The following is a 62,226-nucleotide window of genomic DNA, read 5'->3' as shown; positions in this document are numbered from 1 at the left end:
CTTTTCGCGGCACACGTACTTACAGCCAATCAGCTCTGAATTATGTGAGATGACGTATGGTGGGGATGGCAGCACTATGCCCCTATGGTCATTATTTTTTTGCCACACACATTAAATAGGACAATACTCTGAGCATGCGCAGTGTAGTTTTTACAGTCACCATTGACTTAAACAGGGAGAGGGAGGGGCAGGATCGGGTTTTGTCCCACATGGCTCAAAACAGCTCAATAGGCACACACTGTAGACACTAATTAGAAGAACACAGACTAAAACAGCAATGTACAGACGAATCAGATGAAAAACATGATCTTAAAATATATTTATATATTTTTTAATTAATTTTTTGCATTTTTTTGTAATCATTACTTTAATACTTTCTGCTGACACTAGGTGGGGCTGTGCCCCACCTGCCCCTAATGACCAGTCGCCACTGGCCATTTCAAACCATGAGCTGGTTCAAATAATGTGCCTTGATTTACAATATGTTCTCATTTGTTTTATCAGTACAGTTTTGAAGCTGTTGTGCTTTTCTTTGCCATAGTCCACTTTGGACTATATGAAATATTTCAGGATTGCACTTTTAACTCACTTGAAATGTTCTCACTTGCTTGGTTTCAAAACATAACAAATGCCATAATCTGTTCATTGTGGACCATCAATGCTATTTTTCATTGCTGTTGCCGGCCACTATTGCTCATGTAAACCTGCTACTGCTGCGCCCCCTGTAACCTCAGAGGCACCCTGAGTCATTTTGTTCTGGAACTGGGCCTGTACACGGCCATATACTAAACACACTACAGAGCCCATTCTGTGTCCTGTTATTGTTTACTTCCTGTCTGCCTTCTTCTGGTGATTTATCTGACGTCCAGTGCTCCGTCTTTTAACCTCTTTTCCTTTCTCTTTTGATCCTCCTTAGCAACCTTCATTATAGTCCTTGACAGTGGACTGTACTGCTGTATTAACAATGTGTCACATGTTAAGAATTTACAATCAGAATCGAGTATTCAACTAAGCCGTTAATACAAGTTGTTAGTAGCCTTAAGGGCCTACACAGTTGTTATGCTATACCACATCGTCCTTCACTGGATGTATAATGAGCTGCACTAAACTACATTTCAGCATTTAAAATACCTAGCCAATCTTTTGAGGTTATTTTGGTGAAAGTAACTAAAAAGTAGTGTAACTCATTACATTTCAGAAACAGTAATATTGTAATGTAACTTATTACTTTCAAAAGAGAGTAATAAGTAATATGTAATATATTACATTTTGGAAGTAACTTGCCCAACACTGGTCAGGACCCACGGGGAGGGGCAGGACGAAGAATGGGGCTGGTTATTTGATGGATGGATGGAGCAGCGTTAGCAGGTGGGCTACAATGGCAGGTGTAGCAGGGTAGAAAACCAGAGTGTCCGTCAAAAGTGGCAATCGGGTGTAACAAATGTGTCCAGATCAGAACACAAAAGCCACAGAAGAGTTAGAAAACTATAGCAGTAAAACGTGGTCAGAAACTCTTAGATTAACACAAAGAAAGACGAGATTTTCGGACAGAGAAGCGGCGAACAGTCAGCGCCAGCGTCCTCTCACGACCGAGTGAATGAATGTGAATGTAATACTGTACTGACTTAGCTCGCTTATAATGTTAATAGTATATTCTGAATACATTTAGTTAGTTTTAGGCTGGCCTATCACAGTTACACTGGCTTCCACCTGTGTATTAATATTGTGCATTTAATTGAGATACTTTATTAGTATACATTTTTCACTGTTGATATATAGATATTTACTGCTTTTATTAGTTTAACTTAATTTTTAATTAATGTGCCATTCTTTGGCTACATACTGCTGTGACAAAATATTATATATGTATTTTACGTTATCTGATCTAGGCCCAGCGGCCCATTAGCTGCCTGTGCTGTATTTCCCTGTGCTCCCGTCATGCTAACACTGATCCTGGGTCTGCAGGCTGAGGCTCCCGGTGGGGTACCACGGCAGGGCCTCCTCAGTGGTCGTTTCTCGGACCCCCATCCGCCGGCCCTCCGGCCAGATGAGGCCGGACCAGAGTAAGATCCCCACAGCTGACAGAAAACACAGAGTCCACTCAACAAATCACCAGAGATGAGCATGTTACAGATACAAGTTTAAGACTTGTTATTACATCTTTGCAAACCCTAGAAGAGTACTGCACTGTTTATTTTTCTTCACACTTTTTTTATCCTTTTAAAATTCGACTGCCAACCATGTTCATACGCATGATTTTATTTCTCTGTCCTCCACTCTTTGTGGTCCCTCTTTATTCGCTGCTTGTGACTCCACTGGTCGCTCCTTTCCTGTGAAAATTATTTTGTTATTTCATGTATTATACACCTTCTATATTTCATCTTTGTTTACATTATTATGGATTTAAACTATACAAATGTGTCTCAAACAGAACATACTTTTTATTGCTTTTTCAATGAATGCAGCCTTGGCCCATAGATGGAATGGTTTGCCCTGATCGACATATACACAGAGCTGCACATCTTACTGCATGTTTCCTTTTCCTCTCAGCAAAGCCTCCAGTGTTTGGCCCGTCTAAGCAGCTGGACATCGAGCTGGAGATGGTGAGTACTTCAAAATCCAAATTCCCTGGGGATAAGCTAGGGCTGTGCAATTAATCGTATTTTAATCTCGATTACGATTTTTGCTTGCAACGATTACGAAAACAACGTCATCGAAATAAAACGATTATTCTTTTTAATTTTATTTTTTGTATTGGTTTTTCAATTTAATTATACTTAAAGTTCAGGGTAATCAACTGTTAAAAACAGTGTTCACATTTTTTTTAAGTCAGTAAATGGATAATTGCTTTTAATAATCGTGATATCAATTATCGACCAAAATAATCGTGATTATGATTTTTGCCATAATCGAGCAGCCCTAGGATAAACCAAGGTTTCCCTTCTCTCTAGCCTTTTGTCAGCTTTTGTGATTTTAAAGGTCCCATGTCATGGCCATTTCTACTGAACATAATTCCATTGTTGAGGTAAACTAAAATAGATTCATACTGTGAAATATTCCAAAATCACATTGGTTTCTCATACAGCATCTCTGTATAGTATGTGTATTCACTCTCTGTCCTACATGGCTTGTTGGAGATCCTGCCCCCCCTCCCTATGAGCCCAGTGGCCGTCTGCGAGACACAGCGAAACCCAGCCCGAACACACACACACACACCCGCAGCCTGGCTGTGAGTCGGTGTGTGTGTGCTCACACACCGACTCACAGCCTCGCCGCGTCCCGCCGTCTCAGGGAGGAGAAATCGGCAGAGCTGCAGCTGAGAAAAGATTGAGTGTGTGTTTGTGACGAAGTCCGCGGATTGGTCCTTTTGGACCAATCCACGGCCTTAATGTAACGGCTCCAGGGATTGGTCTATTTGGTCAATGGGTCCATTTGGGTATGGGCACGTCACTGTACCCAGGAAGAAAACAATGGAAAAAGAGAAATCTCCAACGAGGCGTTCTGGGGCAGCATAGACAGGTCTTTCTGTGTTAGAGTTTTACTCGCTACAGGGTGTACTTTGAGGGTTTGTGACTGCAGACCGTTTACATGCATAAAAACCTTCATAAAAGGGGACGGGTAATAACCGGAAAAGCATGACATGGGCCCTTTCACACAAAGTCAGTATTTCATTGCCATTATATTTCTTCCTTACTCTGATAGGCCTTCTTTGTTGGAGGAGGGAATCAGCTGGGGGAGCCAATCCCCATCGAGAAAGCCCATGAACACATCTTCGGCATGGTGCTCATGAACGACTGGAGCGGTGAGCCTCTGCACAACAAATCAAACATCCTCCGTGTGTGCTTGTAGCTATGGTTCCCTGACACATCAAGGCCGCCCTTTGTTATAATGATAGGCTTTACAGTCATTGAACATGATGATGGAAAGCTGATATTTCTGAGAAAGTTTGTCAGATAGTTCTAAATCAGTGATAGAGCTGCTTATACGCATCCAAACCAACACTGTAATCAGCAGTGACGTTTCACTTAGAAGCACACTTGTTCCTTAATGCAGATCTTCATTATACATGGGGCTGCCACTGCAGATATAGTCTGATGGAAATGATTTTAGATATAATGGCAGTCCTCATCAAAATATTAGTAGGTGTATGTATTATTGATTCAGATCTGGAGAGACATGCACGGGGCTGGCACTCTCTGACTGTCATTGTCTCTAATACCCCCCCACCCCTTCACTCCCAGCATAATGTAGCCATCAGTAGTTCATTTAAACTGGCATTGCAAGAAAATATTAATATAATCAGAGAAATCCTTACTTGAAATTGCTTCTCCAATATGCATGGTTAGGAGAGTTACAATGACTAATTTCACATACAAAAATGTATTCTTACTTATTTAGCTATCAAAATATATGTTTTTTTATGAACATATAGGTCAGGGGTGCCCAACCAGTCGATCGCGATCGACCGGTCGATCGCGAGGAGATTCCCAGTCGATCGCGAGATGTGTCTAAAAATAGAACAACAACATTCTGTTTTATCATTAATGTCCTGTAACATAATGTTCCTGTGCCAGAATAATGCACTTGAACGCATCAAAGCTTTGTGATTGGCCGGCGTGACCCCATGTGTCGGGGCGTGGCTGGTGGGCAGTGCACTATTTTCGCTGACGTTGTTGTCCGTGTCAACAGGAGTGACAGTAAAAAAGCAAAAAAGCCCAAAATATATAATTTTCACTCCGAGTGGGAGGATGATTATTTTTGTATCTATTCCAATTCAAAGTCCATCTGTCTCATCTGCAATGCGAGCGTGGCCTTATCGAAGAAGGGTAATTTAGGAGCGGCATTTCAAAACAGTGCACAAACGCTACGAGACGGAATTCCCTCCTAATTCTGCCCTACGCTCCCAAAAGGGGAGGGGCCTGAAAGGACAGCTAAATGCACAGCAGTCCATTTTCACCAGGCCCAACAACAAGAGCAAGGCTGCTACCATAGCATCTTATCGTGTTAGTCACGTTCTTGCGAAACACATGAAGTCTTTCAAAGACGGCGAAGTTGTGAAAGAAGCATTCCTGGAGGCTGCCGACGCGCTTTTGGGGGACAGTAAAAATAACAGGTTTTTGATATAATAAAAACTCAAGTTAGATACCGTTATTAATCAGCTGTAAGTTTTAGTTTGTTTGAACTTATTCATTATAATTATTGTACACAATGGTATAAGAATGCAAACATTAAGATCTGTTGTTTAAATTGATTATAGTCTATTATCAATTCAGGTTAAGAAACTAGTGTTGCTTGCATCCTATTTTAAAGGCATTTCTTTTTATAATCTACTAAAATGCAACAAAAAAAATGGTTCGATTCCATTAATGTTGTCTTTTTTATTGCACTTTGGCAGCAGATTCCTGTGTAGCTTCAGATCTGAGTTGTCTTATTAGTACGCCTAATTTATACTTTTGTAGCAACACTGTTTTTATATAATGGCAAAGAATGGGTTCAGAGTATTTTCTTGTTTTATGTGTCATATGTGGCAGCACTGTTCAATGTTTCTTGAAAACATTACCCACTGTAGTTTGTGACGTGTGAATAAACTCCAACTCTGTATCAACAACACTGTTGTGTAACTTCAGTTAAATACTTGTATGTGTGTAGATTAGAAAGAGGTAAGAAAAGGATCTGCAGTATTTTATGGAGTATTAATCGTACAAAGGCCAGTTTTATACAAGTAGAAGGGTGTATTTACCTGGTAGTAGGCTGTCAGTGATGGCTACGCCTCTCTATTTGGATTGGTAGATCTCGGCAGACTGGCAACTTTAAAAGTAGCTCTCGGTTCAAAAAAGGTTGGGCACCCCTGATATAGGTTCACCTACTGAATTAAAAACAGAACAAATGAACAAAGAAAGTGAAAACCATAAAGCAGATTCAGGCAGTAGGCGTATAGATTCACACTTAAAGTATTATCCCACAGAACAGTACAGCTTACAGAGAAGAGATAACATCTGATCCTTTTACAACAAACACTAGACAATCTTTTTAGGTTTTAATAACACTGTTATCCTGCTAGTAATCCATCATTTTCAATACAGGATTACACAGGGAATACAGTTACCTTTTACTGTATCCTGATTATGTAATCCCGTTAGATGTATCAGTTATCCTGAGGCTGCAGATCCACACATGAATGTGTGTTCTATCCTGCAGTTATATTCATGTTTATTCTCAGCCAGGGACATCCAGGCGTGGAGGAGTATGTTCCTCTCGGTCCCTTTCCTGGGGAAGAACTTTGGAACAACCATTTCCCCCCTGGATCATCCCCATGGAGGCGCTGTTACCCTTCGCAGAGCCCAACGCCATCCAGGTCAGCCACCGCGGTCCTGTAACTGCTCTGATAATGGGAGTAGGAAGCATCCTCAATGTGGGTGGGACAATTTGACGGGGGGTGTGGGCAGGTGGTGGACCTCACCTCCTCTAGGGGGGTCCGGGGGCATGCTCCGGGAAGTTAAATGCATCTATCTGGTGCACTTTGAGAGCAACATTAGGGACTAAATCTATGGATACATCTCTCAACAACACCCATGTGAAACAGTACTGTTTAAAACAGACTTACTTTTCTTTATGCATATTTTACAAATCACTCTCCTTTTAAACTGTATTTTTGTTTTACTGTCCTATGTATGAGTTGGAATTATTTCATACCTGTTATTCTCTTGTTTTTAAAAATGAAAGGTGTGCCTTGGAAATACTTGTTTCCATGAGATAATTTAGACTAAAGTCAACGATCTAAGTAAACACTCAGTCCTTTACCTCCCTGAGCTGACGTTATAAGATGTGTCTGACAGGAGAGAGCTCTCCTCCTCCTTGTTGTAGAAACAACTCCTTATGTACGTTAGCGCTCTCTCGTTCACTCTCTCTCTCGCTCACACAAAATGCGCTCGTCGTGCCACACACACAGCCGAGCTTGAATGACACACAAAGACCCAGAATAACTTTTAATGCTTTATCCTATTATTTTCGGTGGCTTATTGTATGATATGACAGGTGAACAGATCGCCACTGGGCTTACAACTAAAGACACAGCTACGCAAAAAACGCAGCATGTGTATACAGCGCATGTGTACGGCTCTGAGAATCTGCCTTGGTACAAAGTAGCAGTGAAAACATGGTACGGAGTTTAATTGATTTGGGCATTCTCACAATAAGCAAGTGGAATGGATTTGATAATGAAGCACTGACACAGCGCTCTACAAAGTGCGGCGAGTGGATAGACCGATTCACGGACTTTCCACATGGTAAAAGTGGGGGGGTCTAAACCAGTGCTTGAATTGGAATAAAAAAGGTGCCAGTACTCTAAATCAGCAACTGTTTCAAGTACATTTATTTATACAGCCCAAAAACAAGTATTTGGCTCAAAGTCATATTATATCCTAATGCTGGTGGGTTTGTCTCTTTACTGTATATTTTAGAAAGGCTCACTGTACTTAAACAAAATGACTCAGGGTGCATCTGAGATTAGAGGGGGTGCAGTGGTAAAGTGCTATTTTTACAAGTGGGGAGTGGACCTGACACCCTCTAGGGGGGTCCGGGGGCATGCTCCCCCGGAAGATTTGTTTTTAAATATTGAAGTTAAATGCATCATGCACTTTGAGAGCAACATGAAGAGATATATGGATACCTCTCAACATCCATATGAAACAGAACTGTAAGCAGATTTACTTTTTCTTTATGGATATAAAAGAAAGTAAAGCCTGACTCCTACTGGTGGCTGGTTAAATGACTCCTCGAGTACACTCACCATCTTTCAGCAGGAAAGGAGAGAGGGAATCCTTGTCCGGCGACAACCGCTGTCTTTTCGCACTATTATTAAGCCACGCTAACATTTTCGAAAATGCTAACATTATGTGATGTCTTTTCTGCTCTAGTCTATCGCTGCAGCTATAGATGCGTCATGAGATGCGTCATGAGATGCATCATGAGATGCTGCCGGCGGCTGAGTACCGGCATTTTATTGAGTACCGGCACCTTGCTGAGTACCGGCACCTTGCTGAGTACCGGCACCTTGCTCAGTAAGAAGTGCCGGTACCACATGGGTAAAATAAGAAGTGCCGGTACTGCGTACCGGTCAGAGTTGGGTGTAACGCGTTACTTTAATAATATTACTTTTGTCAGTAACGAGTAGTGTAACGCGTTTTATAATTAAGTAATCACACTACAGTTACTAACATTGCCCCGACACGCGTTACTTCGTTACTTTTATAAAATCAGTCATCACTCTGACAGACAAGAGGGGTTTCCGCCGCAGGTTTATATGTACGTAATCTCCGCGACCGCGACTTGCGCGTCCACATCTCCACGTGCAGTGCTGCATAAACATGGCTGAGTCAGAGCAGAGTTAGCGATATCTTTCGAGGGGTGGAGGTATGCCCATTATTTTGAGTTCGTCCGAAGACTAGACAGGAATGTGACGGTGAGGTGCAAACTGTGTCCAGGCCAGAAGCTTTTATCCACGGCTGAAACACCACGTCAAACCTAAACAAGCACCTGCAAAGAGCACATGCTAAGGTGAAGCTAATAGCTAAGGACCCCCGAACCCAGGATGTTGTGAGTGCGCTGCCGACGACTCGAAGCAGCAAAAATTAGAATTTGGAGGACCGGTAACCAAAGCAGAGATGGACAGGCTTGTAGCATCCTTCATAGTCGAGGAAATGTTGCCCATTTGCACAGTGGAATCACCATCGTTCAGAGATATACTGCACAAAATACAGGTAACAGGAGACAGAGGACAGCCACGGTCAGACAGGAAAACATTCAGGAGCTATCTGGATCAGTCATATGCGACAATGGAAACTGAACTAAAGAGAACATTTGAAACTTTAGAATTTGTGTCTACCACTGCTGACATCTGGACTAGCCACAATAAAAGTTTTTTGGGAATGACAGCACACTGGATTGACCCACGCGATTTCCATCGTGAGAAAGCCGCAATTGCTTGCAAAAGGATTAAAGGACGACACACATATGACGTTATTGCTAGTGAAATTGAACAAATTCATTCAAAGTTGGACTTTCACACAAAGTCACCGCCACTGTCACGGACAATGGATCCAATTTTGTCAAGGCTTTCAAGGTGTATGAGCAGCAGCATCCAGCATCAGATTCTGACGAGGGAATGATGAAGTAGATCAGGGTGTAGCTTTCACAGATGTTGGAGAAGTGCTGTCTAGCAACCTAGAACAAGGACAGTTTTCTCTACCTCCACACTTGAGGTGTGCGTCACACACACTAAATTAATTTCAGGCAATGATGTTGAAAAATGGCTTACATCAAACACCGAGTCCAAATCGGTTTACAGAAGTGCCACTGGAAAGTGTTCTGCCCTTTGGACTAAAGCAAGCCGTTCTACCGTGGCATCTGATCTCGTCGAGGATACGTGCAGAAGGAAACTTATCGTGCCGACATCAACAAGATGGAATTCATTCCATGATGCCCTATCCCGCATCACTGACATCCCCATCCCAGAGTTAAATACTCTCTGTAGCCGACTGGGTATTAAAGCCCTCACTGAACGGGAGCATCAATTCCTCAAGGAATACTGTACCGTCCTGAAACCACTCACAGTGGCGTTGGATATTCTGCAAGGGGAAGACAACTGCTACTACGGCTGTCTTCTACCAACGTTGGAAATGCTGATGTCTAGGACATTGGCTCTACAAACTGGGCTTTCCCGAATGACAGCAGGTCTGCCAGATGCCATAGTAACGGTAAGCCGAACATAAGATTTGAAATATCAGAATGCATGGATGTTTTTTTGTGAAGCTGCAGATTTATGTTAACTAGGCTACATGACACTTGCACTTAGTTTTCACCAAACACTATCCCATTAGGCTGTTTTAAATGTAATCCTAAATTAGGCTCATGGGAATGTGCTGCACACTTTTAAGTGTGATGACTTGATGTAGCCTACGTGTGATATGGAAATATGTTGCTGCCTGGTGATGATGATGATAAATAGGAGCGTATTCCCTCAAACAGCTGCCTGCATGCAATCTGCGATTTTGTTTAGCTATAGGCCTCTCAAGTTACAGTGTAGCCTACCTAGCTGACCTATCCATCTTATCCAATATTTCTATCGTAGGCCATCAAGAGACGGTTTGCACCCGTGCTTGACAGCAGAGATGCCCTTCTTGCCGCTGTGACGTTGCCAAAGTTTAAAGTGCGATGGTTTATGGAGGAGGGAAGGAGGGAAGCTGCGCGGGCGCTGCTGACTGCAGAGTGTCGTTCTGCACCCGGTGGTGTGGAGCCGGGTGCGTCTCAGGAATCTGCCGCCTCCTACAGCACGTCCGCTGAGAAGGATTTCTTTGCCTTCGATGAGATGGAGGGAGATACAGCTTCCTTAAACTCTGAGACAGAAGTCATTGACTATTTTAAGTCAGGGTCAGAGCTGGCAGTCTTGAGCCGTTTCCCTAATATAAAGCGCATCTTCCTGAAATACAACACCGCTACCCCATCGAGTGCGCCGGTTGAGAGGCTTTTCAGCCTAGGCAGTCTTGTGCTAACACCAAGAAGAAATCGGTTATCCGATAAACTATTTGAGAGACTCCTCCTAATACGTTATAACCTCTGCTTCAGTGACAAACACATCAAATAAGTGAAGTGTTCAGTCTGAGATCATGAGAGGGAGTGTGGCCTATGTTCACAGCCAATGCCACTTTGGCCTATTTTCGCTTGTGATTGTTATTAATGATGTTAAAAGGCCATGTTGACTATATTGTATATTTTTTAGCTTACTGTTCAATTAATGAAGCTCATCTTTAGGTTGTTTTTTCATTAGCCTTTAGGCTATTTGTTAATAGGCCTTTTTTTTGTTGAGGCAGTCAATATTTGTGTATTTACTGTGTGTTATCAACGGCCAACCTCTTATTTTGTTTTATACAGGCTATTTATTTGTAAATTATTTGTTTATTTTGCCAAGTGTCACATCACATTGATATGGCCCACTTGTTCCGTTATTACAATTGTTCTCTTGAAATGTTCTTTAAGTTTCACAGACTGTGAGCTTGTTGTGGTAGGCTGGTAGCCTATTTTATTAAAGAGCATATAAAAAGAAAGACTTGTGTTATATCTTCCTTATTGCAATAGTAATTGGGGGTTGCAAGTGGAGTCTCGCAGAGGCACAAACTGTGGCGCGCTTTACACTGTAGGTGCGCCGCAGTCTGCGTGATCTGCCTGTAGGGAGGGGCGGGTCGGCCCTGCGAGTAAAGTAACGAGTTACTTTATGTAGAGAGTAACGAAAGTAGTGTAATATATTACTTTTTTTTAAAGTATAGGTAATATATTACTTTTTTTTAGTAACGACCCCATCTCTGGTACCGGTGAGAGTACCGGCCCAATTCAAGCCACTGGTCTAACACTAATCTTTTTAAAAGGTGGGGGGACTTGTCCCACCCTCATATAATGGCCCTGCGACGCCCATGGCTCTGATGGTGTGTGGACAACATCTCCTCCATGGTCCTCCACATTAGAGACATTTGGTTTGCCTCTCTGGACCAACATCAGATATTGGGGCTTTCTTTATTAAAGCTGGGGCATTGTGTCAGCCAAGGTGTAGAAAGGTGACATCAAGGCAAGGGAGTCGGTGTGTTTCAACGCTGGGGTTGACTCTCCTTATGAACATATATGCCTTTGGACAATTTATGGTGTCAAAGACTTTATTTATTTCAAGGAAAAACAAAAAATTCAGGCTCTAGGTTTTCAATTCAAAATCTAAAATGTGCAACGGCTTTCAGGAATTCTGTAATGCTTTCAAATATGTAGGCCTATGCCCCTGTACTGTACATCAACTTCTTTTTTTAATTTAATTGTATTTCTGCTGAGTCAGCACACTAGTAGGCATGATTTATTTATTATAAACCCCTGGACTTTATTAGCTCATACGGTTTCAGAAATATTTGCTGCTCATTCAAAGTTTACATTTCTGTGATCTCTAAAGGCCCGGACACACCGGGCCGATTTGAGCCGTCGAAAGATGTCTGGCCGTCGAAAGAACGTCCTGTCGCCCTACTCAGATTGGTGTGTCCAGCACCGTCGTGTCTTTTCGGCCGTGCCGACACCTTCCGATTCCCGATTCCACATCGGGAGACTGTCGGCAAAATAAATCTATTATTTTCAAAAGCTTTTTTAGTCTGATGCTTTCGATTAATTTTAAACAGACACTTCAACAAAAGGATACCCAACAAATGTAATTTTATCATTTCAATATTGGATTGTTCTCTCTTAGTAAGATCCCATTTTCAATAAAATTGTGGTTTTACCTTGACTTGAAGATTAAATCCATTTGCCTATCCTTCTGGACAAAAAATCTCTATTACTTTTTTGTAGAGTCCTCCTTATCTTCCTCTAGTTTCAAAGTCGATTCATGCATTTAATTGATTAGATTTATGATTCGAAAATTATAAAAGTAGGGTAGACATCTGGATATTATCCGGCAGAACAAAAACGTTTTCCACAGACCTTATTTCGAGCTATTTTCTAAAATCCTATGGAGAAATCTCATTGCTTTTTTGTCGAGGGAACCCGTGCGCAGCTTACTTCCGGGTTTTAGGATGCGTCACTGCACGGCCCAATCCCAAACCACGCCCTACGCCCTACCCCTACACACTCCCCTCCGTGACGGAGTGAACTCCGTGGAGTGACACTCGCAGCTCAACGAGGCTCCCTCCTGTCAGATGGAGGGAGTAAATACAGTGGCAAACTTTGGGACAAACTCCCCTCTCTCCGGCAGAAACGGGAAATGCCGTAACTGTATGTAACAACGGTTTCAAATCAGCATGTCCTAGACAAAAAATTAATAACTACATTAAAACTCCAAACATCTTAATTGTGTTTTTACAAGTGGGGGGTGGACCTAACATCCTCTACGGCAGTGGTTCCCAACCTTTTTTCCCAAGAGCCCCCCCCAAATGACTCCGGTTGGAAGTTGCGACACACACACCACACACACACACACACACCACACACACACACACACACACACACACACACACACACACACACACACACACACACACACACACACACACACACACAGCGGTAATTCAAGTTTAAAAGTCTCAAAATGCTACAACTACTGTCACAAACTGGATGAATGTGTAGTATTGTGTTAAAGGAGGATGAAAGCGTAATTAAGGAGCACTATTGGAGTGACTTTGATGGTTATTGGACTCAGGATTCATTCATTTGGATTCCCGCTGTATGAAGAAATTAAAGGACGGCGCGGAAGTGGAAACAATTCACAAAGGGATTAAACTTTTAAAACACACGCTTAAAGTAAGCCGGATTTTGCCGATGTGTTTATGTGGATTCAAAAGTCGTAAATAATCTACAAAATGGAGGAGAACGATCTGATCGGAGCAACTGTGACAAATAATCCAACTGAAACCGGCATGGACAATGACTATGTTTTTTAAAGATGCGCTTATCCAGAAAAGCCTGGTTTGGACACTTTACGGGAAGAAGAATAACATTTCTCATTAAAGAAAGAATTATACATTTGTCTTATGCCTTTTATTAGCTACTAACTTGAATTTTTATTCAAATGAATAAATCAATTATTTTTCGTGTTTTATTGTAATGTAGAGAGCGAGGGCTTTTTAGTGACAATCATGTATTGCTTTACATGATTTGTTTGAAAGGAAAAAAAAAAAAGAAAAAAAAAAAGTCTAAATATGATATTTGGCCTCAAATCATCTGAGGCTTGGCGCCCCCCCTGCGATCTTTGGCGCCCCCCAGGCTGGGAACCACTTCTCTAGGGGGGTCCGGGGGCATGCTCCCCCGGGAAGATTTTTACTTTGAGAGCAAAATCAAGAGATCTATGGATACCTCTCAACAGAACTGTAAACAGATGTTCTATTTCTTTATGGATATTTTACAAATCACTCCTTTTAAACTGTATTCTTGTTTTACTGTCATATAGTATTTCATACCTGTTTTTAATTTATGCTCTTGTTTTTTTATACTTATAATGATCATATATTATTTCTGAGGCACACGTTTGTGTGCCTCAGAAATACTTATTACATTAATTGTGACCAAACCTCAGACCCAGTGAGATAACTTAGACTAAAGTTAACTATCTAAACACAGAGTCCTTTACTTCACCTGAGATGAGGTTATCTGAGACTCTCAGTCTGACAGAAGAGAGTTCTCCCTCCACCTTGTTGTTGAAAAAGCTCATTATATCCGTTAGTGTAGCTAGCACCAGATGCTAACCACAACGATCTCCTGGTACCAGTGCGCGCTCTCTTTCTCTCCCTCGCGAACGCACACAAATGGCTTGTGCCACACACACACAGAGCAGAGCTTGAATGAAACACAGAGACCCAGAAGTTAGGCTACTAGTACTGTAGCATATTATTTTCAAATCAATCCTTTTTCAAATTATGAACACATACATTTCTTGGGGGTGCTTAGGGGGTGCAATGGCTATCCTGGGGGGTGTTAAAAAAAAAAAGAGGTTATCATGAGGTTGTTAACATCGCAAGTTTATCAGTGGATGTTTTCTGGAACTATTTGTAAACGGCGTGTTTTCCTGACGGACACCACACAGCGTTGACTCCGGTCAGGTAGAGCCGGGTTTTCCAGTCAGCACCAAGCCCCCAGGAAGTGCGCCGGACTCTGATAAATATATTCGTGTGTCCAAATGGCGGTACTACAATTTCCATATCAGTCCGTGACGTCATTGGGCCCAGAGAAAAGGACTTTTCCCCAATTGACTAACATTGGGAAAGAAACGTCTGTAAATCAGCGGATATTTTTTTTTATAAACTAAATAAACTACCCAGTATGAACTATGTAGACTTGCTGTTTGGTGGCTTGATAGCCCACTGCCCCTCCACACTCGTTGGTTTGGAAACAGCACTTAATGTGGGCGGACTTCCGCGCAGAACGGAGGGTAGTGTGTTAGGGCGTGGCGTGGTTTGGGATTGGGCCCACCACTCTCCTCGTTCTCCTCTTTCACACACTACACTTTTCGCGGGTGTTACGTCCCCACTAAGGTCTAGAGGACCTGGAGACAATAACATACAACAACCAATAATTATGAGGGAGTCAGAGTAAAGGTTGTCAAAAGGTTTATTTCTTAAGCCCTCATTGAACATAAGTTTAACAGAAATAGCTTTGTGTGAGGAGGAGTCAAGGAGATTGAGCAAAACAAAAGAAACAAGCATAACAAAACCAGGCCTATCTCTACCATCTATCCTTTGAAACCAAAACTCAACAAAAACCCGCACTAACCTAAACTACTCAGAGCTGGCTGAAAAACAAATACAGGGGTGGCAACAATCCGCTAATCTAGTGTGTCTAAACATTAGTTATCTACGTGATGAGAAATGTACAGGGTACCCCAGGACTTACACTAACTCCCCCACCTCTCAACACACCACACATTAACAAACACACATTGAATAGAAAAAGACTCTGAGCATGTGCAGTGTAGTTTTTACAGTACACGTTCACTTAGACAGTGAGAGGGAGGGGCTAGATTGGGGCTTGCCCCCACATGGCTCAAAACGACTCAATAAGCACACACTGTAGAAACTAATTAGAAGAACACAGTCTAAAACAGCAACGAATCAGATGATTAAACATGATCTTAAAATATATTTTAAGATGTATTATTTTTTGCATTTTTTTGTAATTATTATTTTAATACTTTCTGCTGACCAGTGGTGTAGTGGGCGTTGGACGCGGGGGTACGCCGTACCCCCACTTATTTGAAGCATGATATTTGTTTTTAATAGTCTAATAAAACCATTGCCAGTGTTATCAATTGCAAGTGTGTATTTGTTGTAATAATGACGAAAAACATAATAGGCAGATTTCACAGTAATATAATAAAAACGTAGCTCAAAGCATTTATGCAACTTGATTTGGTGTGTGTGTGTGTGTGTGTGTGGTGACCAGGTATGCACACACAGCATTTTATTATTTGTCCCGCGTCCACAAAGTTGAGACTATGTCCCGCATTGAGTGACAGTCGCGCAGAAGGCCGGATCGGTTCGCTGACGGCCGGGCACCGCGATTTTTTTATTATTAAAATTACACACAGTGTACCCCCCCCCCCCCCCCCCCCCCCGTTGACAGTTCACGAGCGCGTCCATAGTGTCTCCCCCCGCCCCGTCCACCCAGTAAAAAAATCCCCACTACACCACTGCTGCTGACACTAGGTGGGTACCTGCCCCTAATGACCAGTCGCCACTGGTGTCAGGGGCCTTAACACGCGAGGGAGAGGAAAGGTTGGAAAATTTGGAGCAAAATAGTTTCAATAATAAATTAAGTTAAAAAAAAAAGAGAATAACATAATTTTGTTTTTGGCGTATATAAAACCATGGTTTGTTTCCTCAGTCATTTTCACAGGACAGGTAGGACAGATCACTGCTTTATTTAAAGGAACTGACCATACCATAATGAAGGCCTCCCCCTCCTCACTTTTTCTACTTTCTCCCTGTTGCTCCTCTCTTCTGCAGGATCCAGAGCCCCTCCCCTTACCTGCAGCACCCGGACCCCTTCACCTTCAACATTAACCTATCTGTGTCACTTAAAGGTACAGTACACAGAGCGTTTCAGTCTTCTAATGTCTGGAGCTTTGCATTTTGGTCTTCGCGACTTCTTTCCTCGGAGTGACCTGTCCACTGGTAGGTAGACATGTAGTTTCATTGTAAGGAAATGTCATTTTTTGGCTGGAGGGGTACAATATGAGGTAGAAGAAAAGTACCTCAAGATGTAATGTACCAAGGTACTTTCTGCCATTTGCTAAATAAAACTATATACCGTGGTCATGTCAAGTCCTAATTTTACTTTTGCTCTAAATCTAAGACTTACTTTATTAATCCCACAAGGGGAAATTCAGCTTTCACTCCATTGTTACTGTACATACAGAACACCTGAAATACACACATGCAAAGGACCTATACTCATTAGGCTGGAAATGCACAAACACGCATTAATGAAGAGGTGTCCCAGAAAATATAACCCAGAATGGGGGTGTCAAAACTTCTGTTATATGTGATAAAGTGGATGTCTCCTTTAAAATAAGTTTGCTCTTGTAGGACAGGGACATGGGCAGATGCAGCAACCATCTGCAAGACAAACTTTAAAGGTAAAGAGGATCCATAACAACAATCTCTGCTAAAGTCCCCACTAATATTTTCAGAACTGGGTAAAATGGGGCCATGCCTAGCTTGTCAATTTTGTATCACTGCAATAACTCCTGGTTAATAAGTAACAACACCTCTACACAACCAACAGCTTTCAAATACCTGTTGCAGTTTTAGCAAAATGTTTGTTCTCACGCTCTGCCTCTCTTCGCTCATATTTCCTCTGTCTCTAGTACATGTACTGGACCATGAAGCAGCAGCTCACCCATCACACAGTGACCCGGGTGCAACGTGAGACCAGGGGACCTGCTGGCCTCGGGGACCATCAGTGGACCTGTGAGTGCACCTTAACACTAGATAGGATGGATTCTCTTTAAACGGTGTATCTTTTTATGTGAACTGTGGATTTTAGGGATCTCTAGTTACCCTCAAAACGCATACATGTGTATTCTGAGGTTTGCACAATTTATCTAATTGATTTTATTTATTGTCGTTCAGTCTCTTTTAACCTCTTACCTCCACCTCTTGTATTGAATATGCCAACATATAGTTTTGACCAGGTGGCACAAGAATAAATGAGCTATTTTTAAAACCTGACTTGTGTGGATGATGTGTTATTGCCCCAGATGCCTCTCAGCCTTGTGTTGTACATGTGCAATTAGCATACAGAGCTCATTCTGTGTCTTCTGTGTTCCATCAGGATCCAGAGAGCTTTGGCTCCATGCTGGAGCTGTCCTGGAGGGGCTCTAAGAACATTGATCTGGGGGGAGGAGAAACCAGAACTTTCCTGAGGGATGGAGATCAAGTCACCATCAAAGGTCAGACTCAGCCTTCAGCACAGATAACAAGTGGTGGTTATCATTTAAAAAAACGTTATTATCAATAAGGAAAACAACAAAATACCATAATTTATTTCATTATTGATAAAATATTGGTCATTTTGGTGTTGAATACAATATATGAATAACATTTTGTAGTAAAAAAATAAAACAATTGTAGTAATAGTAAAACCTGTCTAGCCCAAATGCTTTTTCATATATTTGCATTGAGGAAGAGGAAGAGTCAGCCTGACTTTTAGTCCCATGTGGTCCAGCTTAATGCGGAATTAAACTCAAATTCATAATTCATCATCTCTGACTTATAAATGTCTTCATTTTTCAAATTCAATTTCTATGACATGATCACGGATCATTTTTTCTGTGTTTTTCTCCAAACATTTTTTTGTAATGCAGGTTATCTTTCTTATGTTATTATAAATCTTTTCATTAGGCATTTCACCTCGAGCTGTACTGAAAATATATTCAGCTCTCAGCTGATAATGTCAAGCTTCCACTGCGATGCACGGCCTTTAAGGTTTCTGCATTTACAGCAGCAGTCCTCTGCAATTACATTTTTTACAAGTCAGCATTTACTTGTATTCTGCAAGAAGTGCATTTTTTTGTTGAGCATGTCATTTACCATCCCTGTCGTCTCCTTCTTGTTACTTTTCTAATCTTCAAATAAGATATTTTATTCCCAAAAATACTAACTTTCTGGTAAATTGTGTTTTTTTTCTTTCTACAGCTCACATACAAAACATGTTCTGTCCTTTTAATGCAAACCACAGTTCCTGGTGTTGCTAGTGTATTCCATCTCCATGCCCCAGTCATCAATCAAACAACCCCCCCCCCCGCTAAGATACTTGCAAAGTGATGTAAAACTGGGGCCTTTTTTCTTTCTTTTAAAAATGAAAATATTAACAATGAATTGGATGTAAAGTTGTGTTTGACTGTAAAAAAAATGACATGTAAACAGGTTTCAGACCAGCCCTAATGATAGGATGTAACTGTCTCGTATCCATAATAATTTGTTTACAATCATACTAATGTCCCATGTTTTCCTCTGTCTAGGTTACTGTCAGGGAGATGGATACAGGGTGGGCTTCGGACCCTGCGCGGGGACCATCCTCCCCGCCCTGCAGCACTGAAACACACTTATTGTTACTTAAGTGGGGATCATTTAGCGTTTCCACACACACACACACACACACACACACAAACACACAAACACACACACACACACACACACACACACACACACACACACACACACACACACACACACACACACACACACACACACACACACACACACACACACAGGTCTGATTACAACTCTTTTCAGAATATTTTTTATTAAATGACAAAACTTGGTAAACAGTCAATAGGGCAAACATATTTGGATTATTCCAAGTTAAAGTTGCCCTAAAATCCCTGTGTTCCCTCCACTCATTTGTTTACTTCAGCAACATAGTGACATCATTATGTAACACTTGACACGCGCCTCTATTGGCTGGTGTGTCAACACATTGCACGTGATAGGCTAAGGGGCTCTCTAAGCGGTTTGACCAATCACAACAGAGCAGGTCAGCTAACTAATCAGAGCAGACTGGGCTCTGGTTTCAGACAGAGGGGTGAAAAGGAGGTGCTGCAGCACAGGCAGTATGAGAAAAATAAAGAGCTTTTTGAACATTAAAGCATGGAGACATGTGGCTGGTAGAGACACTACATACTGATAGGAACCCTAATATTAGCAGAATATGTCCTCTTTAAAATAGTCCCAGAATGTAAACTGTATTTAGAATTTCTTCAGCCCCTTTTAAAGACAAAAAGGTGTCGGTAGAAATAAATCATGCACATTTCATTTAGTTTTCTAAACTGACTTTAAAGGTCACCTATTATGCAAAATGCACTTTTTGTGTCTTTTCTATATATGTGTCCCTGGTGTGTCAGGAGACTCACAAAGTGTCCGAAAATAAAACCCTCTCTCTTTCAACCACGGAACTGTGTCTCAGTGCTTCTTAACATTTAACAAACTATGAATGTGTCATACCCACCTAACGGGAAGAAACTCAGCTAACTGACGATACGAAACCATTTTTTACGGAAACAAAACACAAGTCTCACAAGAAATGACCCCTTAGCGAAAACGGGGCCTAATGCTATTTCTGCTCATAACCAGTGATGCAAACACAGGTATGGTGAAAAAAGAGAGAACTATTCAAAGCAGAAAAAAAACAGCGTAATATACCATCTGACAAAGGCCTGTGCTATAAGGCTTCAATTAACTGTTCTTTATAACATACTCAGATCAATAGGAGATAGAGATGTTAAGTTATAAATCAAGGGTTTTTATTATTATTTACAGCAGGGGTGGGGAACCTTTTTCCTTTCAATTTTTACAACATCCTCCGAGGGCCGTACAAATTATTGACCTCTGCTTAAAAAACTAAAATCACAGCCCACATAACTAGGGCCAAGAAAGGGTGGGTGGAGGGGGTCTGGAGGACGGGTGGAGGGCGGACGGCCCGGGGGCAAGGCAGAGACCAAGGAGGGGGTCTCGGGCGGAAGACCCGGGGGCAAGGCAGAGACCAAGGAGGGGGGCTCGGGCGGACGGCCCGGGGGCAAGGCAGAGACCAAGGAGGGGTCTCGGGCGGACGGCCCGGGGGCAAGGCAGAGTTCATTGTGGGGGTCTCGGGCGGACGGCCCGGGGGCAAGGCTGAGTCCTTGCTCACTTGAATGTGTGTAGTTTGAGGAATAAGGTGCATGAACTCTGCCATTTGGTAGAATCAAATAATATACACATACTGGCTATCTCAGAATCACACCTGGACTCATCTGTTGATGATTCAGAGGTTGCAATGCATGGTTACAATCTGTTCAGAAAGGATAGAGATAAGAATGGTGGCAGAGTTTTGATCTATGTACAAAATCATATTCCAGCTAAAGTACGATACAACCTAATGAAATGGAAGCTTTATGGTTACAAATACAATTGCCACATTTAAAACCCATATTAATTGGATGCTGTTATAGGCCACCGAGTGCCAATTCAAACTATCTATATGGTATTTGTGAAATGGTAGATAATACAGCTGAGTGTAATAGCGAAATATATTTCATGGGAGACCTGAATATCAATGCCTTCAATGAGAAATGCCCCATGTGGAACAAGATTGCATTAGCTTCCAAAATGTGTAACATGACTCAGGTAATAACATCACCAACCAGAAGGGCTACAAATAAACATGGGGCTATTACAACGACCTGCATTTACCACATCTACTGTATACTAACAGGCCAGAGCACTGCACTAAAGTGTTGTCACTCACAGTTGGCTTTCACAGTACGCAAGACCAAAATACCTAAGGCTGGCTCCAAGATAAATTATAGAAGGTCTTATAAGGGGTTTAATCGGGAACAATTTGTAGAGGAGGTAAAGAATGTGCAATGGTTTGATGTTTGCCATGAGGAAAACCCAGAAAAAGCACTGGAAGTATTTATGAAGTCTTTCATGGGGATTGCCGATCAGCATGTTCCTATGAGAAAATGGTCTGCCCGGTCAAAGTGTGCACCTTGGTTGAATGACGAGATGAGAAGTTTAATGGTCCAACGAGATGATGCTAAAAAAACTGCAGACAGAACAGGTTCTCTATGTGACAAACAACATTACTGTAAACTAAGAAATGCGGTAACCAAATTGAATAAATGTAGAAAGAGGGAATACTACATGCAGGAAATCAGTGATTCTACGAATGATGGAAAGAAATGATGGAAAATATTGAATAACATAATGGGGAGGAACTCAAACATGCATCCTTCTTTTATAGAAACCAAGGGTAAATTCATTACCAAGCCAGCAGATATTGCAAATCATTTTAATGATTATTTTACAAATAAAGTAGATAAGCTGAGGAATGCCATGGGTGCAGTCAAGGACACAGTGTCACATCACATCATTAAAGATTGTATCATGAGGGAAAAGCAGTGCATGTTTGAATTCCACAATGTTACAGAAGAATATGTTGAAAATATGCTTTTACATCTGTCCGATGATAAATCACCTGGGATTGACAACTTGGATGGTAAACTGCTCAAAATGAAGGCCAAATACATATCCAAGCCATTGAGTCACATTTTTAATAAAAGTTAGAGCAAGGCATGTGCCCCGAGATCTGGAAGGAAGCCAAGGTCATCCCATTACCCAAGGATAAAAGAAAAACTGGTACTCAACATTGCAAAAACAAAAGCAATGGTGTTCGGATCCAGACATATGTTAAGCAGCAATCCTCAATTAAGCCTGACACTGGCTGGTCAGCCAGTGGAACAGGTAAACGAGACTAAGTTGCTTGGCATTGTTCTTGATTCTGGTTTACGGTGGACAAAGCAAATTGACAGTATCGTAACTAAAATGGGAAGGAGCATAGCTGTGGTGAGAAAATGTACAAAGTATGTAACACCAACCACTTTGAAACAAGTCATTCAGTCTGGTTTTGTCACATCTTGAGTACTGTCCGGTCATATGGTCATTAGCAGCAAAAACACATTTACAGAAATTACAAATAGCTCAAAACAAGGCTGCCAGACTAGCTCTCCACTGTTCGAAGCGCACTCATATTGGAGTTATGCATAGAAGCCTATCATGGCTTCCAGTTGAGAAACGTCTGCAATCTCGTGTTATCACTTTTCTAAAAAAATTCCAATTTAGCAAAAAAACACTGTATTTTTATGATCAAATAGTTTACACAAGAGACGAGCATGACCATAAGACTAGACAAGCTACATCAGGCCATCTACTGGCCCCTAAACCCAGGACACATCTTCTGAACTCTTCTGTGTCTTATAGAGCTATAAAGGAATGGAACTCATTGCCAAACTACCTTACTGAAATAGAGTCCAGAGCCTCTTTCAAGAAGAGATTGAAGGGCCATCTACTAATGACCATGTACCCTTGTGAGCCCTAATTTAATTTGATCGCATGTTGTTGATGATATTGGTGATGTTTTTAATGTTGTTAATGATGTCAGGACTTATATCCTAAATGTTGCTGTATTATTGTTGTATTGTTTTAAGTGTCGGACCCCAGGAAGAGTAGCTTTTGTCGAGAGCAAAAGCTACAAAAGCTACAAAAACCCCCGACAGAAGAGTAGTCGGCGGGACAGGATATGGAACTGGCAGGACCCCCAGTGGAACCTCCAACGGCACAGGACATAGGGTTGGCAGGACCCCCGGCAGAAGAGTCAGCGGCGGGACCCCCAACGGGACAGGACACAGGGTTGGCAGGACCCCCGGCAGAAGAGTAGTCGGCGGGACCCCCAACGGTACAGGACATTGAGTTGGCAGGACCCCCAGCGGAACCTCCAGCGGCACTTGAGTAGGGACTAGAGTAGGGACTTGAGTAGGGACTTGAGATGGAACTCGAGAGGGAACTCGAGAGGTGACTCGAGAGGTGACTCGAAAAGAGACTTGCGAGGGAACTCGAGAGGTGACTCGAGAGGGGACTCGAGAGGGGGACTCGAGAAGAGACTCGAGAGGGGACTTGTGTCCACCGGTACGCCGACAGGACTCGGAGAGCTGGCGTTGGCTGGAGAGCCAACAGGAGACGAGGTGCTGGAGTCGGCCGGTACGCCGACAGGACTCGGGGAGCTGGCGTCGGCCAGTAAGCTAAATGTTGCTGTATTATTGTTGTATTATTGTTGTATTGTTTTAAGTGTCGGACCCCAGGAAGAGTAGCTTTTGTCGAGAGCAAAAGCTAATGGGGATCCTTCATAAACATAAACATGGAGGGGCGAAGAACACAACGGGCGAACTCAGGGGGCCGAGCATGAGGGCGAAGGCCCCGCGACCCGACCACGGATAAGCGGGAGAAGATGGATGGATGGATGGATATTATGATTATTCTTTATTCTTTCTATCTATCTATCTATCTATCTATCTACCTATCTATCTATCTATCTATCTACCTATATAAATCTCACAATGGGGTAGGTTACAGTAACTTATCATCAACAGATTGCTTTAGTCTGGCTTATCTCTTCACTGATTGGTTGCACACACTTTAAACTTACTGGCTATGCAAAACAGAAGGTGGGGCTCATTATCATATTTAAAAAAAAACGTTTTTTACGCGCGAAAAACGGGCGAAATAAACGGGCGAATAGTGGCACCTTGGGCTTTCCATACAGAGGAAGTGGGAAACGGGATAAGACTCTGGACACCACGCTGTCTCAATGATCCACACTGTTAATATGAGAGGAACATAAATGTTTTAGGAAATGAAAAATATGAAGTTAACAAATAAAACACAGCTCAGGGGCATCATGGACGGTAGGTTTTCCTACAAAAAGAAGTAGTTAACTCAGCCTCCATTGACTTTCACATCAAATGAGCATGTTAATAAAATAAGCTATCATGGTTTATACTTGCATATCTAAACAGAATCATGAAAGCCTGTCAGGCACACAAGTCCGTTTGAGTGTGTGCGCCGGTGTCTGAACGCTCACTCACTGCTCGCTTTGTAGCTAACTGTCCCTGCTATTAGGCTACTAGCTTGCATTGTTATGGGTCTAAAGTTAGCAAAAGCTAACTTTCATAGCACAGATTTTCTTTACTTCTCACTTAACACAATAAAGAAACAGACCGTACAGTACAGCACAAATGATCAATACTTACATATATTTTCACTTGTAGTATTATAATAATTGAAATGCTGGTTCTTCTGGGCAGGGGCGGCGCCAGGGGGGAGCTAGGGGGTGCTGAAGCACCCCCCAGGATTGCCAAAGCACCCCCTAAGCACCCCCAATAAATATGTTTTTTTTTTCGAAAATTATTATTATTTTTATTAAATTAAATCAGAAAAATTATTGATTACATCAATGCAAATGTGAAACAAATAAATGTTTGACCAAAAACATAAAGCCAACACAGGTGATATGATTAGGCCAATGGCCAGCACCCATTCGATTTTTGACCTACCCATACAACACATCCTCACTCCCAGGTCGGCCTATGTTGACGTTATGTCAAGTCCCCTGTCGGCTTTTTCCAACGCAAGGGGGGGGGCCTTAGCGTCCATTTTTAACGCAAGGGGGGGGCCCTTAGCGTCCATTTTCAGCTTTCCGGGATGTTCATATGCTTCTATGGACGCTCATGGAAGCACGGCATTCGTTTGTGTCGACTGCCCTTAAAGGCAATGTGAGCATCCATTCTCATTGGATAACGGAGAATTGTACACCCGGAAGTAAGTATTCCCCTTACTGTCGATTGATTTTACAGTGATATCTGCACTACTCATCGACTAAAAAACACCAGATTATCCTTGTTAATTACACAACATTGATTGGTTTAAATTGTGTGCAATGCTTTTGTATTTTTCCCCTTCGATTCGGAGAAACAAATATGTTTTCGGAGTAAAGGATGGCAGAAGACACTACATTACCCAGAATCCCCAGCTATCGTTTGGACTACACCATGTGCTCTGTTTGACAAACCCCGTGATAGTCCTCAAGCTCTGTGATTGGAGAGTGTGCTCCGAGGGTTACGCCGAGCCTCGAACAGCACTTGAAATGGGATGGAATCACGGCAGACTGTCCAAAACTGGATTTGAACGGGTCCACCGCGTCCCCCCTCCCCCACCCCATCCCCAGAACTACACATGCTGGCTATTCTGTTTCGCAACATGTTCTCTATCTATGGCACGTCTCTACTGGGAGTTGTAGTTTTAAAAGACGTTTTCGTATTTCCCATAATAAGAAGTTGCCAGTATTAAACTGTGTACATCCCTGGAGGTTTAGGGGATAAGAAACACTCACATTTAAAACATATAATTAATAAATGGGTGAAAATTGCTTGTGCCCATAATGGGCAGCATTAATATATATATACACACATGCCAGCTAAGGTCAGAAGAGCTTTATTTAACAGCTGGTCTTATGTTTGTGACCCCTGTTGTTAATTGATAACATTACATTACATTACATTAATTGATAAGCCTGAAACATGCACTTGTCAAGGTTCAGAGGCACATTTTGCAAATATGGCAGTAGCCATCGATCAGCTTAAGATAAGATATACTTTATTGATCTCAAGTTGGAACATTTGCATTACATCAGCATGTGTAACAGTTAAATATGCAGTGGTGTTTATTTGTAAATCATTTAGTATAATCACACAAATTCTGTGTTTTATATTCAACAATTCTGTGTTCTTTATTTATTGATTGTTCAATACCTGACAAGGTCGGAGATGAAATATCTACATACATCTTATAAGAGTATAATACATTATGTATAATATCAGTTAAAATAAGTGCTTCAACATAGTTAACATTGCTGGAGGTACGCACAAATATTGATAGATGTCTTGTAATGCACTATTGAGGAACCTGCGACCCAAGTGTTTCATGCAATGCAGAACTACACCATAGTTGTGTGGGCCTATATGATATGTCAATAAACCTTAGAAAATCTTGAAATCTTGAAAGGGATGTGCAAAATAGTCATTATATACAGTCTTTAATGAACTATTAGTAGAGAATAATGAATATACTTTATAGGGATCCTATTAATATCTAATAATAAAAATAATGAAATTCAATAACATGCTTTAACCACTAGGTGTCCCTGTATATCAGCTGTGCACCTTTATGGTGTAAATACAGCCTATCTACCAATTGGATCAAATATAAAAGTCAGCCGAATTAGTGTTGATACTGCAAGGAGACGTATTGTGTGAAAAGAAATGTAAGATGTTGTTTAATGGCTGATATATTTATGATCCACGTCACGTTTTCAGTTCCTCATGTTTGTCTAGAAGTCTTCTCATCAGGGCTCTATAAATACAGAACTACGGCAGATATGTAATATTTAATGCAGCCGAACCGTGTATTACAATGCCGTTATGTGATGACTTCCAAAGAGAAAAGCAAGCACACTCGGAATAAAGTATTATTGTATTTTTTTTAAATGTTTTCGGTCTGTTTCCGTTATTTGTTAATGACGATGTGCTGTGAGATGTGAGACTGGAATTGCACAGGGGGAAATAACGTAGGCTATCTTGAAATGCGGATTTTGTTAACTAATATGTTTGCGCTGTGGACCAACACTATACATTGACGGGGAAGGGGGTAGCAATAAAGATAACACCATTAAACAGTTACACAACATAACAGAAATAATATCGATAGCAGCGTCCCTAGCAACCACCTTGGTAACAATGAAAACCTTATGTACGCAATTTCCTGAAGTAATCTTCGTAATAACTAGCAAACTAAAGATCATGTACATCCACTGCACACATAATCTGAAATAACAATTCATATTTCTCGCATCAAATGACATCAAAACGCATTTTAATGGCCAAACTAACTTTAAAATAGGCATTTTACACCGAGAATAAAACGAAGTTCGGCCATGTTTTTTTTTTCTGCAGGGAGAAATTTGAAGATCATGTGACGTCAAACAGAGCACATGGTGTAGTCCAAACGATAGCTGGGGATTCTGGGTAGTGTAGTGTCTTCTGCCATCCTTTACTCCGAAAACATATTTGTTTCTCCGAATCGAAGGGGAAAAATACAAAAGCATTGCACACAATTTAAACCAATCAATGTTGTGTAATTAACAAGGATAATCTGGTGTTTTTTAGTCGATGAGTAGTGCAGATATCACTGTAAAATCAATCGACAGTAAGGGGAATACTTACTTCCGGGTATACAATTCTCCGTTATCCAATGAGAATGGACGCTCACATTGCCTTTAAGGGCAGCCGACACAAACGAATGCCGTGCTTCCATGAGCGTCCATAGAAGCATATGGACATCCCGGAAAGCTGAAAATGGACGCTAAGGGCCCCCCCCTTGCGTTGAAAATGGACGCTAAGGCCCCCCCCCCCTTGCGTTGGAAAAAGCCGACAGGGGACTTGACATAACGTCAACATAGGCCGACCTGGGAGTGAGGATGTGTTGACCCATAGGGTAAATTACTTTGTGACACTTGAGTGACTTCCTGTTAGCTGGAGCCCCAAATGATTTGCTAACAGCAAAGTGACAAATGGATCGTTTTTTAGTCCTTAAACGTCCACGTGTGGACACTCAATCAAAACCACCTGAAAGCGAGAGGGATTCTGCACATAATAGGCCTCGTGAGTACAAGTAGCTTACTTCTGGGTCTGTTTCATTCAAGCTCTGCTCTGTGTGTGTGTGGCACGAGCCATTTTGTGTGCGTGCGCAAGCGAGCGAGAGAGAGAGCTCGCGCACCGGTGGGTATCTACCGGAGATCGTTGTGGTTAGCATCTGGTGCTAGCTAGCCAAGCTAACGGATATAAAGAGCTTTTTCAACAACAAGGTGGAGGGAGAACTCTCTCCTGTCAGACGGAGAGTCTCAGATAACCTCAGCTCAGGTGAAGTAAAGGACTCTCAATGTTTAGTTAACTTTAGTCTAGTTATCTCAGTGGGTCTCAAACGGTTTGTTTTAAAAGGGGAGTGATTTGTAAAATATCTATAAAGAAATAGAAAATCTGTTTACAGTTCTGTTTCATATGTATGTTGAGAGATACTGTATATCCATAGATCTCTTCATTTTGGCTCTCAAAGTGCACCAAATTGATGCTTTTAACTTCAATATTTAAAAATAAACTAGAGGAGGTGAGGACCCTCCTAGAGGAGGTGAGGTCCACTCCCCACTTGTAAAAATAGCACTTTACCCCTGCTTACACCTATATGCCGTGAGCTGATTACCGAGCCTTCATTGTAACAGTCGCGGGCACACTGTGTGTGTGTGTGGGGAGTGTTGCAGTAGAAAATTCAACTGTAGCGCTGGTTCATTAATGGGAAACCCTTAATGTTTGAGCATCCTCTATGAAACGTCAAGCTACCCCACAGCACCCCCTAGAGCAAATCTCTGGCGCCGCCACTGCTTCTGGGGGTGTTCTATCCACGCTCACCTACCGCACCGCAGCTGGCTGCACTGTAGAGATGGGCGAGTCCTGATTCATCCGGATCATTAACACGGATCCTAGAAATGAGCTGGTCGTGACGAGTCTCCCCTCTCCATTAACCCGAGTCCTTTGAGTCCTACACCTGGTGTGACGTACAAATTAAAACTATAAATTGCGTCACTCGCTACTCTCTTTATAACATGTAAAATAACATTACAACGTACCCCAGTCCATCTGCCTACCCTTTAGCAAGTAGGATAGCTTCCAGAAGTTATCGTTTGGCTCAGGGGAGGGGATGCGGATCAGTGAAACTTCCTGCAGATTCGTGGGGACTCAGAGGAGCCGTAAATTACGAATCCTAACCGTAATAGCATAGCAGATCCAGAGATCCAAACTCGTCATGTGCACGAGCATAGCTGCGGCCGGTAAACATGTTGTAGCCCCTCCTCCAGCACCCGGCTCCCGCGGCTATATTATGCACGAGTCAACAGCAGACTCAGAGATTCGCAAATCCTGACTCACTGTGCAAAACACAGCAGACTTGTGCGGACTCAGAGCCGTAACCGTATAGCAGCAGATCCAGAGATCCAGCAGACTCGTCGTCATGCACGAGTCAACAGCAGACTGAGATTCTCAAAATCGCAAAATGACCCTTTTTTTTTGTGATCAACATGTTTTATTAAAGCAAAAGACACGACTTTACACACATTTAACACATACAAACATCAGTATTGCAATGATTACGCAGTCCATGAAAAAATAGGGGGGGGGGCATATGATTAGATCTACATACACAATGTTTTCATGACCCAAATATGTATATATATTCATTTTAATTAATTTCTTATTTTTCATAGTTATTTTATCATGGGTGGAGATACTGGGTGAAGATATGCTTGATTTTGTTGTGTGTGCATTTTAAAAAATAAGTGTTTTGCATTATATGTATATAGTTATTTTAATATGTTCCTTTACTAAAGCAAATGTGGCACAATTGTGTTTTAATTTAATAATAATAATTGTATAATTAAGACATTTTATATATTCTAACTGTTTTGCAATTTTCTATCATTTGTCATTGTTTGTTTCTTTTTGTGTGCTATGTTCAAAATAAACGTTTTGCCAAGTAAGATCCTTATTGGAAATGCAGCTATTACACGCAGGAGACTGTTGCACAACATGACAATTGTGTTAAAAGTCTACACTGAAACTTCATTTAGAGCCGGAAACATAATGGACTTAATCAAAATCGCGGGCGGGATCCGTGAATCCAGGACAATGATCGAGAGAGACAGTAGCCTACGAGTTAGTCAGCGGAACTTCACAGACTCAGATTCTCAAATCCTGACTCACTGTGCAAAACACAGCAGACTCGTGCGGACTCAGAGCCGTAACCGTATAGCAGCAGATCCAGAGGTCCAGCAGACTCGTCGTCATGCACGAGTCAACAGCAGACTCAGATTCGCCAAATCGCAAAATAACCCTTTTTATTTGTGATCAACATGTTTTATTAAAGCAAAAGACACTGTGTAGCGGAGGTTAATGTAACGTCAGTTTAATATACTCGTGAAATGCAACAAGTTTTCGGTTTCACCGGTAGGATTTCTACACTCTTGGTGATGCTGACTCATGACTCAAAGGACTCGTATGATCCGGATCTCTTCAATGACTGACTCAGAAGACCCTGAGTCCGTAAAAGGATCCGGATTTGCCATCTCTACTGCACTGTACAATCGCTGGAGGACTGGGCTGTCACTGGAGAACTGAGTAGCCAATGGGGACGCACCCCTGAAAGTCCCGCCCACCTGGGAGGTTTGTGTCAGAATCTCAAACAAAAAGTGAAGGAGCGCAAAAGAGAAGAGCTGCAGCGAGAGCAAAAGTCTGATCATTGAGAAAGAAGAAACAAGAACTGCAAACAAAAACCTATGTTAAAACAAAGAAAAAATACTTATAGTTTACATGATTACACAAATGATTTGTTTGCAACTTATAATTCTTTTCTAAATAACACACTGTTATTTACTCAACCATAACACACAATTATCCTTGTTTTTATTTATTCGTTTAATTCTATAATCTTGGGCTTTTTAGCCGTAAATAAAGTCACCGGAAACAGACGGGACATTTCGAGCGATACACACCACAAACCCACCGAACTGATTACCCAAGATCCTCAGCTTGAAGCTCGTTGATTGGATGTTTTAGCCGCAATAAACGCTGGGCTATGGTGTTAATAAGTTGTGATATCCGAAAACGAAAAATAAAATAATACCTAATTCAGAGTGTTCTTGCTTTTCTCTTTGGAAGTCATCACATAACGGCATTGTAATACACGGTTCGGCTGCATTAAATATTATACATCTGCCGTAGTTCTTTATTTATAGAGCCCTGATGAGAAGACTTCTAGACAAACATGAGGAACTGCCGCCAAAACTGAATATTTGATGTGGATCATAAATATATCAACAATTAAACAACATCTTCAATTTATTTTCACAAAATACGTCTCCTTGCAGTATCAATAGTAATTCGGCTGACTTTTATATTTGATCCAATTGGTAGATAGGTTATATTTACACCATAACGGTGCACAGCTGATAGAAAAGGACTTGTAGTTTTTAAAGATATTACTGATTTTCTTTGAATATAAGAATGTAAATACTGAGTTGAGAGAATAGTCAGGGGATTTGGGTGATGGGAGACACATCTATGGATTCAGAATTTCAATAGCGTACCATTAAATGACGGATATACCTTTCTGTCTGTGATGTTTTACAAATCAGATATTAATGTGTAGAAGTAAAACATGTGAAATAATATAGCAATATCCTGTAAAATTATGTAAAAACATGAATAAAACTACACATCTTCAGATGTTATACATACATAAGTGTTCTACACTAATAATACAAAGTTATTATTAGTATGCTGTGTGTACCTTGTGTGCACCGCCTAGTGGTTAAAGCACGTTATTGAATTATTTTTGTTGAATAATGTTATTTGATGAAAACAATATTAAGAGTACATACTTTCATAGGGGGAAAGTAGAAGGTCAATGATAGAAATATAGAATATAAAAAGTCAAGAAGATACTATAAGTGATCTCTACAATAAAACAGTTTAGTGCCGGATGTACAAAGATATTAATAGGAGGATGTGCAAAACAGAAAAACGAATTAACCTTTATTAACACATTAAAGAATACTTTAGGTTAAGGTCTTATTTTAAACAAGAAAAAAGCTTTGGGGGTATCTATCTACCGATGAATATTAAGCCTGACAAAGTACTTAACGTCTAATATATTGCTTTCCTGCAATGTTAACTATGTTGAAGCACTTCTTTTAACTGATATTATACACATTAATTATACTCTTATGTATGTAGATAGAATAAGAAATGTGCAGAATATGACAGTTTAATGGTGGAGGGACACAGATATTGATAGATGTCTTGTAATGCGCTGTTGAGGAACCTGCGACCCAAGTTGTGTATATGATCAATAAACCTTAGAAAATCTTGAAATCTTGAAAGGGATGTGCAAAATAGCCATTATACAGTTTTTAATTAACTATTAGTAGAGAATAACGAGTAATGAATATACTTTATAGAGATCTGCAGATAAATGTTTCGTCTTCTCAAGCACCACCTATCAAATATCTCTCCTGATTGTTGGCACTTGACAATCACCTTCCCTGAATTTTACTCAGGTGTAACTAAAGTCTGATTTAAGGGTTGTTTATATTTCACATCATTAATCAGAATCTGTAAAGTAACTAAAATAAATGTAGTGGAGTAAAAATACCAGGTTAACCTCTGAATTGTAGTGGAGTAGAATTACAAAGTAAGCTGTCGTGTGGGTATATATTAATGCTGCCCATTATGGATATAAGCGATTTTTACCCATTTAGTAATTACATGTTTTAAATGTGTACACACCAATGTGTTTCCTATCGCCTAAACCTCCAGGGCTGTACACAGTTTAATACTGGCAACTTCTAATTTTGGGAAAAACGTCTTTTAAAACTACAATTCCCAGTAGATACGTGCCATAGAGAACATGTTGCGAAACACAATAGCCAGCATGTGTATTTCTCGGGGGGCGTTCGAGTCCAGTTTTGAATAGTCTGCCGTGGTTTCGTTCCATTTCAAAGAGCTTGACGCTCGGCGTAACCTTGGCGCACTACCACTCCCACATCACGGGGTTTGTCAACGGGACTGTAGTCCCAAACAATAGCTGGGGATTATGGGTAATGTAGTGTCTTCGGCCATCCTTAATCTCGAAATGTCCCGTCTGTTTCTGGTGACTTTATTTACGGCTAAAAAGCCCAAGATTATAGAATTAAACAAATAAATAAAAACAAGGATAATTGTGTGTTATTGTTGAGTAAATAACAGTGTGTTATTTAGAAAAGAATAACAAATTAGAAGGAAAAGATTTTAAAAAATACAGATTTCAGTATTTTGAGGCTCTAAACCCCATTTATTTTCCTCACAGACGTTTATACGATTTAAAATAAAAACAAATAAATAAAAAGATAAAACACTGGCATGTAATTTACGTTAGAATACATAGAATGGTTTTGAATAATAGATGATAGTAAAATCTACGTCACTTTACAGCTCCGCCCACTTTTGGGGAAACCAACGCTGTCATTTGAACGGCGATCAAGCCTGAAGCCACAGAGCTCTTCTTTTACTGTCTTTTCTTCTTAGAGGAAGTACAGAAACACGTAACTCTGGATTTGTTTTAATGTTTGAGGTAAACGACACAGCAGCTTTTTGTCATGTTAAAACTATTATTTTCTGCCTCGCTCATGAGAGTAACAGCTGGCGAAATTACAGCCTCGCCTACTGATTTTAATTTAACCATATATCGAGCCTGATTCTCGATTTCAAAGGTGTGCTCTAAAATGATATTTATAAATGACTATTATCATTATTATAAGCAAGACAATAAATGGCAAAGATATGTAGAAAATAAACGTATTTAAGATACGTTCATAAGGAACGTAACGTGGGAGAAAATATGTTTCTAGAAGATATGTAGAAAATAAACGTATTTTAGATACGTTCATAACGAACGTAACGTGGGAGTAAATACGTTTCAAGCTAAACGTAATTCAGAATGTAGTTTAGTTCTGTGGGAACGTAATTTTTAGGAGACAGGGTTGGACAGAAAGAGAGGAGAGTGTGAAGGACACAGACAGAGGGCGGGGTTTGTGGTTATGTGTGAATGCCATAATGTTGTTCTCTATTTAAGTTGATGCGTATGTACAGTTCTTACTAAATGTATTAATACATTATTTTTGACAGGATGAGTTGGATGACACTGCACAGGTTTGGAATGCGCACACCATCAGGCCGTCGAGAAACCTCAACGTCCCCAGCGGTCGGCCAAATGTGATGTATGCTGTGCCTGACCTTTACCGGACAAGAGACTACCTTTCCCCTGTTGAAGACGAACACGTTCAACTGTGCAAAAATGAATGTGTCTTTCGGCTGGCCATACCATGTGATCCAGATGTGTACGAACTATGCCACATCTTTATGGGCGTGTCCCATCGGACTCCACCAACAGACCCATATCAGGCTGTGAACTTGTATATGCACCTAAGAGATGCCATCAGTGCATCTCTCTAAATCAGTACAAAATTCACTCACCTGCAGTGCGCCTGCCCCACTTACAGGACGGACACTCCCCTGCAGTGCACCTCCTTGTCCCAACTGCATTTTGTACACAATTAAATGTCCATATTTCCTTTTACAAACATATCCACCGTGACATTGGAACTCACCATCACCGCACTGCTTGTTTGTTTCTGGGAGTATATAGCTCTTATGCCTGTAGTTTCTTTCACAAAGTAGTAATGCTACTCACTGCATTTGCTTGATGAACTTAGGTCATGTGTGTGCATAGTTCATATAATTAATTTGAAATATAATCTTTAAGTTGACTAATTATTTAGAATATGTCAGTAAAGTCTAAGCTGTTGAATATTTTAGATTCTGTAGACACCAGTCCTGTTAAGGTGTTATGAACTGTAAGATGACTCAAATACTGCTTCGTCAACATCACTCCCCCCTTTTATATACATGTGATGGCATGACCCTGTCCTCACTGTGCAGCTCCTTCAGTGACCGGCTCTCGGAGAGAGAGAACAGCGGTCAGACTATATAACCAGCACAGCCCCTAGACCGCCCCACACACAATCACACAGACTATAACACCCCCTGTTGTTAAATACCAACCAACTATGTGCAATATATATACTGTATATGCCGTTAATAACTGTGCAATATATATATATATATATATATATATATATATATATGCCGTTAATAACTGTGCAATATATACCTGGCTGCTAAATCCTCAGAACTGTTATAGGATGTGTATTTTGTAAATTGTCTAACTTTTTTTAAATTATAATTTGTTTATCTTTAATACTTTTGTATGCATGCTTCTTAGGTAACATTAAGCTGTCTTTGGCTCTTTTCTGCTGTAACAATGTAAATGTCCCCTCTGTTGAACTAATAAAGGTATTCTGATTCTGATGTGTTTTCGAACTGTGAAACAAAAATAGTTTGTGTGAAAATGTATAGGACTTTACTAATGCTAGAACCAAGTTACGGTGGCCCTGAAGTGCAAGACACCACAGCATTTCACAAAACGCCACAACAATTCACAAAACACAACAGCATTTCACAAAACACAACAGCATTTCAGAAAACACCACAGCATTTCAGAAAACACCACAGCATTTCAGAAAACACAACAGCATTTCACAAAACACAACAGCATTTCAGAAAACACCACAGCATTTCAGAAAACACCACAGCATTTCAGAAAACACCACAGCATTTCACAAAACACAACAGCATTTCAGAAAACACCACAGCATTTCACATTGGACGGAAAGGGTATTCCTTAGGGAGAACACTTCTTGTTTGTGATTGGACAGAGCCAGCCATAGAAGCACTGCTGTGATTGGTTGTTTTGCTGCCAGTCAAGAAATGACGCTTCGTGATTGGCCCAACACATCAGCCGTTAGCTGGCTCACAGCTCCTCATATCTGTTCAGAAACTGGACAAAAGTTCAACATATACAAAACACAGACTGTCTATGTCATGGTGAATACAGTCGCTGCTTTATTTATGTCTGTATGACGTTGTTGTGAGTGTGGACGGAGCAGCTACAGGTTAGTTTAGCCTGATCGATCCGATTCCGATAGGATTTACATGGAGATACGGCCCGCCCCCTCTCCAGGAGTAAACACAGAATTAGTGCTTTATTAATTCATGGTTTTTAAGGGGCTTATCTCCATGTAAATACTATGGTAGACCACCCAATATTCGCATCGCTCTAATCGCTCGAGTTTCACCGCGGCTGTCAGCTGTGTTTGCCCCTGTCATTCAAACAAGAGGCGCTGAGAGGGGGCGGGGCGTATCTCCATGTAAATTATATGGGAGATACCAACTACAACAAAATGAACATATTTGACCGTGATTTAATTGTAATACACGTTTCAAAGTGATGCCGAAGTAACAACATACTGATACCGGTTAGTGAAAACCATGAATTAACGCTTTGACAAGTCTGCAGACAAGACGGCAAGTGAAAAGCTTTTAAAATGCGTGTTTTCTGAATGGAATCTGATCCATCAGGCTAAACTAACCTGTAGCTGCTCCGTCCACACTCACAACAACGTCATACAGACATAAATAAAGCAGCGACTGTATTCGCCATGACACAGACAGTCTGTGGTTTGTACATGTTTAACTTTTGTCCAGTTTCAGAACAGATATGAGGAGCTGTGAGCTCTGAGTGTGTGCTAACGGCTGATGTGTTGGGACATATTTCGCTGTCGGGTGTTGACCAATCACGAAGCGTCATTTCTTGACTGGCAGCAAAAACAACCAATCACAGCAGTGCTTCTCTGGCTGGCTCTGTCCAATCACAAACATCACTAAAGGAATACCCTTTCCGTCCAATGTGAAATGCTGTGGTGTTTTCTGAAATGCTGTGGTGTTTTGTGAAATGCTGTGGTGTTTTCTGAAATGCTGTTGTGTTTTGTGAAATGCTGTAGTGTTTTGTGAAATGCTGTTGTGTTTTGTGAAATGCTGTGGTGTTTTGTGAAATGCTGTGGTGTTTTCTGAAATGCTGTTGTGTTTTCTGAAATGCTGTGGCGTTTTGTGAAATGCTGTAGTGTTTTGTGAAATGCTGTGGTGTTTTGTGAAATGCTGTGGTGTTTTCTGAAATGCTGTTGTTTTGTGAAATGCTGTGGTGTTTTGTGAAATGCTGTGGTGTTTTCTGAAATGCTGTTGTGTTTTCTGAAATGCTGTGGCGTTTTGTGAAATGCTGTGGTGTTTTGTGAAATGCTGTGGTGTTTTGTGAAATGCTGTGGTGTTTTGTGAAATGCTGTGGTGTTTTCTGAAATGCTGTTGTGTTTTGTGAAATGCTGTGGTGTTTTGTGAAATGCTGTGGTGTTTTCTGAAATGCTGTTGTGTTTTCTGAAATGCTGTGGTGTTTTGTGAAATGCGGTGGCGTTTTGTGAAATGCTGTGGTGTTTTGTGAAATGCTGTAGTGTTTTGTGAAATGCTGTGGCGTTTTCTGAAATGCTGTGGCGTTTTGTGAAATGCTGTAGTGTTTTGTGAAATGCTGTTGTGTTTCGTGAAATGCTGTGGTGTTTTCTGAAATGCTGTAGTGTCTTGCACTTCAGGGCCACCGTACCAAGTAGTACGAACATCAAGTTACACGTAATTTACAGAAAATGTTAACAGTGTGGAAATATTAATAATAATGTTGTATTGTTATCTAGTGTGAAATCCTGGCCTGCAACCCTGATTACATTTAAAATGTGCCTAATCAGTTTGGTTTGTCAATTTATTAAGACCAATTGAGAAATAAAACATTGCACATTATGTATAAGTCACTTCATATGCACACGATTTCTGTTTCTTAAAAAAATAGCATTGAGTTATAATTCGGTACCATGTTAAATTGGCAGTAAATGAAAGTGATATGTTGGTAATATCATGTATATCACGGCCAATTGTGCATATTAGGGCTTGTAATTAGAGGCTAGTCTTTTCAGGCCACATTTCATACTTTCAACATCAGCTTTTTGCAAACAGGATCTAACATAACTATTTTCCACATTACATTTCAAACATTGTTTTTCCGAGAGTTATCAAAAAGGACTGAGTCTTTAACACCATAACATCAACAATTCCACCAGTGACGGACAACAACGTTTAGCTTTCTTAGTTGCAAAAAAAAACACACAATATTAATCTCAGCCTCTAAACTGGGTTAGGATCAAACTGACAAAAATGAAAACTGCAGTCATTCTCAAAGCGTATAAAAAAAAAAGGTAATATCCTTGTTAAAGCAGAAAATAGAATTGCAGACGGCTCATTACAAGGTTCAGTGCATCAGTTGTTTCAATGACAAAACAAACAACAAACATATCAAATCAAAATAATATTCCAAACTGTTACTATTAGGCCTGATAACGACTGCTCTCAAGTTCAAAGGATATCCATTTTAAAGTAGTTGCTGGACAGGATATTGTCAAATTCCGTGCGAAATTCAGGGAAAGAGCTGTAGGTACACGGTATTTCAAGGGTAGCTCCACAGGTATGAGCAACAGGCCTTCTGCTGAGCCCAGTTTCAGCATTAAAGCACACCCCAATTCTGTCAACACATATGACAGAAGAACCAGTGCAGAAACGCAGGATTTTTTCAGCTTTGGCTTGGTCATTATTTTTCACATATCGTTGGAGATGGTTGAAAGTTGTCTGTTCTCTCTGAGACAGCACCACGTTGGTTGTTTCAAACAGTTGGGACACTCTTCTGCCTGTGGCTTTCTTCTTCTCATACAGAGACAACACACTGTCCTTGTCTGGCAGTTGCAACTGTACAAGTGACATGGGTGTCAAGAAGCAATCGACGATATACTTTGGCTCTTGGAGAATGGCTTTATGAGCCATTGTTTCTATGGCAGGATCCATGTTGTTCTTTGCAGGTAGGAAATGGGAACTCATCCTTGTGAAAAGGTCGAGCAAGTCCTCTTCATCACTCTCCTCCATTGTGCCCTGGAGAGCCTTCTCCACAGCTGATCTCTCAACAGGAGATAGGTAGTTGAGAAACGATGTCATCAGGATGTCTACATCAACGGAGTGGACCCCATGAATGCAGGCTACAATGAAAGCCTTTGATAGCCTCACTGGCATGACACCATGGTCCAGTAATCCTTTCACCCAGATCCGTCCAACTGCTTGCCATTCAGCCTCAGCAAAAGTGTTGCGAGATCTCGCAAAGGTTTTGCGAGATCTCGCAAAACATATATATATTTTTTTCAAATGTTTTTTTTTCTTCTTCTCCATGTCCCCTAGGGGGCTCCGTAGTTGGGGCTTTGAACATGAACGCTCTTCTGCCAATATATATTTTTGCAGAGGGGACAGAGAAATAAATCTGAACAGAATGTCTAACTTGATGATTTGGCGAGTAGGGCACAACATACTGCTTTAAATAAGGGGGATAGTTAAGATAAATGCATTTAAATATCAGCTGAAGCCAATGCGTGTGTCTTCTTACATTTAATGAAGGCCATTTAAGTTGGTTATACATTGTGCAGTGATGTGTACGAAATGGACAACCAAGAACAAATCTGCATAGTCTATTGTAGGCTATGTTGAGTGGAGCAATATCTGATTTATGTGCATTTTGGTAGACAACATCACAATAGTCCATAATCAGAAGAATAAGTTGAGAAGCAATTCTCTTTCGGACACTGAGCGTAAAACAATTGCGAGAGCGGTGTAAGACACCGATTCCGTAATTGACTTTTTGTATTACATGCTTTATACGTAGTTTAAATGAAAGTTCAGAGTCTAGCCATACACCAAGATATTTAAAGCTATCAACTTTATGCAGAGAAGTGCCATCCTTACATTTTATTACTACATTAGGTTTAGATTTGAGCTTCTGCCTGGTACTTTGGTACTACTGCTCAACAAAACAAAATCTTATACTATGGTCCAAAGACCATAGTATAATATTTTGTTTTGTTGAGCAGTAGTTTATTGTGTGATAGCAAGTCCTGCAGGATATTAAAATCCAATTGAAGAGAGATCTGAATTTGTGAAAAGTCAGATTTTGATGTATATATGACAGTGTCATCAGCATAAAGGTGAGTACGACAATTAATGAGACAAGAAGATAAATCATTTATGTAAATAGAAAACAGAAGTGGGCCCAGAGTTGATCCTTGGGGTACACCTTTTTGTTGGATCAACAGGTCAGACTGTTTTCCATTAACAACCACACATTGCTTTCTATTGTGAAGGAACGAGTTAAACCATAACACTGTATTATTAGAAAGGCCAATGCCGTGAAGTTTATCCAGGAGCAAATATCGATCAACGAAATCAAAGGCTTTTGTCAAGTCAATGAAAATTGCCCCTGTGAGTTCACCATCATCTGCAGCAGAGTACAAGTCATTCGAAAATCTAAGTAGGGCAGTTGTTGTGGAGTAATTAGGCCTGAAGCCAGATTGAACCGGAGATAAAATATTATAAGTATTGAGATAATGTGACAGTTGATTATAAGTTATTTTCTCCAAAACTTTGGAAATAGAACAGATTATAGAGATTGGTCTATAATTATTTGTATCAAGTATATCACCACCTTTATGGAGTGAAATGATGCGTGCACATTTCCAAATAGTCGGCAACTCACAGGTGAACAAAGACAGGTTGAACAAATCAGCAAGTGGGTACATGAGAATATGGGACGTTCATTTTATGAACCTGTTTTCTATACCATCGAGTCCTGCACTGCCATCCACTTTTAATTCTGTGATAGCATTATGTGTGGTAGAATCTTCTTAAAAGAAAAATAACTGTTGCAGTATGAATTACTATTAGAAATACCAGTCGACAAATAGGAGTCAGATAGTAGTGTGGAACATACATTCGCGAAATGCTGATTAAATATTTGGGCAATGGATGATGGGTCATGAATTATTGTATCAGCAGTTCTTATTTTATTAATAGAATGTTTACCTGATTTATTTAAAATAGATTTAATTTTAGTCCAAAATTGCTTGGGATTCTTAAAGTCCCGATGCTAGCTATGAATCTTCCAAAACTTCCAAATACCTTGTCCTGGACATAGTTTCTACAGCATAAACTGTGCAACAGTACAGTAGGCCCACACAAACTGCAGAACACCAGGGCTTTGGGAACACTCAACATTACTTAAAATGATTTAATTCCCATTTAACCTGTTAAGGGGCTTTTCCTCCCCATTTTTTTCCCCACGAAACTGTGTCTCAGGGCTTCTTAACATTTAACAAACTATTCATGTGTCCTACTCATTTAACGGGAAGAAACTCAGCTAACTGATGATATGAACCATTTTTACCGAAACAAAAACACAAGTCTCACAAGAAGCGTCTAAATGAGCCCTGAGCGAAAAAATGCTAATGCACTCTAGGTATAAATGAATCGATATACTTATCGGATATGCACAAACAAGCTTAGCTAACAAGCTGAGATTCCACAGATTCTAGAAATATAAGTATCATCACTGAGCGATCAAAACTCGCAACAGGGGAAGCAAATACAGACATCACACGACGTAGCAAAACACGGAGATATGCTCACCTTTTGCTGTTATTCTGATTAAAAACGAGAAAAACACGGCTGAATGTTAATCCATAGGTTAATCCAATGTGTCTGTCACTTTGAAAAAATTATTGATAATTAGGGGTGTAACGGTATTCGTATTCGTCCCGTACCGTCACCGTTCGGACGTCACTGTTTCGGCACATGCAGTCACACGACGAATACGCGTTTTTTTACGAGTGGGAAAAAGGTCTGTCATTCAGGGCAGTATCCACTACACTATATATAATCCAGGGGGCGGTATTGCGCCTAAAAGCTGTTTGCCAGCCAGCCTTAAACAACAAATGAAGAACAAGAAGAAAACACAACAAAACGAACAAAATACAAGAAGAAGAAAAGTTAGTATGGTGATTTCAGATAACACACAGGAGCTAGAACCCACCTGCTTCTTTTAAATCAGCTGTGTGGGAACATTTCGGGTTCCCTGTGGACTACAATAACGATGGAGTGCGAGTGGTGGATCGGACGAGGACGGTGTGTCGGCGTTGTTAGACAGCGGTGCGGTATGCTAATGGTAACACACGCCAAACATGCTAAATCATATCAGAAGGCATCATCCAGATTTGCCAATCACCGGAGCAAAAGACAACAGCAGTTCAACAGCTGATCCCCGCTGTTTTTAAGAAGCCAATAGACATGAAAGCCGTGAGACCAAAATAAATAACGGAAGCTATTGGCATATATATTTCAACGGCTATGCGCTCTTGAAACACTTTATTATTATTTACGATGTAATACATTCATACGTTTTACAGCTTATTGAACCTTTTTGTTTGACATCAGCCATTATAGATAATCTGGGCATCTGAGTGTGTGTGGTAGACCTACTGTTTGTGGTTTGTTTTTAACAGTGTAATACAGTTAATTATTCAAAATGTTAGAGTTCCTTATTTTTAAACTGAAACTTGCACTACTGTTCAAAAATAAATAACAAACCTGGAATTATGCATTTGGGACTTTTTTTTTGCTTTTTCTTGTTGTACCGAGCCGTGACCCACAAACCGAGGAACGTACCAAACCGTGAATTCTGTGAACCGTTACACCTCTATTGATAATCCATAATTACATTTTTATGTCAAAAACTGAGTTTTCATATTAGCTGCTAAAGATAGCTTCCAGAGTGTATGACAGCTTCCTGTTTTGTCTCCTTGGATACAAGTCCAAACAACTCACAGACTGCACCGGGCGCTGACATAGGCGCCCTGTGACCATCAGATTTAACTACGCTGATTGGCTGAAATTATGTTTCGGCGGCATAGTTTAAAGATAGCAACAGTTGGCTTCTGCTGCACTTGCTGCACTCTCGTCTGGGCGCTGTGCATAGCGCCCAGACGAGAGAGGGTAATGATACACGGGTAAGGCCAGGCAGGAAACTTCAGTAACTTTAGACATCGTAACACAATTTTAAACGAGATTTTATTGTAGATTATACATTTTACTGATACCAATTATATAATTATTTTTTTTATTTTTAATGTGGGAAGAGGGGTGGCGGCGCCCCTAGCGTCCCTATGGGCCGGCCACCACTGTTCCATATGCAATAAACAATTGAATGATCGCTGAAGCAATCATACATGACACCAGTTTTAAGATTCTGTCAGGGTGTGACACCAGTATCCAATCAAGCAGAGATTGGGTTCTAAGAGTGATACAAGTTGGCTCATTAATGAGCTGTTTGACATTTAGACTACTGAAAAGTGTTTTCTCTATCAGATGATTTATCCAACCAATTTTTGTTGAAATCACCAAGCAAGATTATTTCATTTCCGCAGGAAATGGAGTTGATAGGGATGTAACGATATACCGAATATTGCGGTAAATAAACGTCCCAATACCGTCGTGAGACTGACAAAATCTACCGCGATTTAAAAGAAAGTTTTTTTGTTTTAAACCTTTATTTAACCAGGTGGTCCCATTGAGATCATCGATCTCTTTTTCAAGAGAGACCTGTCCAACATGGCAGCAAGTAGGTTACAACATGAACATAAAACAACAGAACACAAAAGGACATCGTATTTACAGGGCTACATTTACACACCTAGAGACATTGACAAGTACCAACAGTATATTTATATCTCGCCCTGTCAATAAGCCTCACCTTCTTGGCAAAAACTGTATTGTGTTTGAAGTGGTGGAGAGACAATGCACAGTTTGACCCACTGCTTGCTGTCACCCATGGCCAAAGCATATCTCTCTGTCCCACTGAGGTGGCGTTAGACTTTTTCGCTGTCCGTCATTTTGACAGACAGGATCGTAAAATGTTCGTCATAATCCTGTTACGGTGGCTGTTACGGTGTGCAGGAAGCAGGACCCAAATGCAGATTTAAGTGACAACATAATTCCTTTATTTCAAGGCTACAAATCTCCAGACAGAACAGAACACTCACCGCAGTTTACTCACAACACAAGACAACCCGCCCAAGAGAGACAGAAAACCCAGAACATAAATACACCCAGGACTAATCACACAAACACGAGACAGGTGAGGAGGGAGGAGAAAACACAGAGGTACCAGGTGAACACAATCGGGTAATCGGGGAGGGAAACAGACAGAAAGCAAACAGGCAGGAAACGGGGGTGAACACTTTACAAAATAAAACAGGAAACCCAAAGATAGAAAAAGACAAGAAAAACACCAACACAGACAGATCCTAACAGTACCCCCCCCTCAAGGGACGGATTCCAGACGTCCCAAAACAAAACAAAAAGTCCAAAACCCCAAGCAGGGTGGGTGGAGGGGGTCCGGAGGAGGGACGCATCACTAAGCCACCAGGGTGGGTGGAGGGGGTCAGGAGGACGGGACTGAACTGACCGCCCAGGGGCACGGCAGAGGACCAGGAAGGGGTCTCGGGCGGACGGCACGGGGGCAAGGCAGAGTCCAAAAAGGGGGACTCGGGCGGACGGCCCAGGGGCAAGACAGAGTCCAAGGTGGGGACCATGGAGGGGCGAAGGCAGCGGCAGGAAGAGTCAGGGGGCCGGGCCCGAGGGCGAAGGCAACAGCAGGAAAAGTCAGGGGACCGGGCCCGAGGGCGAGGACCGCGGCACTCAGGGGGCCGGGCTCGAGGGTGAAGACCGTGGCTCTCAGGGAGCCAGGCTCGAGGGCGAAGACCAGACAGCTCCGGAGGCCGGGCAGGAAGGCGCTGACGGGACAGTGCCGGAGGCCGGGCATGACCCGGTGTCGGAGCTGGTGGGACAGGCCTCGGCAGGATCCCCCACGGAAGAGGACCATGACACAGGATTTGCAGGATCCCCGGCAGGAGAGAAGTCGGCGGGGCCTCCAACGGCACAGGACATAGGATTGGCAGGACCCCCGGCACGAGAGTAGACGGCGGGACCTCCAACGAGACAGGACAAAGGGTTGGCAGGACCCCCGGCAGGAGAGTAGTCGGCGGGACCTCCAACAGCACCGGACAAAGGGTTGGCAGGACCCCAGGCAGGAGAGTAGTCGGTGGGACCTCCAACGAGACAGGACAAGGAGCTGGCAGGACCCCCGGCAGGAGAGTAGACGGCGGGACCTCCAACGAGACAGGACAAAGGGTTGGCAGGACCCCCGGCAGGAGAGTAGTCGGCGGGGCCTCCAACAGCACAGGACAAAGGGTTGGCAGGACCCCCGGCAGGAGAGTAGTCGGTGGGACCTCCAACGAGACAGGACAAGGAGCTGGCAGGACCCCCGGCAGGAGAGTAGACGGCGGGACCTCCAAGGGGACAGGACAAAGGGTTGGCAGGACCCCCGGCAGGAGAGTAGTCGGCGGGGCCTCCAACGGCACAGGACAAAGGGTTGGCAGGACCCCCGGCAGGAGAGTAGACGGCGGGACCTCCAACGAGACAGGACAAAGGGTTGGCAGGACCCCCGGCAGGAGAGTAGACGGCGGGCCCTCCAACGGGACAGGACAATGGGTTGGCAGGACCCCCGGCAGGAGAGTAGACGGCGGGACCTCCAACGGGACAGGACAAAGGGTTGACAGGACCCCCGGCAGGAGAGTAGTCGGCGGGACCTCCAACGTGACAGGACAAGGAGCTGGCAGGACCCCCGGCAGGAGAGTAGACGGCGGGACCTCCAACGGGACAGACATACGATTGGTAGGACCCCCGGCAGAGGAGTAGTCGACGGGACCTCCAACGGGACAGGACATGGAGTTGGCAGGACCCCCAGCGGAACCTCCAACGGACCAGGACATTGGGTAGGGACTTGAGACGTGACTCGAGAGGGGACTCAAGAGGAGACTCGAGAGGGGAACTAGAGAGGGGACTAGAGGAGAAACTAGAGGAGGGACTAGAGGAGGAACTAGAGAAGGGAACTCGAGAGGGAACTCGCGAGGGGAACTAGAGAGGGGACTCGAAGAGGGACTAGAGAGAGGACTAGAGGAGGGACTAGAGAGGGGACTAAAGGAGGGACTAGAGGAGGGAACTCGAGAGGGAACTCGAGAGGGAACTGGAGAGGGGACTCAAGAGGGAACTCGAGAGGGAACTGGAGATGGGACTAGAGAAGTGACCTGAGGAGGGACTAGGGAAAGGACTAGAGAAGGGAACTCGAGAGGGGACTCGAGAGGGGAACTAGAGAGGGGACTCGAAGAGGGACTACAGGAGGGACTAGAGGAGGGACTAGAGGAGGGAACTCGAGAGGGGACTGGAGAGGGGACTAGAGTAGGGACTAGAGATGGGACTAGAGGAGGGACTCGGGAAGGGACCAGAGAGGGGACTCGAAGAGGGACTTGAGAAGGGACTAGAGATGGAACTCGAGAGGTGACTCGAGAAGAGACTAGAGAGGTGACTCGAGAAGAGACTAGAGATGGAACTCGAGAGGTGACTAGAGATGGAACTCGAGAGGTGACTCGAGAGGGGACTTGAGAGGTGACTCGAGAGGGGACTCGAAAAGGAACTTGAGAGGAAACTGGAGAGGGGACTTGAGAAGGAACTTGAGAGGAAACTGGTGAGGGGACTCGGGAGGGAACTGGAGAGGGGACTCGAGAGGTGACTCGAGAGGGAACTCGAGAGGTGACTTGAGATGGGACTCGAGAGGAAACTTGAGAGTTGACTGGAGAGGTGACTTGAGAGGAATCTCGAGAGGGAACTCGAGAGGAGACTCGAGAGGTGACTTGAGAGGTAACTCGAGCGGGGACTCGAGCGGGGACTCGAGAGATGACTTGAGAGGGAACTCGAGAAGAGACTCGAGATGGGACCTGAGAGGGAACTCGAGAGGAGACTTGAGAGGGAACTCGAGAGGGAACTTGAGAGGGGACTCGAGAGAGGACTCGAGATGGGACCTGAGAGGGGACTTGAGAAGAGACTCGAGATGGGACCTGAGAGGGGACTTGAGAGGGGACTTGAGAGGGAACTTGAGAAGAGAATCGAGAGGGGACCTGAGAGGGAACTCGAGAGGAGACTTGAAGGGTGACTTGAGAGGTGACTCGAGAGGTAGCTCGAGAGGCAACTCGAGAGGGAACTGGAGAGGAGTCTTGAGAGGGGACTTGAAAAGGAATTTGAGAGGGAAGTCGAGAGGGGACTTGAGAGGGGACTTGAGAAGGAACTTGTGTCGGTCGGTACGCCGACAGGACACAGGGAGCTGGCGTCGGCTGGGGAGCCAGCAGGAGACGAGGTGCTGGAGTCGGCCGGTACGCCGACAGGCCTCGGGGAGCTGGCGTTGGCCGGTACGCCAGTCCTGGAGCCGAAACTGGAGTCGGGACCATGGCTACTGGGGCCGGTACTGAAGCCAGAATCATGGCTGTAAGGTCCGGTTCAGGAGCCGGAAACATGGCTGTAAGGTCTGTTTCTGGTGCCGGAAATATGGCTGTAAGGTCCAGTTCTGGAGCCGGAAACATGGCTGAATGGGCCGGCTCTGGAGCCGGAATTGAAGCCAGAATCTTGGCTGTAAGGTCCGGTTCTGAAGCCGAATCCATGGCTGCCGGGACCGGTTCTGGAGCAAGGACTATGACTGCTGGGGCCAGAACTGGGTCTGGAACCATGGCCCTTTGGGCTCGTGCTGCCAACCTGGCCTTGCGACTCCTTCCTTTAGGAGCCGGTTGGAGGCTCCGTGGACCTCCAAAGGCCAGACGAGTACCAGCGAATGGCTCCTGGACTGTAGCAAACACTGGGTGAGAAGCAGGGGCTGACGCCAGACGGACCACACCGATGCGTGTGGTATCAAAACGGGAGTTGGGAGGCCTGGGGCTGTCAGGCAGGGGATAACACACCGTGAGAAAATCCAAAATCCTGCCCGATAAGAATTTAACCAAGCCTGGCTTCTCCATAGTAATCCGGCGTGCCTCTGCCAGAACAGCCTCTCGCTGCTGAACCCTGGACGCTCCCAACCATCGATACGAGCAGTCATCCAAAGCAAAGGAAAACTCCAATAGCTCCTGCTCAAAAGGATCTGCTGGGCCCATATTTTGGTCGGGTTGTAATGTTACGGTGGCTGTTACGGTGTGCAGGAAGCAGGACCCAAATGCAGATTTAAGTGACAAAATAATTCCTTTATTTCAAGGCTACAAATCTCCAGACAGAACAGAACACTCACCGCAGTTTACTCACAACACAAGACAACCCGACCAAGAGAGACAGAAAACCCAGAACATAAATACACCCAGGACTAATCACATAAACACGAGACAGGTGAGGAGGGAGGAGAAAACACAGAGGTACCAGGTGAACACAATCGGGTAATCGGGGAGGGAAACAGACAGAAAGCAAACAGGCAGGAAACGGGGGTGAACACTTTACAAAATAAAACAGGAAACCCAAAGATAGAAAAAGACAAGAAAAACACCAACACAGACAGATCCTATCAAATCCCTTATTACCCTGTGACAGTCGCAGATTGATCTCAGTGTTTCTTATAAACTGTAGGGGCAGGGGAAAAGGTTAAGGCATGTAGTTTAGATTCAAATGAAATGAAAATCTATGATGCATGTGTATTATCCTCGCAACTACAGTCGTTAAATGTCCACTTTTATGTAAGGTTTGAGGGTGTGGTTCTGCAAGCCTCATTTGCATATTCACCTGTCGCGGTGCACCCAGAGGCTTTTTAGTGGGCGCGTCAACAGGATGCCAGAGGGGGTTCTCACGGGAGGAGGAAGCCTATGTGTGGTGAATGCGGGTATTCAGCGGGATAGTTACGTTTTCTCAGCATGTATGTTAAAATGCAATGGGGAAGTAACTGAAAGTAACCGTATGTGGATATTGCATCGACCGACCTGGAAGCACGTCTCCTTGGAGAGGACGTGCACAGATAGAGAGAGATTCTCCATCTTGGTGTGCTGTGACTTCAGTGGACGGAGAGATGGGGCAGCCGTCAATGGAGAGGAGCATGTCTCCAACCTTCCGGAGCTGCGCCTTGGGAGCCACAATCATGAGCTCTGTTTTATTGCTGTTTAGTTTGAGCAGGTTTGATGACATCCAGTTTTTTATGTCCTGTAGGCAGTTGACAAGGGATTGAGGGGGAGCTGAGTGCACGGTTTGGTGCAGAGATAGAGCTGTGTGTCATCAGCATATGAATGAAAGCTGAGACCATGGTCGCATTTGACCAAGTGGGAGCACGTAAATGGTGAAGAGGAGGGGTCCAAGCACAGAGCCTTGAGGTACACCTTTTTCTCCTTACCCACATCTCTAAAAACTGGGATACAACGGAGCTGATCCAGATTTGCTGAGAACTTGACGACATTACTCAAATGTGGGCTGGCTTTACATTGACCTCCTGGCAACGTCCCGCCCAACCTATCGTCCTCATATACAGTCGGCTAGCTGAATCCCCTCCCTCAGCTGTGTGTCTGTGTATTCAGCAGGATGTCTACAGGAGGCACTTAGAGTAAAGTTGTTATATATATATAATACGTATAATGGCACTGTTCTAGTGGTAAGCACTGAATAAAGAACATGTGTAAAGAACTATGTGCTGTATCACAAACAATGCGTGACGTCTTTTGGAAGTAATAGGCAGTGGTGTAGTGGGCGTTGGACGCGGGGGTACGCCGTACCCCCACTTATTTGGAGCACGATCTTTTTTTTAATAGTCTAATAAATATAAAATCATTGCCAGTGTTATCAGTTGTAAGTGTATATTTGTTTTAATAATGACAAAAACATAATACATTTCACAGTAATTATAATAAAAAATAAAAACGATTTCCTTAAAAAATGATGATTCACGCTCGTGACCCCGCGGCGAGCTGGGGGTGTGTCAGCTCGCTCGCAGCCCGCCGATTTTGCGGCAGCTATTTCCCTGTGTGTGTGTGTGTGTGTGTGTGTGTGTGTGTGTGTGTGTGTATTATTGGTGTATTAGAGAAGGCATCTTACCTTTAACCTCCAGATCATCATGTGGATCAAGTGCTGTTGTTCAAGGGGTAGGCATGACACTAGTTGCGGCTCCTTTGCACAATGTTTATATTCACTCATCTCTTGTCAAAGGATTCTTTAAAGTAGCTGTCCTCCCTGCCTTGCCCATCAAAGGTGTTGATTTCATCCTCAGTAATGACCTGGCTGGGGGCAAAGTTAAGCCAGTACCTGAGGTCATTGATTCTCCGGATCTTAGTTTAGACGCAGATAAATCAGCTGAAGTACCTCCCGAAATCTTTCCTGCTTGTGTTGTTACAAGGGCCCAGTCAAAGAAATATGGAGAAGACTTGTCTGATTCTTTTCTTGCTACAGGGCAGTTTCTTGAAGACGTGACTGTGTCGGACCGACTGCCAGAGGAGGCCCGGTCTGCTGGTGCTGGATCACCCAGTAACAGCTCAGAGCTTGTACAACTGCCTGCCACTCGGGAAGAATTCATGGCAGCCCAGTTAAGTGATGAAACACTTTCTAAATGTCTCTCTTCTGTTATCAGTCAGGAAGAGGCCAAGTCAAAGAAGATGGCCTACATTATGGAAGATGACCTATTAATGCGTCGCTGGATTAGTGATGCCTGTAAGGAGTCAGACTCCTTTGTAATTTATCAGATTGTCGTGCCAACAGCCTATCGTTCTCAGGTGATGTCCTTGGCTCATGATCATCCGTGGTCAGGTCACATGGGGGTAACAAACACGTATGAAAGAGTTTTAAAACACTTCTTTTGGCCAGGACTTAAGTCTGATGTAGTTCTTTATTGACACAAACGTGTGCCTCAGAAATAATATATGATCATTATAAGTATAAAAACACAAGAGCATAAATTAAAAACAGGTATGAAATACTATATGACAGTAAAACAAGAATACAGTTTAAAAGGAGTGATTTGTAAAATATCCAACACATTCTCACTCCCAGGTCGGCCTATGTTGACGTTATGTCAAGTCCGGTGTCGGCTTTTTCCAACGCAAGGGGGGGGCCTTAGCGTCCATTTTCAACGCAAGAGGGGGGCCCTTAGCGTCCATTTTCAGCTTTCCGGGATGTCCATATGCTTCTATGGACGCTCATGGAAGCACGGCATTCGTTTGTGTCGGCTGCCCTTAAAGGCAATGTGAGCGTCCATTCTCATTGGATAACGGAGAATTGTACACCCGGAAGTAAGTATTCCCCTTACTGTCGATTGAGTTTACAGTGATATCTGCACTACTCATCGACTAAAAAACACCAGATTATCCTTGTTAATTACACAACATTGATTGCTTTAAATTGTGTGCAATGCTTTTGTATTTTTCCCCTTCGATTCGGAGAAACAAATATGTTTTCGGAGTAAAGGATGGCAGAAGACACTACACTACCCAGAATCCCCAGCTATCGTTTGGACTACACCATGTGCTCTGTTTGACGTCACGTGATCTTCAAATTTCTCCCTGCAGAAAAAAAAAACATGGCCGAACTTCGTTTTATTCTCGGTGGAAAATGCCTATTTTCAAGTTAGTTTGGTCATTAAAATACGTTTTGATGTCATTTGATGCGAGAAATATGAGTTGTTATTTCAGATTATGTGTGCAGTGGATGTACATGATCTTTAGTTTGCTAGTTATTACGAAGATTACTTCAGGAAATTGCATACATAAGGTTTTCATTGTTACCAAGGTGGTTGCTAGGGACGCTGCTATCGATATTATTTCTGTTATGTTGTGTAACTGTTTAATGGTGTTATCTTTATTGCTACCCCCTTCCCCGTCAATGTATAGTGTTGGTCCACAGCGCAAACATATTAGTTTAACAAAATCCGCATCTAAAGATACGTTATTTTCCCCTGTGCAATTCCAGTCTCACATCTCACAGCACATCGTCATTAACAAATACCGGAAACAGACCGAAAACATTTTTTAAAAAAAAATAATACTTTATTCCGAGTGTGCTTGCTTTTCTCTTTGAAAGTCATCACATACCGGCATTGTAATACACGGTTCGGCTGCATTAAATATTACATATCTGCCGTAGTTCTGTATTTATAGAGCCCTGATGAGAAGACTTCTAGACAAACATGAGGAACTGAAAACGTGACGTGGATCATAAATATATCAGCCATTAAACAACATCTTACATTTCTTTTCACACAATACGTCTCCTTGCAGTATCAACACTAATTCGGCTGACTTTTATATTTGATCCAATTGGTAGATAGGCTGTATTTACACCATAAAGGTGCACAGCTGATATAAAGGGACACCTAGTGGTTAAAGCATGTTATTGAATTTCATTATTTTTATTATTAGATATGAATAGGATCCCTATAAAGTATATTCATTACTCGTTATTCTCTACTAATAGTTAATTAAAGACTGTATATAATGACTATTTTGCACATCCATTTCAAGATTTTCTAAGGTTTATTGACATATCATATAGGCCTACACAACTATGGTGTAGTTCTGCATTGAATGAAAAACTTAGGTCGCAGGTTCCTCAATAGTGCATTACAAGACATCTATCAATATTTGTGCATACCTCCAGCAATGTTAACTATGTTGAAGCACTTATTTTAACTGATATTATACATAATGTATTATACTCTTATAAGATGTATGTAGATATTTCATCTCCGACCTTGTCAGGTATTGAACAATCAATAAATAAAGAACACAGAATTGTTGAATATAAAACACAGAATTTGTGTGATTATACTAAATGATTTACAAATAAACACCACTGCATATTTAACTGTTACACATGCTGATGTAACGCAAATGTTCCAACTTGGGATCAATAAAGTATATCTTATCTTAAGCTGATCGATGGCTACTGCCATATTTGCAAAATGTGCCTCTGAACCTTGACAAGTGCATGTTTCAGGCTTATCAATTAATGTAATGTAATGTTATCAATTAACAACAGGGGTCACAAACATAAGACCAGCTGTTAAATAAAGCTCTTCTGACCTTAGCTGGCATGTGTGTATATATATTAATGCTGCCCATTATGGGCACAAGCAATTTTCACCCATTTATTAATTATATGTTTTAAATGTGAGTGTTTCCTATCCCCTAAACCTCCAGAGATGTACACAGTTTAATACTGGCAACTTCTTATTATGGGAAATACGAAAACGTCTTTTAAAACTATACATCCCAGTAGAGACGTGCCATAGATAGAGAACATGTTGCGAAACAGAATAGCCAGTATGTGTAATTCTAGGGACGGGGTGGGGGAGGGGGGGGGACGCGGTGGTCCCGTTCAAATCCAGTTTTGGACAGTATGCCGTTCGAGGCTCGGCGTAACCCTCGGAGCACACTCTCCAATCACAGAGCTTGAGGACTATCACGGGGTTTGTCAAACAGAGCACACGGTGTAGTCCAAACGATAGCTGGGGATTCTGGGTAGTGTAGTGTCTTCTGCCATCCTTTACTCCGAAAAAATATTTGTTTCTCCGAATCGAAGGGGAAAAATACAAAAGCATTGCACACAATTTAAAGCAATCAATGTTGTGTAATTAACAAGGATAATCTGGTGTTTTTTAGTCGATGAGTAGTGCAGATATCACTGTAAAATCAATCGACAGTAAGGGGAATACTTACTTCCGGGTGTACAATTCTCTGTTATCCAATGAGAATGGACGCTCACATTGCCTTTAAGGGCAGCCGACACAAACGAACGCCGTGCTTCCATGAGCGTCCATAGAAGCATATGGACATCCCGGAAAGCTGAAAATGGACGCTAAGGCCCCCCCCCCTTGCGTTGAAAATGGACGCTAAGGCCCCCCCCCTTGCGTTGGAAAAAGCCGACACAGGACTTGACATAACGTCAACATAGGCCGACCTGGGAGTGAGGATGTGTTGAAATATCCATAAAGAAATAGAACATCTGTTTACAGTTCTGTTGAGAGGTATCCATAGATCTCTTGATTTTGCTCTCAAAGTAAAAATCTTCCCGGGGGAGCATGCCCCCGGACCCCCCTAGAGCAGTGGTTCCCAACCTGGGGGGCGCCAAAGATCGCAGGGGGGGCGCCAAGCCTCAGATGATTTGAGGCCAAATATCATATTTAGACTTTTTTTTTCTTTTTTTTCTTTTCAACAATCATGTAAAGCAATACATGATTGTCACTAAAAGCCTCGTCTCTACAATAAAACATGAAAAATAATTGATTTATTCATTTGAATAAAAATTCAAGTTAGTAGCTAATAAAAGGCATAACAAGACAAATGTATAATTATTTCTTTAATAGAAATGTTTCTTCTTCCCGTAAAGTGTCCAAACCAGGCTTTTCTGGATAAGCGCATCTTTAAAACATAGTCATTGTCCATGCCGGTTTCAGTTGGATTATTTGTCACAGTTGCTCCGATCAGATCGTTCTCCTCCATTTTGTAGATTATTTACGACTTTTGAATCCACATAAACACATCGGCAAAATCCGGCTTACTTTGAGCGTGTGTTTTAAACAGTTTAATCCCTTTGTGAATTGTTTCCACTTCTGCGCCGTCCTTTAATTTCTTCATACAGCGGGAATCCAAATGAATGAATCCTGAGTCCAATAACCATCAAAGTCACTCCAATAGTGCTCCTTAATTACGCTTTCATCCTCCTTTAACAAAATACTTCACATTCATCCAGTTTGTGACAGTAGTTGTAGCATTTTGAGACTTTTAAACTTGAATTACCGCTGTGTGTGTGTGTGTGTGTGTGTGTCTGTCTGTCTGTCTGTCTGTCTGTCTGTCTGTCTGTCTGTCTGTCTGTCTGTCTGTCTGTGTGTCTGTCTGTCTGTCTGTGTGTCTGTCTGTCTGTCTGTCTGTCTGTCTGTGTGTCTGTCTGTCTGTCTGTGTGTCTGTCTGTCTGTCTGTCTGTCTGTCTGTCTGTCTGTCTGTCTGTCTGTCTGTCTGTCTGTCTGTCTGTCTGTCTGTCTGTCTGTCTGTCTGTCTGTCTGTCTGTCTGTCTGTCTGTCTGTCTGTCTGTCTGTCTGTCTGTCTGTCTGTCTGTCTGTCTGTCTGTCTGTCTGTCTGTCTGTCTGTGTGTGTGTGTGTGAAAAGCAGCGCTGTCTGCTTATTTGCAATGTAGGCTAGGCCTAATCAGAATAATTTCAAGTCCAGATTCAATGTGGTTTGCATAAGTAGGCTATATTTTTCGTTTTGTTTAGTTAATAAGTTAATTTCAGGACAACTTTGGGAATTTTGTTTGTTTGTTATGAGTTTTAAATAGATTTTGAAAGTGGAGATAGAGAGAGAGAGAGAGAAGCAGCACTGTCTGCTTAGTTGCAATACTGTAGCTTATGCAATTTAGACCTATAAATTGTTTATGTAACTTATGTGCCAGTGTGTCCATGGTTTTGAGTCTGTGTGTGTTGAGCGCAGCGTCGTCTGCTTTTTGCAGTACAGTAACTAAAGTAGGACTAAGCATACCGGTAGTTTCTGTGGACCTATCTGCCCCTTGTGTGGCATTGTTTGGGATGACCTAATTAAAATAGCGTCCCCCCAGTAAAAAAATCCCCACTACACCACTGGTAATAGGTCTGTGTTTACATTAGCAAGCATTGCTAACACTCAGAGCTAACACTGTACTGGAGAGAATATGTGTAAACAAGCCAGATAAGTCTTTGTACTGTCTTTGTGGTAAACCCACGAGAGAGAAAGCGTTTGAGCTACTGTTACAGAAATAATGCTTGATGTGGTTTGGAACAATATAGCGTTTAATCACGGCAGCGTTCAGCTGAGTTTCTGCTGGTAGACAGCCTTCTCTTCACAGAGCTCACTGCTTGCATGTGGATGCTCCAAAGGGGCGTGGCCAGCAACAGCTCCAAAGGGGCGTGACCAGCAGCAGCTCCAAGGGGGCGTGGCCAGCAGCAGCTTGGTTACATTTAAAGGGCCAGACCCAGAAACAGCACTTTAGTAACAGGGCTGAAATAGAGGGGTATGAGGCATGCTACAATAGCCGCTTTCACACCAAGTACTTTGCCGTACTTAGTTCCCAGCACTTAGTTCCCAGCACTTACCCCCATGGAACTAAGTACAGATCGTGTTCACACCGGGATAAATTCCCTGAGGGAAGATTACGCAAATTAAGCCGCTGACGTCACTTCTTCTTCTTCTACTTTGGGTTTACTGGCAGGCCGCAAACAACTTCACGGCGTATACTGCCACCCAAAGTCCCCTGCCGGAAGTCCCCGGAGTTGGGGACTGGCTTCAGTAGAAGCTGCTGGGACTCCCAGCAGCTTCTACTGAAGCCAGAAGACCGACACCTCCTCATCTCCACCGCTCCCATGTTTTTTTTTGTGTTGCCATAAATTAGTCTCTCTCCGTTAGTGCGCTGGGCTAATGCTAATGCTAATAATGCTAATGCCAGCAAATACAATGGCGGCTAAACAAAACTTTTCTGAGTTTTATGGGGCGTGGTTTGCAATTCGCCCAGCCAATCAGAAATTTGAACTTTTTCTCCCCAGGACAGTGCCACTTCTCTAGCAGGCGCTAAAAAGGGGATAAAGGTTCTCATGAACTAAGTTTTCATGAACTAAGTTCTCTTTTTGGTGTGAACGCAAAATCCCAGGAACTATCGGAACTAAACGGGAAAAGTACGGGGAAAAGTACTCCGGTGTGAAAGCGCCTAATGGGTGATCTGTTTGGTATTTTGAGCAAAACACTTCAGAGACAGGTTTCGTATAGATATGATCTTATAATATATTTTTCAAATATAGCATAATAGGTGAGCTTTAATTAAATCCTGATCCTTCAGTTCATGCAAATTGTTTTCTGCCAGTTTTCTGTCTTTGTGAAAAGCTTTGGCAACCCCCATCAGGGTCCTGACCCAAATATTTGTAAGCACTGCCTGAAGGGAATTTGTGTCACAAGGTTGGTTCTCGGGTGACTGTTTGGGTGAAAACAAAAAGACTTGCTGCCAAGATTAAAGCACTCAGTGAACTCTGTCCTGTGCTGCACTGCAACACAAACTCTTCAGAGTGTTAGTATCAACAGTATTCTTTTTTCCATAAATGTGAATAATGAATCTCTTATTTCTAATACAGGTAGTAAAGGGTGCTTGCTTGTTCTGACACACACACACACACACACACACACACACACACACACACACACACACACACACACACACACACACACACACACACACACACACACACACACACACACACACACACACACACCATATATATAAATCAGTATTCACTCATGCAGAATGTTGATGTAATTGCCACGGATGTTAGCAGGAGGCCCTCACACCCCCAGATGCATACTGAATGCTGTAAAGTGTGCCCTGTGCCCCACAAACATGCTCTACATGAGGCATCTGACCTTTTCATAGAAACAGAGCTGCAGCAGACAGGAGGCTGCAACATAGCCAAGGTTAAAGGCAAGAGAGAAACAGGACACAATTTAACAGCCAGGGCAAATTAAATCACTGTTTTACATTCTCACCAACCTCATTATCATAATATACTGCTTTGTACCTTGAACTCGGCCTTCAAAGCCCTGCGGATGGTTGAATGTGCAGAATATGCCCTTGACTCTCAGCAAGATTAGATATTTCATCTCCGTGCCATTTACCCTATTAAGTGAGACAGAAGTTGATGAGGGTTGGCAGGAAGTTCCCCAGGGGTAAGTGCTTAATACAAGTTCTGTGTGACCCAATTACTCGTCAAAAATAACATAAGATTGGCTTCCAGTTTCATTCATGTTTAATAAAGCACACAAAAGACAGGCACTTTTAGTTTTCACAATCCTCTTCACTGTACTGCAGTCCAGTCTTTTTCAATGTGAAGTACTTCAAGGATCCAAACATCTGACATATTCACATTCATCATTCATGTACTAGCTAGTTTCCTATAGAGTGGTGCAGTAGTGACACATTTTTGTAGGCCGACCCGGAAGTTAGCATCCCAAGGGCTCCCTCGACAAAAATATATTGCAGTAAAAAAAGCTCTGTGGCAAACACACATTCATGATACTGCATATATAAACACCACTTTGTGATTTGTAAAAGCAATCGGCAGAAAGAAAAAGCTAACGCTAGGCTATAAACAAACAACATGGCCTTGGCATGGCTGGGCATCACCACCGCTAAGCTAAAGGCTGCTAATGTTTGGCATGATGACGTTCAGTAGTTTATTGTTTATTCTCTAGTTAGCAACCGCTGTTTTTATAACACATAAAAGCTTCAGATATTTACAATTGGTGTAATATGGAAGCAAACAAGAGACAGAAGTATTTGAATTTTATTAGACACCGAATTTATAGCATTGAAAATAATTACTTTGAAAATCATGTAATGGGACAGAGTGCGGTGAAGCCCAATGCTGCAAACTGTAGGCGATGGATGCAGATGGGAGCAATTCCCGTAGACCCTATGTTAAAAGGTCCAACTTAACATCAGAAAATGAACATGTTTCTAGCCTGGATCCACAAAAATCACTTTATGTTATGTTACTGGTGTTTTTATTAAGCTAACATTAATGAATGTTTAGAGTTGGGTTAGCATTTGAGCAATCGGTAGCTCCATCTGTGCTAACGATGTTATGCGTAGCATCCAAGTTAAACGTAATAGAGAAGTGTAAAACATTAAGTGGGATGCTACTGTATACCAAAAGGATTCTGTGCGAGGTTGGTAAAATAAGGTCATCCTTGTACGTTAGATAGTTAATTTGCTAGTTAGGTTACTGTATGCATTGTTAAGGTTCATTTCAATTCACTATGCTCTACTATAGCATAAAATAGACTAGCTAACGTCAACGTATTGTTGAAGAGAGGCTTAGTGTATATTAAATCAACCTCACAATGAAATGTGTATATCTTTAAAATATGAACGTCACATTTCAAGATGGTCCAGAAATAACGCTCCCTTAGATATTGTAATATGGTTTGTTGAACTGGAGTTATTTATTGCAGCTAACCGCCTATCAGACGAACGACCCAAACATTGTTGTTTTTAATATTATTACTGTAGAATGATCGAGGGTCGAGTATCTTTCACGACTCAGGTTTATTGTACAGTAAGTCAAGACATTACAGTAGGCAGCAACAACACAACTTGCGGGCTTACTCTGAAGTAAAGCAGTCCTTTGCATGCCGTAAAGCATGTCGCAACACTGTCGTAACAGCCTTAACTCTGTATGCATTGTATGCATATGTGACATCTCCCCTTTTTTCCAAGTTATTTAATTTTAAATAACTGTAAAGAGTTTTGACTGATTAGTCACAGCATCATCCTGTAATAGTAAACAACAGTCAAACTGTGATAGCAAATGTTCATTCAGTCGTACTGACTAACCAGAAGTGTCCTATGAACATGGGCGTCACAGCCATTATATGAGGGTGGGACAAGTCCCCCCCACTTTTTCAAATTATTAATTTAGACCCCCCCCCACTTTTACCATGTGGAAAGTCCGTGAATCGGTCTATCCACTCGCCGCACTCTGTAGAGCGCTGTGTCAGTGCTTCACTATCAAATCCATTCCACTTGCTTATTGAGAGAATGCCCAAATCAATGAAACTCCGTACCATGTTTTCACTGCTACTTTGTACCAAGGTAGATTCTCCCATAGGGCGCGCGCATGTTCAAGCAGTGTTGCCATAGTTGGACAGCTCAGATCTGTTGTATGAAGCGATGCCGGTAGCGGAGGTAAGGCACACACACCAAATGTTCAGGAAATGGTTAATACAGCGAAAATCAAAGCTGACGATCTCTTGGTTTGAAATGTTTTCTCCCCCAGACAACATGGACATAAGAACATTTCAAAGAAGAGGAAAGTAAGTCATCAGCTGATAGCAGTTAATCAGTTAACAGTGATGGCGGCGGCGTCGTCTCACTTCTGGAGAGGAGTTTCGTCTTTATGTCATGATAGCTGTCCCCATTGACATCAGGACAGCAGATAGCTTGCACATCTTCCGGCGCAAACTGAAAACTCATCTCTTTCGACTCCACTTCGAGCGATAGATTTATTAACAAAGCACTTATATACTAATAAAGGACTGGCTTATCTAAAGCCAGTTGAGTAGCACTTGAAATGTTTGGCTCTATGAAACCTGATGTACTTATATGATTCTGTTTTCTTCAAGGTTGTGTCTTCCTGGTCGAATGTACTTATTGTAAGTCGCTTTGGATAAAAGCGTCAGCTCAATGCAATGTAATGTAATGTAATAGAGAGATACAAATACTGAATAGTTTAGATGAGAAAAGGCATCGAAATACCAGGTTACTAGTATTTATCATGTAAACGGGGAACATGAATAACCCGATCTCTCTGTGCTCATGTAAACACCATGATGTACTGTAGAGACGCAGTCGGTGTGTTTTACTGGAGCCTCAGTTCGATAAGAGATTATTTTCTGAGTTCTTTAACTTAGGTACTCTCTCTCAAAATGATAATGTGCATTATGTTTTAATTATACTTCTTATCATTCAGAAGCTTTTTGTGTGAGTTTATGTTTTACTGAGTGCTTATAGGCAATTTCCATCCCAGTATTCAGTTAACTATGTATTTTCTGTGCACATTACATAGACTAGCTAATATTCTACCTACTGCTTGGGACTTGGAGTCTTCAAAATGTCTAATGTCACAGACTGGGACTTACTTTAGAGTCGGTTGTATTTACATTCAGTATGACTTGTTATGATTCAATGTGAAAGAGTATACTGCTCAATAAATAGTGATCACTTCACCACCTCTCTTGACATCTAGGCGCTTGAGAGTGAGTCAGAGGCAGAACACAGGGACAGTGGAGAGAGGTCCGTTGCTGAGGTGAGTGATGAAAGGGAAATGACAGTTTAGAGTAAATTGTGATGTGGACTCTCATCCCAGAATGTTAAGGAAATCAGTGGGGATATTGAACAGGAAGCATTTCAGTCAAGGGGCATCATGTGACCAATATAGACAGAAGAGCAACATTTATTTGAACATTTAAGTCAATGATACCATTTCTAGGTGAACTTAACATCGGTATGGAGTCAGATCAGTCTCAATATTAATAAATGCTCACAGAAGGATTCACAAATGTATTTTGCGATTTATATATAAATGACTCTCCACAACAATATCTCTCAATGCACTCACAAATATTTATTATTGTATATAAATGTACAAAAAATGGGCATTTAAACTGCTTTTTATTAAACAAATATGTTTCCTTTCTTTACTACTGGATGAAATTACAAAATGTACCCATCATTTTCCTCATGCTAGTATAGCCACATAAAAGTATCAAACCACCATCTACTATTTTTTTTTTCGTGGGGGGAGGACCCCCACACCCCCCCTTAAAAATGTCCCCCCCACATTCAGGATGCTTCCTACGCCCATGCCTATGAATACAGGTTAACTTCACAGATGATGTTAATAAAGATGGGTAACCAATACCTTCAGTAGTGCTGTTATAAAATAAAATTCAAGATGCAAGTTTTCTTTTCTAAACATTGCAGCAGTAATATCACATTTGTACATAACATTCACAATAAACAGAACTCAAAATGTAGCAGACTCAGAGTCCACCTGTGTTTCCCGATTCATTTTCTCCCCCCCAAAGGCCATAGGTGATTTTGTTTTCTATGGATTCTTGGACCCCAAAGCAGAGACAGACACAAGTAAAGTTCAAGGTGTTTAATAAATAATACTAGGCCATGGCAGGTACTGTCGACAGGGAGCTGGCTGGTATCAGAAAGGTCCAAAAACAAACAGAAGGAAAACGTTCCTGGCCAAAAACTCAAAAAGGTGCACAAAAACTGCAAAGAGAAACAAAAACTCGGCTTGGGCTGCAGATAGGCACTCTGGATCGACGAACAGCATTTAATTATCTGGCAGAGAAGTGAGGTGAGGGCCGGGCTCTTAAAGAGCAGGTTGATTATGTGAGTGGGAACAGGTGTGCCTCATCTGCAGCCAGGAGAATACCAGCCACGCCCCCTGTCACACACCAGCCCTGCAGAGAAGGAGAGACAGAGTAGTGAGGGGTGAAAGGAGCAAACAACAGGAAATAACACAACAACAACAAAAAACATGCATAAACATAACACAGAGGTCATTGTGAAACACCCAAAACACTCCTGTCTACAAGTCCAACCTAGTGGCTGGCTTACTGACACAGCCAGACCTGGTCTGAACACGTCCTGGTGTTGGTGTATGGGTTTTCACCTCACTTGGTTTCAGGGTAACAGTCTCTGGTGTGTTGGCGCTTACAGGCTGGGAAATGACCACAGCACTCTCTGCTGGTGTCAGTGGGATGTGCTGTGCAGGTCGGGAAGTTGGTTCTGCCCGGAGATGAAGTCGGTTCCGCCGCAGCACTGCACCTCCTTGTGTGTTAATGAGGTAAGACCTTGGAGTAACA

At 42.2% G+C, this 62,226-nt stretch overlaps 1 protein-coding gene across 1 annotated transcript; it reads left to right on the top strand.

Moving 5' to 3' along the window:
* Positions 1–1,965: 1,965 nt before the first annotated feature.
* On the top strand, positions 1,966–19,961 carry LOC117553166 (fumarylacetoacetase-like; the record flags this gene model as incomplete). The annotated part of the gene is given in 12 exon segments (XM_034226995.1): positions 1,966–2,063; positions 2,551–2,603; positions 3,703–3,802; positions 6,221–6,297; positions 6,299–6,355; positions 16,518–16,532; positions 16,534–16,594; positions 17,105–17,146; positions 17,379–17,428; positions 17,430–17,483; positions 17,848–17,965; positions 19,037–19,961. Coding segments are annotated over 12 exon segments (802 nt in total), but the record flags the coding sequence as incomplete, so codon positions are not given.
* Between the last annotated feature and the right edge of the window lie 42,265 nt (positions 19,962–62,226).

Source organism: Gymnodraco acuticeps, unplaced genomic scaffold, assembly GCF_902827175.1.
Source record: "Gymnodraco acuticeps unplaced genomic scaffold, fGymAcu1.1, whole genome shotgun sequence".
NCBI lineage: Eukaryota > Metazoa > Chordata > Actinopteri > Perciformes > Bathydraconidae > Gymnodraco > Gymnodraco acuticeps.
Note: the sequence above shows the minus strand (reverse complement) of the source record. Positions and strands in the feature narration are given on the sequence as shown.